Source organism: Drosophila willistoni, assembly GCF_018902025.1.
Source record: "Drosophila willistoni isolate 14030-0811.24 chromosome 2L unlocalized genomic scaffold, UCI_dwil_1.1 Seg168, whole genome shotgun sequence".
NCBI classification, from domain to species: domain Eukaryota; kingdom Metazoa; phylum Arthropoda; class Insecta; order Diptera; family Drosophilidae; genus Drosophila; species Drosophila willistoni.
Genome location: NW_025814047.1, coordinates 14,224,479 through 14,296,567, shown reverse-complemented (window position 1 = coordinate 14,296,567; position 72,089 = coordinate 14,224,479). Strand labels below are relative to the sequence as shown.

The window sequence follows — 72,089 nt, the reverse complement described above, 5'->3', positions numbered from 1 at the left end:
ATTCCAAGTATTTTTATTGTTGTTTAACACTGGATCTGTTCTTATAATTTAAATAAAATCAAAACATACAACAATACTTGCATTAGCGGTGTTGTTTTGTTTATCTCTTTTGCTTTTGTGTCTTTACCGTTTTAACTAACTCTCGCGCTCCGGCGGGAAGGCGGAAGATGTGACGTACAGTGTAAACAACTTAAGTATTGGCTTACATTGGGCCTCTGCGCAAAACCTTAATACGCAGCCTGGTATTCCATCAGGGCCAGGTGCATATATTGGTTTGGAACTGAGCACGCTAAGAACCGAACTTTCATCAAACACAGGGTCTAAAATGCAATTAGACAATTGCAAGTGATGAGGCTAAGGAGGATTTGCTTGATAAATCGAAGAGGAATAAGTTATTTTGAAAAAATCAGCAAACATATCGGCAATTGCCTGATTATTGTCAGCTTTATTGTTTTCGAAAGACAAGTAAGACGCGTGCACTGATGTCTTACGTTTAACATTGACAAATTTATAAAATTGCTTAGGATCGCGAGAAAACCTAAGTTTACATCGCTGAAGAAAATCCTTATAGCATAGTTAATTCAGTTCCATGCTTTACCGGATTTTTTAAAGCAACCAACACTTGCCCGGACGTTTCGGAAACTACAACCGATATCGTGTTAATAGGTGGGATACTGTCTCCAGGGGAAATGGGAAGAGACTCCACACCTGCCTGCACATTTGGTGACATAGGGTCATTGTCGGAAGCCGTAGAGAACAATGTGCCGACGGAATGAGGGATGCGTCCTGAAACCTGGCCCTCTTTCGCGTCGGAGATTCAATCAAAAATTGAGAACGGCTGAATTGAACCTCCATCGCCAAAAGCTTTTCTTGGAGCTTATGAACGCCAGCTGACAGGGTTTTAAACGCATCCCCAGTCCGTTTCATAAAACTGCGCATCTCGAGCTCTAAGCCACGACACGAATCACAGCCCCATTTAAGGCCGCCACCCTGTGCAATTCTATCCCGCACCTTGACTATGTAACCAGAACATTTAAAGTGCATCACATTGTCACACAGCCAACAGTAAAGAAAGTCTTCACTGGTCTTGCTGGGATTATTGCAATTATATTTGCAACAGACAGACATAATTAATGTAATTGATTTATCAAAAACTAATTATAAATCAATATGTAAATAAAAAGGGAAATATATATATGTTAAGAGAGGCGTATACAAACCAAAGCGAAAGCTTACAGCAATATGCAAATGCAAAAGAAGAGACAAAATAAGAGAATATCTTATGTATTAAAACACAAAAAAAACTTGTCACTAGCGCGAAGTTCCCCAACATGTTTCTTAGGTTGTCGATTCCAAAGTTTTTTTTGGGTGGGATATACTCCAAAATAAGAATTATGAATAAGGGGAGCTACTCCACCGTAGGAGTTGTATGAAGTGTTTAATTGAATTATCGAGTAATTCAGTGGTATGCGGATATTGTTTTGTGAGTGTATATGTGTTTCTTTATCCAATTCCATTGAATAAATTTTAGCATTCTTGAAAGTCGAAGTTTTAGGATGTCAAAGGGGTTGAGTTTTTTGCGCTTGTCAAATTTTATTTTTTACTCGCGATTAAATACTTTTCTATAACTTTTAAACTCATTATCGGTCTAATTAAAATTTCAGCATCCGAATTTTATTTTCATTTCGCGAATTCTTACAATCGTGTTTTTGTTTAAATATACATAAATCAAAACATACAACAATACTTGCAGTAGCGGTGTTGTTGACTTGCATATCTCTTTTGACGCGCTCTCCTGCTCTAAGTGTGCAGGTTACACAGGCAGAATCAAGGAGTCTATTGCTAAAGGTGCACAGTGGTTGGGCTTGTATGGAGCGAGCGGCCAAAAATACTTCTAGTGGAGATAAAATTCTGAAATTTTTTCCGAAATTCTATAAAAATACAGTAATTGTTAAAATATATATAAATCTTCCGTAAGTAAGCCCCTTCCGATATGCCACCCATGGCCATGGCCCCAAATCCCCATTTTTAAAAAAGTTGAATATATTTCAATTTTGTTGTAATATATTATGCTAAGTATGATTAAATATAAAATACTATTCTAACAAATCAAAAACACATTTATTTAAAATTGATTTTTTTTTTTGGGTAACTTTCGCTGTTCTGTAATAAAAGGATCTGACGTCAGCAATAGTCGATTAAATAAATCTTCATTTGTTGCCTGACGAGAAATCTTGCGGGTATGTTGCAGACTATATTTTTTAATGTCCTTATTCCTTGACTCAGCAGCTTCTTCTGACAACTCTCCAATAGAAAGTAAAGCATTTTCTATTATGTATGGGCCGTGAATTAAAATTTTCTGAACGGTAGGTGGCAGATAGTACCAAGAATATGTCCTTGTAAGATCATTCGCTATATTAAGTGCGAATGCCTTAAATTTTTCTACATTAATTTGGTAACCAGAAGAGAGGGCTTGTAATATTGTCCCACATCTTTCAATAAGGTCTACATCCAGGCCAGTTATTTCAGCCGAAAATGCGTGCCTTATTAAAAAAGTGTCTGCTGGCAGTGTTTCTATCATTCGATGATCCAGACCCTCCAACTTTGGGCTTGTCGACTAACAATCCCATTTTTAAGCGAAATTCTGTTTGAATTTTTTTTTTCGCTCATTGACTTGCTCCTTTCCTTCAATGCATCTAACTTGCCAGACTTTGACATCAAGTCTATAAGCCAAATGAATAAAATATTCAAAAAATCTTATGTATGCATGAAGTGGTGACAATCCGAACTCATATCGATCCTTCTGAACTTCCCTTTGCATGCTTTCCTCTATGTTGTTCATCTCTGTGGGCTTCGCGTTGCATATATAGCATTTAGAGGATGAAGTTTGAGTTAAGGCATTACATATTTTGCCATCAACCATTGTTAATTGCAGCACATGATGAACATATACTGTCTTATTTCCAATAACAATATCTGTTGGAAGGAGCTTTTCTATTTGATTCTTAAAGTACTTTTCCTCTTCAATGCTCACTTCACTTGATTCTTTTTTCAACTGGAATCGCACAGGTCGACAATATCGAGTGGATGATGGTCGTGGATTTTTCCAGATAATCTTTGAGCTGTCTTCACTAAGTATCAGTATCCGTCTTCTCTTTGAGCAGTCTGAATAATTTGTCTTCGGACGACCACGGTCAATATTGCTTCCAGGTGGAGTATGCAACTCACATTTAAATTTAAATGAGTCATTTTTTCCAAGCCAATCAGACTGCTTTTCCAAAACGAACGATTTAATTCGACGGCATTCACGCCAAAATGTTGATATTTGTTTGCAACAGTAACGATTTTGTAATTCCTCCAAGTACGTAGATCCAATATTGTATCCTTCTTTTTCAATCATTAATTTTAAAGATTGAGATATACGCCGAATCTTCTCTGGATTTGTACCGGTCTCGGAACACCACTTATCAAATATGAACTTACGACTCAATTCACATTAAAAAAATATCCTGTACAAAAATTTAAAATAATACAAATTTAAAATAAAAATACAACATAAAAACAAACAAAAAGAACAAATAGAAACTCAGACATCAATCACAAAAACATTCAGCATAACGCAGAAAAGAGACGAAGACGATAATCACAACACACAGCACAAGAATGCACAGTTAGACAGACGAAAAAGACACCGAAAACGTCGAAGTCGCATAATTCTAGGAAAGATTGCGCGGCAACTTGCAAAAACTAGCAGCTAAATTTTACATATTATAATCTTTAAATTTGGACAAATTTATTGAAGTCAATTTGATTGTTAGCTACGATTAGCTTCATAACTAAAAGCTTAAGTGAAATTTAAGTATACACACGAATTAGTAAAGAAATTGAACATATATTACATTAATATTTACAAATAAAAGTAACTTGCAGAGAACATAAAAATAATTTTAAATAATAGCTAATACCTTTATTAACAACATTCAAAACTTCCATTGTTATAAAACGATTTTTTAAATACTTTATTTAATTTTAAGTTTTCTGTTCTCTTTGTTGTACCTACTCACGCTGCAAAACGAGTAAAATTTCATGCTTTGTGTTTAACAGTTATTTTTGAAGAGAACAGCTGGCACAGTGTCAAAAAAACAGCTGATTAAAAAAGTTTGATCTATTTTGAAATAGAGTTGCCACATTTTAAGCAAAAAATTGAACTTTTGAAGTGAAAACTTCTTTAGAATCGTTGGGAGTGATTTCAGACTCGATGAAACGAAAAAGCGACACTAAACAGAGACACATATAGTTCTTATAGTATGTAGCCTGCGAGAGAATGAGATGCAAATATATAAAAAGCATTATAAATAAAAAGCATTATGAAAAACTTCGACCAAGCTGGAAGTCGAACCCCGGCCGCCCGATCGCCACGGCAATTTAGAAAGTGTCGACGTGGCTCTGTTATTAGTGTGCTCGCTTGGCGATCGGGCGGCCGGGGTTCGACGCCCAGCTTGGTCGAAGTTTTTTTTATAATGCTTTTTATTCATAATGCTTTTTATATATTTATATATTTTTTTGTGATACATTTTTATTTACTTTTTATTTACTTTTTATACCCTTGCAGAGGGTATTGTAAAATTGGTCAGATGTTCGTAACGCACAGAAGGAGGCGTTTACGACCCCATAAAGTATATAAATTCTTGATCAGCATGAGAAGCTGAGTTGATATAGCCATGTCCGCAAAATGTTTTCTTCTAGACCTATATGATATAGTGGTCCGATCCTAAAGATTTTCATACTTTATCTTACCCGGGTAATAAAAAACCCCAAAAAAAGATTTCATCCCGATAGCTCTTAAGACGGCTGAGTAAAACGCATACGCACAGACGGACGGACAGATAGACAGATGGACATGGCTATATCAACTCAGCTTCTCAGGTCGTAAACGCCTCCTTCTGTGCGTTACGAACATCTGACCAATTTTACAATAGCCTCTGCAAGGGTATAAAAAGTAAATAAAAATGTATCACAAAATATATAATGAATGAATGCACAGCAACTAGAATCACTGTCTGTTCAGCTCTCTAAAGTGGGAGAAATATGTGCATGCGAAACCAGATTGAGCAATGGAAAAACAGTTTTAATTGTGGCAATTTATATTTCACCGAATCAATCAATAAATAGCATCACGGAATTCATTCATGAAAATTTAATAAAGTATACACCAGAAGTATCGCGGATACTTAGAAAAGATTACGATAAAGTTCCAATGATTTTAAGTGGCGATTTTAACGTAAATTTTGCATTGGACACAGCGGTTCCTTTAATTGACTTTCTCAATACAACATTCAGTTAAAAAATGTGTAACAATCGCACTGAATCAACAACACGATCAAAAACAACAATTGACGCGGTATTTCAAAGATATGTTGACAACATCGAAACCAAAGCATTTGTATCATATTTTAGCTATCATAAGCCACTCGTATCATTTGTTGAAATTGAAAACATTGAGGATGAATAATAATAAAATGAAGAAAATAAAACATGACCTTTATAGCAACATTATAATGAACCCATAATTATCCCGCTCCTAATGCTGCTTTCGTCTCATTCTCTCTCAGTTTGTGTTACGGAAGGTTTCACTTCTATCGTGTCTAACCGTTAGAGGCACTTTTTTTTTTTTTTTTTTTTGGCCTATGGGGCAGACCACTGTGAGGTGGTGGCTTAAAATGTGGATGTGATGCTTGCCGGGAGGTCGAAAATGAGATGCGCTCGTTTATGAGGCGGAATAGATATAGTTTTGACAGTTTAAGGGCAGGTTTTAACAAACTCCGAGAGGAGTTTACTGCGGTGGGGGACTCCACCAAAGAAACATATATTTGTTTCTAGGCTAGACCCTGTTGTCACATCTGATGATGTAATAGCCTATATTCGGAAGAAAGTTAACGTCTCGAATATTGCGATGGAAAAGTCTATGTTTCTTATTCTCGGGACATTATGTCCTCTAAAATTAGTGTTTCTGCCAATATCTTCGACACTATATGTCGAGAAGATTTTTGGCCGAAAGTATAATAGTTAATGAATATACTGTAAAAAAGAAAAATCGGCAACCGATTCGCTTGCCAACAACAACAACTAATTCTATTCCTGCCACATCAGCATCTACTGGTGTGTCAAAAAACTTGCTTCGTCCCTTAACCTGGGTTACCAGAACGTTAGAGGACTGAAATCTAAACATCCTAATCTCTATGTAGATAGTCTTTCTTTTAAGCATAACATTCTAGCGTTTACAAAGACGTGGCTAAAACCTGATATTGCTGATGCATTGGTTTTTTCCACAAACTTTTCTATATTCAGACGTGACCGGATTTCTCGCATAGGCGGTGGCATTCTGATAGCTGTTGATGCTGCTTTATCATCAGAAATTATTCAATTTTCTAGTACCCAGGAGATTGAGTTTGTCGGTGTTAAAGTAAATTTTAAAACCTATAATGCTTTTATTACTTGTTTCTAAATTCCACCATTGACATACATTGTGGTCTATTTAAATCATTTAGAGGCAATTTAGCTTGTCTCCTCTTTAGTTTCCAGTCAAGACATGCTCATAGTTGTAGGTGATTTTAATTTACCCGCTTTAGCAACAACAGATAAATGTACCATGTTGCTGCCTTCTATGTCACATGACTTTATTGATGGCCTTCTAGGCTTATCTTTATCCCAAGTCAATCCTGTCTTAAATTCTAATGGAAAATCGTTAGATCTTATTATACCATACACCCATAGGGTGAAATGGTATATTAAAGTCGCCAAAATGTACGTAACAGGCAGAAGGAAGCATCTCCGACCCCACAAAGTATATATATTCTTGATCAGGATCAACAACCGAGTCGATCTAGCCATGTCCGTCTGTCCGTCCGTCTGTCAGTCCGTCTGTCCGTCCGTCTGTCCGTCCGTATGAACACCTAGATCTCGGAGACTGTAAGAGCTAGAGCCACCAAATTTGGTATGTAGACTCGTGTAGTATGTAGAGTGATCAAGTTTATTTCAAATTTTCGCCCCTTTCCGCCCCCGCAATTTAAAAAAAGCGTTTATCTCAAAAACTATTCCAGCTAGAGACACCATATTTGGTATGTATATTCGCTTAGTAAATGCACACATTTTGTATGTATACAAATTTTGCCACGCCCTTTTTCGCCCCCATAATTTGAAAAACTTGATTATCTCCCGTATTTTTTTACCTTATGCAATCAAATTTGGCACATTTAAATTTAATACTAATATCTAGCAAAAAACCAAAAATCGGACAAAAAACTGTCGAGTTATGCATATAAACATTTTTCCATAAGGCCGGAGTTGGCCGTTGGCTGGTGGGGGCACTAGGTTGCTCGTATGATTGAGTGAGCGAGATACTAAAATATGATTGTAAGAAGCATGTGAAAATGCATTTGTTTAATACAGTTGAAATATTTGCTTTACTGGTGTATGGTATACCCAAGTCGGCGAGACGACTTACTTCATTTTTGTATTGGATTCTTCTTATTGTGATGTTTCTAGGATTGATCCATTTGTTCTTCCCGAAGACAAATTTCATCCTACATTAAATTTAAAAATTGATCTGCCCTTGCTTTCACCATTACTTGTTTCAAATGAATTATCTCTAACTAGGTGCTTTCGTAAGACTGACTTTGCCAGCCTTAGTGAAAACATTACTACTACCGATTGGTCTTATCTGTACAATTGTAGAGATAACAAATTTATAATTTTGTTAATTCTAAACGAAAAACCTCTGTGCACCCATCTTTTTTGTCCTTTCAAAATAAGAATGCGAGCACTGATCAAGAAATTGCCGATATGTTTGCGAGTTTTTTCAAAACAACTTATTCCTCAACGGAATATCGAGCAAGTCCGTATCCTTATCATTTAAAAAAGGCTAATTGCATTTTCAATCCAGTGATTGATGAAAGTTCTATTCTTAGCGAACTTAAATTAGTTAAACCTGTTTATTCTCCGGGGCCAGATGGTCTACCTGGATGTGTACTCAGGTTCTGTGCAAACGCATTATTTAACCCATTTTAAAATTGTTTTTATTGTCTGTCGAATGTTCCTCTTTTCCAAGGAGTCGTATATCATTCCTTTGCATAAAAATGGCAAAAAGTCAAAAGCCTCTAACTATAGGGGTATCTCAGAATTGTCCGCTATTCCGAAAGCTTTTGAAAAATTATAACTTCTCAATTGCAACATTTTTGCAGCTCTATTATTTCCGTCCCAACATTGTGAAACGTAGATCTACAACCACTAACCTGTTAGAATTTACCTCTATAATTATCAATGCTAAACAAACTGATGTTATGTACACTGACATCAGCAAAGCCTTTGGTTTTGTTAATCATACTCTATTACTTTCTAAACTTAACGACATTGGGTTCCAACCTCTTTTCCTTTCTTGGGTTTGAGAGTATTTAACAAATAGAAAACAGAAGGTACTTTTTAGGTCTTCTTTTTCCAATTCCATTCCTGTGACATCTGGTATACCTCAAGGTAGTCATCTTGGCCCTCTGCTTTTCACATTATTCATAAACGATCTTCCATCAGTCATTGTTCATTCGCATTTGCTTATATATGCTGACGATGTCAAGCTTTGTCTTACTTTTAAAGATACAGATTCATTTAGTCGGCTACAAGCTGATTTTAAAAACTTACAATCCTGGTTCCAGTTTAATCTATTAAATCTTAACACTACCAAATGTAAGGTAATAACTTTTTTCGTAACTATTCTCAACTAGTCACTTATTTTCTAAACAGTAGTCCTTTAGAACGTCTAAATAATATGAATGATTTGGGCGTACTTATGGACCATAAGCATTAAAAGATGGTCAAACGAATTTGACGACCCCTATACAACTAAAGTTCTTTTTACTCCGCTTGTTCGTCTTATTTTAGATTATGGATCTTGCATTTGGTCACCTCAATATGAGTCGCACCAGATTAGGCTTGAGTCCGTTCAAAAGCAGTTCTTGCTTTTTGCTGTTGGTGGCTTAGGCTGGGATCGCAATGTCAATTTTCCTTCGTATTCTAGTAGACTTCTTTTGATTAACCTTTTTTCCTTAATTAGCCGTAGAATTATGCTTGGTGTTATTTTTATGCACAAGCTCCTAATTGGTGATATTGACTCGTCTGAGTTATTAACTCAGGTAAACCTGTCGGTACCATGTAGACGGAGTACCTTTAACCCTTGTTTTGATTACAACATTTTATTCCCTATAATATGCTCAGAGCTTTCTATTAATAAACTTAAAACATCTATCATTTCTTATTTAGTTCATAGATAGCTATAGTATTATTTGTTTGTCTGTTTTTTCTATTGTGTATTTGTCCGCGCGATTCGTGCCGTGCGTTATACAGCTGGACCCCTCGGTCGGTCGGGTGGGAAGGTGGGAAAATTAATTTTTGGCGATATTACAAGTTGTAGTTGCGTGGATAGACACGAATCACAGCCTCATTTAGGGCCGCCACCCTGTGCAATACTATCCCGCACCTTGATAATTTAAAGTGCATTACATTGTCACACAGCCAACAGTAAAGAAAGTCTTCACTGGTCTTGCTGGGATTATTGCAATTATATTTGCAACAGACAGACATAATTAATGTAATTGATTTATCAAAAACTAATTATAAATCAATATGTAAATAAAAAGGGAAATATATATATGTTAAGAGAGGCGTATACAAACCAAAGCGAAAGCTTACAGCAATATGCAAATGCAAAAGAAGAGACAAAATAAGAGAATATCTTATGTATTAAAACACAAAAAAAACTTGTCACTAGCGCGAAGTTCCCCAACATGTTTCTTAGGTTGTCGATTCCAAAGTTTTTTTTGGGTGGGATATACTCCAAAATAAGAATTATGAATAAGGGGAGCTACTCCACCGTAGGAGTTGTATGAAGTGTTTAATTGAATTATCGAGTAATTCAGTGGTATGCGGATATTGTTTTGTGAGTGTATATGTGTTTCTTTATCCAATTCCATTGAATAAATTTTAGCATTCTTGAAAGTCGAAGTTTTAGGATGTCAAAGGGGTTTGAGTTACTTAGATCGAATAGGAGGGTTTAACTCAAAAAATATTTTTACTGCAGAGGACAGACGTGTTTTTTGCGCTTGTCAAATTTTATTTTTTACTCGCGATTAAATACTTTTCGATAACTTTTAAACTCATTATCGGTTTAATTAAAATTTCAGCATCCGAATTTTATTTTCATTTCGCGAATTCTTACAATCGTGTTTTTGTTTAAATATACATAAATCAAAACATACAACAATACTTGCAGTAGCGGTGTTGTTGACTTGCTTATCTCTTTTGACGCGCTCTCCTGCTCTAAGTGTGCAGGTTACACAGGCAGAATCAAGGAGTCTATTGCTAAAGGTGCACAGTGGTTGGGCTTGTATGGAGCGAGCGGCCAAAAATACTTCTAGTGGAGATAAAATTCTGAAATTTTTCCCGAAATTCTATAAAAATACAGTAATTGTTAAAATATATATAAATCTTCCGTAAGTAAGCCCCTTCCGATATGCCACCCATGGCCATGGCCCCAAATCCCCATTTTTAAAAAAGTTGAATATATTTCAAATTTGTTGTAATATATTATGCTAAGTATGATTAAATATAAAATACTATTCTAACAAATCAAAAACACATTTATTTAAAATTGATTTTTTTTTTGGGTAACTTTCGCTGTTCTGTAATAAAAGGATCTGACGTCAGCAATAGTCGATTAAATAAATCTTCATTTGTTGCCTGACGAGAAATCTTGCGGGTATGTTGCAGACGATATTTTTTAATGTCCTTATTCCTTGACTCAGCAGCTTCTTCTGACAACTCTCCAATAGAAAGTAAAGCATTTTCTATTATGTATGGGCCGTGAATTAAAATTTTCTGAACGGTAGGTGGCAGACAGTACCAAGAATATGTCCTTGTAAGATCATTCGCTATATTAAGTGCGAATGCCTTAAATTTTTCTACATTAATTTGGTAACCAGAAGAGAGGGCTTGTAATATTGTCCCACATCTTTCAATAAGGTCTACATCCAGGCCAGTTATTTCAGCCGAAAGGCACGCATTATTAAAAAAGTGTCTGCTGGCAGTGTTTCTATCATTCGATGATCCAGACCCTCCAACTTTGGGCTTGTCGACTAACAATCCCATTTTTAAGCGAAATTCTGTTTGAATTTTTTTTTTCGCTCATTGACTTGCTCCTTTCCTTCAATGCATCTAACTTGCCAGACTTTGACATCAAGTCTATAAGCCAAATGAATAAAATATTCAAAAAATCTTATGTATGCATGAAGTGGTGACAATCCGAACTCATATCGATCCTTCTGAACTTCCCTTTGCATGCTTTCCTCTATGTTGTTCATCTCTGTGGGCTTCGCGTTGCATATATAGCATTTAGAGGATGAAGTTTGAGTTAAGGCATTACATATTTTGCCATCAACCATTGTTAATTGCAGCACATGATGAACATATACTGTCTTATTTCCAATAACAATATCTGTTGGAAGGAGCTTTTCTATTTGATTCTTAAAGTACTTTTCCTCTTCAATGCTCACTTCACTTGATTCTTTTTTCAACTGGAATCGCACAGGTCGACAATATCGAGTGGATGATGGTCGTGGATTTTTCCAGATAATCTTTGAGCTGTCTTCACTAAGTATCAGTATCCGTCTTCTCTTTGAGCAGTCTGAATAATTTGTCTTCGGACGACCACGGTCAATATTGCTTCCAGGTGGAGTATGCAACTCACATTTAAATTTAAATGAGTCATTTTTTCCAAGCCAATCAGACTGCTTTTCCAAAACGAACGATTTAATTCGACGGCATTCACGCCAAAATGTTGATATTTGTTTGCAACAGTAACGATTTTGTAATTCCTCCAAGTACGTAGATCCAATATTGTATCCTTCTTTTTCAATCATTAATTTTAAAGATTGAGATATACGCCGAATCTTCTCTGGATTTGTACCGGTCTCGGAACACCACTTATCAAATATGAACTTACGACTCAATTCACATTAAAAAAATATCCTGTACAAAAATTTAAAATAATACAAATTTAAAATAAAAATACAACATAAAAACAAACAAAAAGAACAAATAGAAACTCAGACATCAATCACAAAAACATTCAGCATAACGCAGAAAAGAGACGAAGACGATAATCACAACACACAGCACAAGAATGCACAGTTAGACAGACGAAAAAGACACCGAAAACGTCGAAGTCGCATAATTCTAGGAAAGATTGCGCGGCAACTTGCAAAAACTAGCAGCTAAATTTTACATATTATAATCTTTAAATTTGGACAAATTTATTGAAGTCAATTTGATTGTTAGCTACGATTAGCTTCATAACTAAAAGCTTAAGTGAAATTTAAGTATACACACGAATTAGTAAAGAAATTGAACATATATTACATTAATATTTACAAATAAAAGTAACTTGCAGAGAACATAAAAATAATTTTAAATAATAGCTAATACCTTTATTAACAACATTCAAAACTTCCATTGTTATAAAACGATTTTTTAAATACTTTATTTAATTTTAAGTTTTCTGTTCTCTTTGTTGTACCTACTCACGCTGCAAAACGAGTAAAATTTCATGCTTTGTGTTTAACAGTTATTTTTGAAGAGAACAGCTGGCACAGTGTCAAAAAAACAGCTGATTAAAAAAGTTTGATCTATTTTGAAATAGAGTTGCCACATTTTAAGCAAAAAATTGAACTTTTGAAGTGAAAACTTCTTTAGAATCGTTGGGAGTGATTTCAGACTCGATGAAACGAAAAAGCGACACTAAACAGAGACACATATAGTTCTTATAGTATGTAGCCTGCTAGAGAATGAGATGCAAATATATAAAAAGCATTATAAATAAAAAGCATTATGAAAAACTTCGACCAAGCTGGGAGTCGAACCCCGGCCGCCCGATCGCCACGGCAATTTAGAAAGTGTCGACGTGGCTCTGTTATTAGTGTGCTCGCTTGGCGATCGGGCGGCCGGGGTTCGACGCCCAGCTTGGTCGAAGTTTTTTTTATAATGCTTTTTATTCATAATGCTTTTTATATATTTATATATTTTTTTGTGATACATTTTTATTTACTTTTTATTTACTTTTTATACCCTTGCAGAGGGTATTGTAAAATTGGTCAGATGTTCGTAACGCACAGAAGGAGGCGTTTACGACCCCATAAAGTATATAAATTCTTGATCAGCATGAGAAGCTGAGTTGATATAGCCATGTCCGCAAAATGTTTTCTTCTAGACCTATATGATATAGTGGTCCGATCCTAAAGATTTTCATACTTTATCTTACCCGGGTAATAAAAAACCCCAAAAAAAGATTTCATCCCGATAGCTCTTAAGACGGCTGAGTAAAACGCATACGCACAGACGGACGGACAGATGGACAGATGGACATGGCTATATCAACTCAGCTTCTCAGGTCGTAAACGCCTCCTTCTGTGCGTTACGAACATCTGACCAATTTTACAATAGCCTCTGCAAGGGTATAAAAAGTAAATAAAAATGTATCACAAAATATATAATGAATGAATGCACAGCAACTAGAATCACTGTCTGTTCAGCTCTCTAAAGTGGGAGAAATATGTGCATGCGAAACCAGATTGAGCAATGGAAAAACAGTTTTAATTGTGGCAATTTATATTTCACCGAATCAATCAATAAATAGCATCACGGAATTCATTCATGAAAATTTAATAAAGTATACACCAGAAGTATCGCGGATACTTAGAAAAGATTACGATAAAGTTCCAATGATTTTAAGTGGCGATTTTAACGTAAATTTTGCATTGGACACAGCGGTTCCTTTAATTGACTTTCTCAATACAACATTCAGTTAAAAAATGTGTAACAATCGCACTGAATCAACAACACGATCAAAAACAACAATTGACGCGGTATTTCAAAGATATGTTGACAACATCGAAACCAAAGCATTTGTATCATATTTTAGCTATCATAAGCCACTCGTATCATTTGTTGAAATTGAAAACATTGAGGATGAATAATAATAAAATGAAGAAAATAAAACATGACCTTTATAGCAACATTATAATGAACCCATAATTATCCCGCTCCTAATGCTGCTTTCGTCTCATTCTCTCTCAGTTTGTGTTACGGAAGGTTTCACTTCTATCGTGTCTAACCGTTAGAGGCACTTTTTTTTTTTTTTTTTTTTTGGCCTATGGGGCAGACCACTGTGAGGTGGTGGCTTAAAATGTGGATGTGATGCTTGCCGGGAGGTCGAAAATGAGATGCGCTCGTTTATGAGGCGGAATAGATATAGTTTTGACAGTTTAAGGGCAGGTTTTAACAAACTCCGAGAGGAGTTTACTGCGGTGGGGGACTCCACCAAAGAAACATATATTTGTTTCTAGGCTAGACCCTGTTGTCACATCTGATGATGTAATAGCCTATATTCGGAAGAAAGTTAACGTCTCGAATATTGCGATGGAAAAGTCTATGTTTCTTATTCTCGGGACATTATGTCCTCTAAAATTAGTGTTTCTGCCAATATCTTCGACACTATATGTCGAGAAGATTTTTGGCCGAAAGTATAATAGTTAATGAATATACTGTAAAAAAGAAAAATCGGCAACCGATTCGCTTGCCAACAACAACAACTAATTCTATTCCTGCCACATCAGCATCTACTGGTGTGTCAAAAAACTTGCTTCGTCCCTTAACCTGGGTTACCAGAACGTTAGAGGACTGAAATCTAAACATCCTAATCTCTATGTAGATAGTCTTTCTTTTAAGCATAACATTCTAGCGTTTACAAAGACGTGGCTAAAACCTGATATTGCTGATGCATTGGTTTTTTCCACAAACTTTTCTATATTCAGACGTGACCGGATTTCTCGCATAGGCGGTGGCATTCTGATAGCTGTTGATGCTGCTTTATCATCAGAAATTATTCAATTTTCTAGTACCCAGGAGATTGAGTTTGTCGGTGTTAAAGTAAATTTTAAATCTTTTAATGCTTATATTACTTGTTCCTATATTCCACCATTGTCTGACATGGTGGTATATTTAAATCATTTAAAGGCAATTCAGTTTGTCTCCTCTTTAGTTTCCAGTCAAGACGAGCTCCTACTTTAATGCGATTTTAATTTTTACCTGCTTTAGCATGGTCACCAAAGGATAAATCTACCATATTGCTGCCCTCCATATCACATGACTTTATTGATGGCCTTCTAGGCTTATCTTTATCTCAAGTCAATCCTGTCTTAAGGAGGGTTTCTACCTTATAAATATAAAATATAAAAAAATTCATTTTTTTATATTTGCATTTTCGGATAGATATATGTTTTAAGAATACTGTGTAAAAAAATTCAAGTTGAAATCTGTAAAATTACGAAAGTTGTCGGACGTTAAGGGGAGCGGTGTGAAACTCGCTGTGCCGTAGCGCATATTTTCAAACGCGTTTTGCTCAAAACTACATTTTTAGAGTTCATGGAAGCACTACAGGGCGCAAAAATTAACCAATCGCTATGAAATTTTTTATGCATGTTCTTTAGAATATTGTTCAGCGTTGGTAGTAGAATTGGCCAAAAATATTGGAAATTGTTAATTTAAAAAATTAATTATTAACAACAAATAGGCAACAAATAAATTTTTTTCTAAAAAAGCTCATAATTTTTTAATTTTTCATCCTTTTTTGCCAATTCTACTACCAGTTGCGAAAAAGTGTCTAGATTAAGAAAAAATTTTAATTTTCAGATTCAGACTTTGTTTGCGAGCGGTAGGACTTCCATAAAGACGAAATGGGGATGCCATTGGAAAATTACCCCCACTACCCCTTTTCGCGGATCGACGAAAAAAAATTTTATACATGGATTGAAGTTTTTCGAACAACTGTGTAAAATTTTATTCCTTGATCTGATCTATTATACTTTTCTCAAAAAAAAATTACTAATTAAAAAGCGCCATTTTGGCCCAACAAGGTAGAAACCCTCCTTAAATTCCATTGGAAATTGTAGATCTTATATTTGTATTGGATTCTTCTTATTGTGATGTTTTTAGAATCGAACCATTTATTCTTCCCGATAACAAATTTCATCCTACATTAAATTTAAAAATCAATTTGCCTTCGCTATCACCATTACTTGGTTCTAATGAGTTACCTCTAACTAGGTGATTTCGTAAGAGTTACTTTGTCAGTCTTAATGAAAACATTGTTACTACCAATTGGTTTTATCTGTACAATTGGAGAGATATGAACTCAGCTGTTCGGTTCTTTTGTGATACTCCGAATTCACTCTTTTATAATTGCGTTCTTCTTGGTAGGCAGGAGAGACTTAACAAACTTCCCTGGTTCTCTTGCGAGTTATTCAATTTGATAGTATAAACAGTTTCAAAAAACACGTCGTTCATCAGATTACGCTCTGTATACAATCGCAGAACAGAAAGTACTTTTTAAAGTCTTCCTATTCCAATTCCACTCCTGGAGTCAAGGAATCTTGGCCCTCTGCTTTTCACACTATTCATTAACGATCTTCCATCAGTCATTATTCATTCGCGTGTGCTTATGTATGCTGACGATGTCAAACTTAGTCTTTAACTGACATGGATTCATTTAGTCGGCTACAAACTGGTCTTAAAAATTTTCAATCCTGGTGCCAGTTCAATCTATTAAATCTTAACACTACCAAATGTGAGGTAATGACTTGTCATCGTAACGCTCATTAACTAGTCACTTATTTTTAAACAATAGTTCTTTAGAACTTCTTAATAATATGAATGATTTGGATGTACTCATGGACCATTAATTAACTTTTAACACACATATTTCCATCAGGCTATAGGTGTTCTCTGTTGCATTAAAATATAGTTAAAGTTCTTTTTACTTCGCTTGTCCTTTTATATTTTAGAGTATGTCAATGTCAATTTGCTCTCGTATTTTAGTAGATTTCTTTTAATTAATTATTATTTTTATTTTTAAATGGTATTATTCCTAAATGGTGATATTGACTTGCCTGAGTTATTGGGTCCAGTTAATGTGTCGGTACCATGTATGCTGTATTAAAAAAAAACAGCAGCGCTCTTAAACTTTGTCTTCAAAGTTGATCATATTAAAATGTCCATAAATGCACCAATATTATTTAAATTCATAATCTATATTTATATGTAATTAATTTAATTCCATTTTGGTCTGAAAAAAGTCCCTTATTTTCAGAAACGAGCAAGATAGTGAAAAAACTGCATTTTGAGCTGTTCACTAAAATAGCAGTCACAACTAAGAATACAAATCTGTCGATTCCAAACTATCGAATTCAGGTCACCTTTGGTTCTTGGGACTTAATACTTAGTCCTGACCCAAGTATTGGCAATAGCTGGTTGGCACCTGTGCCGCACCGACTCCAGCAATGTTGAACTGAGATCTGTTGCCTTTATCTTGCATAACTTCCCAATGCACAGTGGTTCCGCAAGAGGCCAAAAATCATGAAAAGTGATAACAAAGAAAAAAAAAATTGCAAGCAAATTGTCTCAAAAATGTTCAAACTTAACAATGGCAAACCGGATTTTTCTGCTATCATAACGGTACTTTCTAAAAATAGAACCAAACGCATGAACACGTGTTCACTTTTAGCGTAAAGCAGAGCAAACGCAACCACTTTCAGTGCGAAAGTCATTTTCAAGTGGTTCGCATATTCTTGTTGTGATTAAAAATTTATAAATTATCAATGGATTTTCAAGTTAGAGGTGTTTATTTTATTTTAGTAAATTATTAAAAACTATATTGTGTATTTGTCCATTTAAAATTAATGTTTTATGTAACCTTTATTTTTGTTATTTCTTAGTGCATGATTTGTATTTTTACTTAAAGTTTTAAGTAAAATTTGTTCTATATCCAACAACAACAACAATATGAGTAGTTTATTCAAACGGTAGACTTAAGAGATAGAAAAAAAATTACCACTATTAATTCGAACGCTGCGTAATATGATTGCCTATCGTACTTAATACATAAATTTAATTAATATTAGAATTTTGTAATGTCGCCTTTGTCTTGTATTACGCATTGGACCCGTTTTGGCATTGAATTTAACAAATTTTTGCAGTGTTCTTGAGAAATTGAGTCCCACATCTCCTGCAACTTCAATCTGAAAAGAAGAGAATAAAGAGGGACAAGACGATGGTGTAGGCGAAAGTAAAATGGGAGAAGATGCAATAAAGAGGTCTGGCGATTGCTTATGAAGCAACTCAAGGGTAAACTTCTAGGGCAACTTCTCAGAAGGTGGAACAATTTGAATTGGGATAATAAATGTACGCTAGAGTAACACTCTTTGGACAGCTGTTTGGCCAGTTTGTTTAAAGAAAGAAACTTTAAACAAAGATCCCTGTACATACGGCTAAAATCTAACTGTTGGCTGGCACAAAAAGGGCAAGTCGGGCGCACTAAGTCAAGCTGAGGCTTAGACACAGTCGCTTTCCATAGTCGCTGACGTTAAGGCCAGCACATTTTAAATGAATTAGATTATCGCAGAACCAACAAGATATTTCTCTTACTGATTATCAAAACGATCAGAGTGCTTGCAGGTAGTTAGACTACAAGCTATTGAAAAACAAATAGAAACCAAAGTATATAAAAATATATAGAAATTTAAAAACACAGCACTAAGATAATTATCGATGAAAAAACAATAATTACAAATAAAGCAAAGAGAAAGCTAGAGCGCACAGCACACACAAGAGTGCAAGAACAGTTATAAGCCAAGCTTCGACAGGCGGCGTTTCAAACCTGATTACGCAGAGCACAAGCACAAAGAAGAGAGAACAAAAGAAAAAGTAAGAAACACTAGCACTAATAGTATGATTGGGCAAAGAGGGGAGCAACTGCAGAAGCAAAAAAAAAAAACAAACAGAACAAAATAAAATACACCAAATAAAACACAAGGGTGTCAAGCAAAAAAAACACACAGGTGAAAGCAAAAACGAACTAATAAATATTGATAAAAATCAGGAGCTATTAAAAACTCGACCGTCACATCAGAGAGCTGAAGCTATATGATAAGCAGTATCCTGGGTTTGACGTATTTTATTTTAAGGAATGCTTTAAATATAATCGAAATGAAGTTATAGAAAAGCACATATGATTAATGGAAATACATATTCGAAAATCGGATTCCAGCTGAAGAACAACGCGACCAGGACCACTTTACAAACAATTAGAAAGCTGACTGATGGTGAACTGTTAGAAGATTTGGCTGCAACTTATGAAATGAGACCTAATGTGCTGCACCGAAATAGGGCCAGGGTTATAAAAACCAGGTTCAAAAGAAATCACCCTATTTTTTGCATAACAATTCGTCCGTGGTGTTGGCGCAGTGCGTATTCCGTCGCCGATTTCCCGGCCGTCCGACACCAACTGCGCAAACACTGCGCCGTTGAGCGACTAACCTTGAAAAGTATGGGACCACACGAGACGTTGCCAGGAGTGGCCGGCCCCGGAGCGCCCGTTCTGCCGAGAATATCACCGCTGTAGCCGAGGACGTCGAAATGAGCCACGAAACATCGATCAGCCGGGGCGGTCCCTGCAACGAATTTTGGTGAAAGATTTGAACATGTTCGCCTACAAAGTTCAGTCCGTACATCAGCTGCTGCCTGCTCACCACCAAACGCGCGTAACTTATGCCCAAGCTATCCTCAATTTCGACACCGAAGTGGACGATTTTTCGACCAAAATCCAAATGAGCGATGAGGCTCATTTTCACCTCAGCGGGTACGTGAACAAGCAAAATTATCGCTTCTTATAAAATTGTTCAGATGTTTGTAACGCACAGAAGGAGAAGTTTTCGACTCCATAAAGTATATATATTCTTGATCAGCATGAGAAGCTGAGTTGATATAGCCATGTCCGTCTGTCCGTCCGTCCGTCTGTGCAAATCAACTTCACGCCTTAAGAGCTTTCGGGATGAAACCACTGAAGCTACTTATAGCCCGGAGCAGATAAAGTGTGAAAATTGTCAGGATCGGACCACTATATGACCACTATATGATAATATAGTTATACAAGAAAAATAGGTGAAGAATTTGTACGAGGTGGCGCAAAAGAAGTCATCATGTCATGACCACTATATGATAATATAGTTATACAAGAAAAATAGGTGAAGAATTTGTACAAGGTGGCGCAAAAGAAGTCATCCGGGCCAAAAGAAGTCACACGATGTTGTTTGGCTCTAATTTTTATTTTGTATAAAAAACTTTGATTCTGATTTTAAATTATGTTTATTTAAACATTGAGAAATTTATTGGCCAAATAAACATACGTTTTTTTTATTTAGAAAAAAACCCTTGCAAAAAGGGTATATTAATTTTGGTCAGAAGTGTGCAACGCATAGAAGGAAGCATTTCCGACCATATAAAGTATATATATTCTTGATCAGCATGACGAGACGAGTTCATATAGCCATGTCCGTCTGTCCGTCCGTCTGTCCGTCTGTCCGTCCGTCTGGATCAACGCAAACTCCTCCTAGACCGTTAGAGTTGAAATTTTGCATGTACGCTTGTATATACTGCAGGGGTTGTATATCTCGGATTCAGCCGAATCGGACAACTATATCATATAGCTCCCATACAAATGCCAAAGTCACGAACAGTAACTTTCCTCAATAACTTCGTTATTTTTTTAGCTATTGTCGTGAAATTTAATATTAGAGTTTATATTAGAGTTTATTACGCTTGTTAACGACTGTGCCAAGTTTGATTAAGATCGGGTGACTATATCATATAGCTCCCATAGGAACGATCGGTTGAAAACAGTGACTTTTGTCAATAACTTCGTTACTTTTGAAGCAATTGTCATAAAAATTTATATTTCTCAGTTTAGCATAACTATTAATGCCTGTGCCAAATTTGATAAAGATCGGGCGACTATATCATATAGCTTCCATAGGAACAATCGGTGGTGAACAGTGACTTTGATCAATATCTTCGTTATATCCTAAGCCGTTCTTTCGCAAATATTAGACCTTTTACACAAAAAACTTGCAAGGGTATACAAACTTTGACGTGGTCAAAGTTAGCCCCGGCCCTCTGGTTTTCATTTGAAGTGTGTCATTGTATTAAGACACGAAAGAAGTATTTGAATCATAAAAAACGTAAAACCCTGTTATGTAATTTGTATCATTTTTTTATTTTTTGTTTCAGAGATGGAATTGGAGATGGTCAGCTTAATTTATGTAGTCAATACGAGATACCACAATTCGAAGCTATTTTCGGAAATCGTGTAAAGATCACCTTCATAATAGTTCAGAAGCGTATCAACACCCGTTTTTTTTTGGTAAGTATTAATAAACTTAACGTACAAACGTACAACAAAGTAACATACATACAAACACACAGTAAAAATCGCTTATATTTTGCTCGGAAAGCAATAATTTTTGTACATAGAATGGTTTCCACAAAGAACAGAGTTAAGTCATAATGGGAATTTTTCGGCTAAATTGTATTTTCAAAGGACAAATAGATGATTTTTAGTGTCAGATGAAACTTACAACACTGAAAATAATTCTTAAAGCATTGTGTATCAAAGAGTTTAATCTAGTTAGAATTTTCCAAAATTTGATATGTTGATATTTTTAGGACTATGCTGTTCAATTTTTTTTAACGATATTGACACTATTTTAGGTTTCATAGCTTTTTAACGAGCGCGGTCGGACGGCCTGTTCACTTTACTTTAAACGCGTTTTTCTCAAAACAGTGTTTTTGAAATTGGTGTAAAAATTCAAATTAAAAATTCAAATAAATCAAAGAAGCTAACTTCGGCATAGCGGAAGATTATATACCCTTGCAGTCTTTGGCTATAATATATTTACATATTCAAAATTCTCATCTCTGCAACTCAATTCATCAATACACAAACAAAACATTATTACTCTTTTTAATACAATGTTTTCTTCTTCTCCCCTCATTCTCTGAGCAACCACGTCACGCAAACAAATACATAGCGTTTAAGTAGCGGAAGATTATATACCCTTGCAGTCTTTGGCTATAATATATTTACATATTCAAAATTCTCATCTCTGCAACTCAATTCATCAATACACAAACAAAACATTATTACTCTTTTTAATACAATGTTTTCTTCTTCTCCCCTCATTCTCTAAGCAACCACGTCACGCAAACAAATACATAGCGTTTAAGTAGCGGTTGCGTCTGTGTGTGTGTGTGGTCTGCTGCTCTGTTCTTTTGTAACTTGTGTTCTTTTTATCCGATCAGATTAAAATTCTGATGTTTTATATCCAATACTATCACATGGGCAAATTTCATAGCGATACTAGAACTGCTTCACCTAATTTTCGTATTACAGTGGTCCGATCCCAAAGATTTTCATAATTGATCAACGCCAGGTAATAAAAAGCACTGAAAATAAAATTTCAGCCCGATAGCTTTTAAGATGGCTGAGTAAAACGCATACGCACGCACCGGCGGACAGAAGGATAGACGAACATCGCTATATCGACGCAGCTTCCCATGTTGATCAAGAATATATATACTTTATGGGGTCGGAAACGTCTTCTGTGCGTTACAAACATCTAACCAATTTTATAAAACCCTCTGCACGGATATAATAAATAAAAAAAGTTTTTCAAAAAAATTCTTTAAAAATGGGCGTTTTTGAGCTTTCTGACTAGATATATTCATTTAAAATAATATCAAAGCTATGTATCAATAGTTTGGTACCGTTAAATAATCGACTTTTTTTTACAATTGTGGTAACATTCCAACATTTTAGTGTTGGAAGTCCGCTATATCGCAGTTAAGTGGTGTATATTAATATCCACTTTACTCAACATACACCGGCGGTCATGAAAACGGCACCACTTGCAACACTGCCAAAATAATTTGAAATTTATGGAAATTCCATGATGGGTTTTCAATTAAAGAAATGGGGTTTCCCTCGTTGAAGTATTGTCGTATGCTGGCATCGAAATTTCGTCAATTGCGAATGATTAACCGGAAAGACAGTTGTTTATGAGAGTTAATATCGAAATGGTGTCAAACCAGAGGGCCGGGGCTAACTTCGACCGCGTCAAAGTTTGTATACCCTTGCAACATTTTTGGTAACTCTCTCCTTACCTATAGCCATCAAAGTGGAAAAACGTTCAAGCTAAAAAGGCTAATGTTTGCGAAAGAACGGCCTACAATGTTAGCATAGGAAATAACTAAGATATTGATCAAAGTCACTGTTTTCCACCGATCGTTCCTATGGGAGCTATATGATATAGTAACCCGATCTTTATCAAATTCGGCACAGTCATTAACAGATATATTAAACTAACAAATGTTTAATTTGAAAGCAATCGCGTCAAAAGTGACGAAGTTATTGACAAAAGTCACTGTTTTCGAATGATCGTTCCTATGGGACCTATATGATATAGACACCCGATCTTGATCAAATTTGGCATAGTCGTTATTATATCGTAATTAACTCACTAATACTAAATTTCATGACAATAGCTCAGAAAACAACGAAGTTATTAAGAAAAGTCACAGTTCGTGACTTTGCCTTTTGTATGGGAGCTATATGATATAGTGATCCGATCCGGCTGAATCCGAGATATACAACGCCTGCAGTATATACAAGCCTACATGCAAAATTTCAGCTCTGTAGCTCCAACGGTCTAGAAGGAGTTTGCGTTGATCCAGACGGACGGACAGACGGACAGACGGACAGACGGACGGACGGACGGACGGACGGACGGACATGGCTATATGAACTCGTCTCGTCATGCTGATCAAGAATATATATACTTTATATGGTCGGAAATGCTTCCTTCTATTCGTTGCACACTTCTGACCAAAATTAATATACCCTTTTTGCAAGGGTATAAATATAAGCAATTGAGCAGTGAAAAGAAAGTCATTACCGACACTTTGGTGAAGGAAGTGCTGCCTTATAGGCAAATTGCTGATAGAATAGGATGCTCTCATTCGACCGTAGTGCGTTTTGTGAAAAAATAAAAATAATTCCGATGTCCTAGATCGTAAAAAAGGATCTGGTTCTAAGCGAAAGTCTACCAATCGAGTGGATGGCCTAATAAAGACGTTAAGCCTTAAAGATCGGTTTAAAACTGCAGTTACTATTAGGGCAGAGCTGGAGACACATTATGGAGAAAAGTAAAGTGTCGAAACAGTGCGTCGCAGATTGCGAGAAGTGGATTTGCAGGGAAGACGTCCTGCAAAAAAGCCGATACTCACTGCAAAAATGAGGAAAATGCGTCTTGATGGGCGAAACACCATAAAGATTGGACAGTAGAGCAATGGTGAAATGTTTTGTGGTCGAACGAAAGCCGATTTAACCTGCAGTGAGCCGATAACTTACGTACGCCGATTTTCTGGAGAGCGGTACAAGGAAAATTGTATCTGAAAACGGTCAAGTTTCCACAGAGCCAGACGAACTGCGGATGTTTTTTTTTTTTTTAATACTATACACGAGGGCTATTATACTTTTGAAACGGAGCCATGAATGGAGAAAAATATGGGCAAGTGCTAAAGGAGTTTTTGGTCCCGGCAATAGAAGAGCATTTGTCGTACAGTTCGGATGCAATTTTCCAAGACGACTCTGCACCTGTCAAATGTGTAATTAATGTTTTATTTGATGCTGTCACCTTTTCCAAACACGAAATGACTAAAATAAATATTTACAACATTTTTCTCTATTTTTAGTTAACATTCGCCCAACTTAAACCCTGAGCACCTATGGCACGAAATGAAATGGCAGACTAGAAACCACATAATAAGTTGCAGCTGATTTCGTCCTTGGGAAATGTTTGGCACAACGTTATCACCGAGGATAGGCTAAAGGGGGTCGTGACAACCTGTGTTCGATGAAAGTTCGGTTCTTAGCGTGCTCATTTCCGTCAAACCAATATATGCCCCTGGCCCTGATGAAATACCAGGCTGCGTATTAAGGTTTTGCGCAGAGGCCCTACGTCCGTCACATCTTCCGCCTTCGCGCCTATCTGGAAAGAATCATATATTATTCCTCTTCATAAAAAGAAGGAAAAGTCCGAAGCCTCCAATTACAGAGGGGTATTTCTAAACTGTCTGCCATACCCAAAGCATTTGAGAAAATAATAACATCTCAATTGCAGCATTTTTGTAGCTCAATCATTTCGTCATCCCAACATGGGTTTAAAAAACGTAGATCGACAACGACTAACCTATTAGAATTTACATCTCACTCAATCAAAGGGTTCAAGACTGCCGTGCAAACTGACGTCATTTATAATAACTTCCTTTGACTCTGTTAATCATTCTCTGCTTTTATATAAATTAAACGCACTTGGCATCCCCAGCCTTTTGCTAGATTGGATTCTTCAATATCTTTCTAAGCGTACACAAAAGGTCCTCTTTAAGTCTTCATTTTCTAAGACCATCCAAGTGACCTCTGGAGTACCTCAGGGTAGTCATTTGGGTCCATTGATATTCACTCTTTTTAAAAATGATCTTCCATTGGTAGTGTCATATTCTCGGGTGCTTATGTACGCGGATGATGTCAAGCTTTACCTCAGTTTTAAAGACGTCTTAATCGTCATATCGTCTTCTTGCCTACTTCAATCGGTTCTTAATGATCTTCAGAGTTGGTGTGAAACCAACCTATTAAACCTTAACGGCTCTAAATGTAAAGTTATGTCTTTTTATAGATGCACTCCATACTTAGCAACTTATTATCTTAACGACACTGCCTTAGAGCGGTTAGATATTATCAATGACTTAGGTGTTCTTAAGGACCATAAATTAACTTTTAATCCTCATATTTCTGCTACAGTAAGTAAAGCTATGAATGTTCTTGTGTTTGTGAAACGATGGTCAAAAGAGTTTGACGATCCGTACACAACCAAAATTCTCTATACTTCTTTAATCCGTCCTATCTTAGAGTACGGATCTTGCATATGGTCACCTCAATATGAGACGCACCAAAGTAAAATTGAATCTGTTCAAAAGCAATTTCTGCTTTTTGCTCTTCGCGGTCTAAATTGGGATCGCAATGTCAATTTGCCATCATACTCCAGTAGGCTTCTTTTAATCAATCTTCCTTCTTTAATTAATCGTAGAGTAATGCTTGGTGCTATCTTTATTCATAAACTTTTAATAGGTGAAATAGACTCTCCTGAGCTTTTGAACCAGTTAAATAAATCTATCTGTAGACTCCCCCCCCCTAGACCTACTAGAAATTTTATTCCTCTATCCTTAAAACACATTGTATTCATTTATATTAAGACACAATTTTGGAGTGCTTGCATGACCAAAAGTGCTGACCTAGTAGCATATGCAATGTTTAATATTACTGTCCCATGCTCTTTGTCGACATTATGCATTGCATAGCGTGGGAAATGCTGGACAAGCAGATTTATCCTCACCGGATGTGTTAAATCCTTCCTCGCTTAAGTGAAGCCATTCACTACGATCTTTAGCTGTTGCTGCTTAGGGCGTTTTTTCTTAATCTGGCATAATTTTACCATTAGGCACACAGCTACTATGGCCGCTAGGCCGAGATATCAGTATAAATTCTAGGTCTCCAATATATCGTATGTTATCGGCATCATGTCTGTTAAGATAGGAATGGCTAAGCACCTCCTGGTGGCCTGTAATATTTACGAGTGATAGCGTGGTTACGCCAGTGATGTGTTTTGGAATATCCTATTTTTTTTTTGTAATGGTTCTATATGGCCCTACCTCCTTAGCAAAGGTAAAGGGGTATGTTTAAGAGGTTATATACCTTTTTTATTTCCAAAAAATTGAAAAATTTTTTTATTGCCTTATCTAAAGAACAACTTCTTGAGAACATTTTCCCAAATTTGGTTAGAGATTCGACCAGTAAAAAAAAAGTTACAGCCATCCTAACCGCGCGCCTCGTCGTGGCCCAGAACCCGAACGGAAACTCTAACCTTTTTTGAAAAATGACTATGCGGTGATTTCAAAATTTTCAAATTTATTTGAAATGTTCGTTATGACATTTTTCTGTGCTTGAACGATCGACTTTTTACGCACAACCTTTTTTTTTGCCGCAATGAATTTTTTAGTGAAATTTCTAGCGACCAAAAAGTTTATTTATAGCATAAAACGTTCCCCTATGCACTAAAAAGAAAAAAATCGTAAAAACGATCGTTCAAACACACAAAACTAATGAAATTTGTTTACTTTAATGGTTTCACTTGACCTGTTCGACCTGGGGAATAATCACCGCAAGGCTCTATCAAAAAAAGGCCTCTAAGGGAAACAGCCACCCCTTAAAAACTATTTAATATTTTTCCACGAAATTTTGCACAAACATTGTTAATAAAGTGTACTATCAAAAAATTAAAAAAATCGTCTATTGAAATAATTGCTACACACCTAAAAAATAGTCCAAACATTCCTATTTCTCTTCGCCAAAGAAGGTATATAACCCCCTCAAAATAAACATCGTGTTCATCTGAAATGGCTTTACCAAATCACATGCACTAAAGAAATATTCAAAAATAAACAAAAACATAAAGCAAAAATGAGTCAAAAGAAATCGTTCACAAACAAACATGCTTCCACACTCTATTGAAAACACTTAAGAACATAAGTTAACAAATAATCCATCGAACTGCCTTCGCACTAAGCCTTAGAGCAATCTGTGCATCTGCAACGTCGATGTGACGAATTCCATTAAAACATAAATACGCTGTCACGTCTGACCAAGAGCCCATAGCATGACCATGACCATACGCCTTGCATATTTACTTCTTATGTATTTAGCTTTAAATTCATATTGTCACTTATCTACTTGGGTTTAGTTCTCTTTTATTTCCTTCAATATAATCAGTTTTGTATAATCGCTTAAACAATAAAGACACATTACTCCGGCACTTGGCCGTAATCACATTGAACAATCTTTAATATATTGCTGAGCTACAAGGACATTAATCCAGATACTTAATTGTACCTCACCCCAATCTACCTAAATCATCTCCTGCGTTGGATCCTATCAGCGACTATCCCCAACAGGAACCATCGGATGGACCCAAGATCATAATTGGCGCTCAACCGGAAATGGATTTCCCACCCTACAAACATGTAAGTGACTGTTTGAAAAGAATAGAGACCAAAACAAATAATAAAACCAGAGGGCCGGGGCTAGCTTCGACCGCGTTAAAGTTTGTATATCCGTGCAACTTTTTTGTTAACTCTTTCCTTACCTATAGCCATCAAAGTGGAAAAACGTTTTATCTAAAAAGGCTAAAGTTTGCGAAAGAACGGCCTACAATCTTAGCATAAGAAATAACTAAGATATTGATCACCGATCGTTCCTATGATATAGTCACCCGATCTTTATCAAATTCGGCACAGTCATTACTTACAAATGTTTAATTTGAAAGCAGTCGCGTTAAAAGTAACGAAGTTATTGACAAAAGTCACTGTTTTCGACCGATCGTTCCTATGGGAGCTATATGATATAGTCACCCGATCTTGATCAAATTTGGGACAGTCGTTTATAGGCGTAATAAAGAAAATAACGAAGTTATTGGAAAAGTCACTGTCGTGACTTTTATATTGTGGTCCGATCCGGCTGAATCCGAAATATACAACCCCTGCAGTATATACAAGCCTACATGCAAAATTTCAAAATATGGATCCACCAATGTTAAAAGCTATAGTAGAGACTGCAGTCAGCACCGCGCGATATGTCTTTAAAACTGAGGTAAAGCTTAACATCATCCGCGTACATAAGCAAACGAGAATGTGTCACTACCAATTGAAGATCATTTATAAAAAGAGTGAATAGCACTGGACCCAAATGACTACCCTGAGGTACTCCAGAAGTCACTTGGATGGTCTTAAAAAATGAAGACTTAAAGAGGACCTTTTCTGTACACTTAGAAAGATATTAAAGAATCCAATCAAGCAAAAGGCTGCCAAGTGAGTATGATTAACAGAGTCAAAGGCTTTGCTGAAGTCAGTATAAACGACGTCAGTTTGCACGGCAGTCTTGAATCCTTCGATTGAGTGAGATGTAAATTCTAATAGGTTAGTCGTTGTCGATCTACGTTTTTTAAACCCATGTTCGGATGACGAAATAATTGAGCTACAAAAATGCTGCAATTGAGATGTTATCATTTTCTCAAATGCTTTGGGTATGGCAGACAATTTAGAAATACCCCTATAATTGAGGCTTCATCAGCCTGATCAGTGTCAGCTTTATTGTTTTAGAAAGACAAGACGCGTGCACTGATATCTTCCGTTTTACATTGACAAAATTATAAAATTGCTTAGGATCGCAAGAAAACCAAAGTTTACATTGCTGAAGATAATCCTTAATCCTAAGCATTATGAATTCAGCATTTTATCGAGCAACTACATAAAGGGAAAAATCCGATGCTTCATCGGATTTTTTAAATCTTTTATAGCATCTTGATTTAGCGTTCTTCAAGTTACACAACTCACGTGAGAACCAAGGAGGTCCATCCAGAGTTGGCTGAGAGTTGTCTACAGGGATAACTAAGGGATAAGTCCTGGAAACATCGCAGTTGGAAGAATCCAACACAAATACCAGATCTAGTGATCTGCCGCGACTATTCCGGACAGGATTTATTTGAGTTAGGGACAACTCAAGCAGACCATCTATGAAAAAATGTGACGAGGAGGGCAACAGTAATAAAGAATGGTGAATGTATACTGCCAAGTCGGACTGTGGTGGAATATACGGACAAGTAATATAGGCAAAAAAAGAATTTAAAGAAATTTTAACACAAACAAATTCAATCTCCTGATTGGAAGACTGAACAGTTTCAGACGAGAACGCTGAATTAACAGCGATCAAACACCACCACCATTACGATAGTCCCATCATGTCTATTTATTAAATATTTTGAGGGAAAATCGAAGCATCGACAATATTAGGCGTCAGTCAAGTTTCAGTAAATGCAAGAATATGAAAGTCAAAAGTTAAACTATCTACATAGCGTCAAGACAGTTTAGACTTTAGTCCTCGTACGTTATTCACAGAGGCAGTTAGCAGGCTAATCGGAGGCCGATTATTCTTTTTTATTGTATACTCTTTTACAATAAGGTAAAAGATCTGGGGAGACACAGGACGAAACGTCCCGAGTATATGGAAATCGGAACTTTTCCACCGCAATGTTAGGAACTTGAACATTACCCTGGATATCATCATATCATATCAACGCTCTCGAGGAAGACGGACGTGTTTTTTTTAAGCTCCCGCGTTTTAACTGATTTTATAATTTTTTTTATCTTGTGTTATCGGCATCGCGATCGAAAATTATAATTATAATATTAAATCTAACTTGCACCATATCACTCGTTTGCGTTTTTGTGTGTTTGTGTTAATAATTTTTAACAACCTTAATTCTGTTAAAACCTTTGTTGGTTTTTTCTTTTCTTTCTCTCTTTCCCACCTTTTTTTCTTTCTTGTAAATCACAAGCAACGCTCATTTGTTGTTGTCTTGAAATTTCTGTGAGTTCTTGTTGCAGTGTTTTTGTTTTTGTGATTTCTAGCTCCTGCGCTCGCGCTCTTTAACTTTTTTTTTTTTCTCTCGTTTTCGTTTCACTTGTCGCCGTTATTTGCGCTCATACTGCAGTCTGTTGTGTGTCTGTAATTTAGACTCTATAGTGCTCTCTTTATTTTTTAACCCTTGTGCACCCTCAATATCTCGCTTTCTTATTATTTCTGGACCTCAGAGTGAGTTATATATTTTAATACCAATACATATCTCATTTTTATTTGTTTGGTTACTAATTCATCTAATTAACTCATAATGCCTGTCTGTTCGGTTAAAAATTGTTTGCAGCCCGCCCCACCCCTGAATAGTTTTATTTACTGTTGGTTGTGTAAAACTACAGTACATGTTAAGTGCGCCAGCTTTACATGCAGGATAAAGGATCATTTAGATCAAAAAAAGGGTCTCAAATGGGGATGTGAGTCATGCCAGATCGTGGAAGATGAAATGGAACTTTTCGTGCGGCGAACAAAGGATAACCTGATGAGTCTGTCCGCCAGTTTTCTTGAACTCTCGCAAGAGTTTAAAGCTGTCGAGTCTCAGTTTAGTAGTTTAACGCTACTGACCGAGTCTCGAAAGCGTAAGAAGGCAGGAGAACAGACTTCTGATTTGTCCTTGTGTTTGCCGGTCTCCACATCTATATCGGTTCCGACCCCTTCTCAACCAATGCAAACTCCAATTCCGCTGACGATGTAGTGTCCGTTTTGTCTGGGCAAGAATCTACACCCATGGATTTTGCCGATAGGGATTCTAGTGATAGTAGTGCCGGAATGCCACTTGTTGCAACTGATGCTACAATTAATGCGGTAGCTGATGCAATACCTGCAATGCCGAAACCATTGGTGGGAGTGCCACCTAAAAAACGCATTTTTGTTTCGAGACTTCTCCCTGATGCTACATCGGATGATGTCATGGCCCACATTCGGGCTAAACTGAATGTCTCCAATATATCAATAGAAAAGTTCAAATTTTCATATTCTAGAGAAATTTCATCTTTTAAAATCAGTGTTCCAATTGAGTTCTTTGACTGTATCTGCAGTTCTAGTTTCTGGCCGAAAAGCTTAATTGTGAAGGAGTTTACATCCAGAAAAAAGAAGACGCGGGGCCAAACAAGGATTCCTTCACCATCTATTCCTCTTTCTTCCTCATCTATTCCCACTCCTTCCTTATCTATTCCTTCTTCTACTCTATCAAAAAACTAACAACTTCCTTCTCTGTCGGCTATCAGAATGTCAGAGGCCTTAATACTAAACTTACTAAACTCTTTGTAGATAGTCTGTCTTTTGATTTTGACCTAATTGTCTTTACTGAGACTTGGTTAAAACCTGACGTTTTTGACGCCACAGTTCTACCCTCTAATTTCAATATTTTTAGACGTGATCGTAGGGGTGGTGGAGTTCTTATTGCTGTAGATTCCGCCCTATCATCGGGTCTGATAACAATACCTGTCTCAAGTACTATCGAATTTATATGCGTTAAGGTATTTTTTACTACGTTGCTGCCCTCTGGGTGTCATGATTTTATTGATGGTCTGCTTGAGCTTTCGTTGGCCCAGCTGAATTCGATTTCTAATACGTGTGGCAGATTTCTGGATCTGATTTTTACTTCTGATCCTAGCTTTTGTGAAGTATCTAGAAGTAGTCCAATGGTGTTACCTGAGGATAGTTATCATCCAACTTTAGAGTTATCTATTGGGTTTCCCAGCCGCGAGCCGAGTGTGATCCTACGGTACGCACCCGATGTTTTCGGAAGACTGACTTTGTCGCACTAAACAATGCCTTTCTTAATACCGATTGGACTAATTTATACACTTGTACGGATATGAATTCCGCCATTTCTTTATTTTATACCACTGTTGACTCGATCTTTAACGACTGGGTACCCCTAGTGTCTCCTGTGGTGACGCAAAAATCACCATGGTTTACGCGGGGGCTGTCAAAACTGAAGAATCTTAAGTCTAGGTATTACAAAAAATATAAAGTCACGGGTCTATCATCGGATCTGTCTCGTTACTTGGTTGCTAAATCGAATTTTATTGTTTCTAATTCTAAATGCTATAATAATTACTTACAACGTTGCAAGTTGCAATTCTCCGAAAATCCTAAAGAGTTCTATAGTTTCGTTAACTCAAAGCGAAATTTTATCTCCCTTCCATCGTTTGCAGTTTTTAATAATGATTCGGCCTCTTCTGAGCAATCTATTTCTAATTTATTTCCCAACTTTTTCTCGACTACGTACATATCTACTAAGTACAACTCTAGTCAGATATATCCATATCCTATAACGAAATCCAACTGTATTCTTAATCCTATTATAACGCAAAGTTCGGTAGCTAAGGAACTAATGACGATTAAGCCGGGATACTCACCGGGCCCAGACGGTATTCCCGCTTGTGTCCTGAGGTTCTGTGCGGAGTCATTGTGCTCGCCTTTACTTAAGCTTTTTGAGTTGTACGTTACACTGTCCGAGTTTCCAACTTTATGGAAGGATTCGTTTATTTTACCTCCTCACAAATGTGGCAATGAATCCGACGTCACTAATTACAGAGGAATTTCTAAATTGTCAGCGTCTCAAATAAGGCATTTATGTAAATCTATTTTTTCGCCATACCAGCATGGGTTTGTCAATAATAGGTCTACCACAACTAACCTTTTACAGTTTACATCTTTTGTAATCCAAGGTTTTAAGAAACAAAAGCAAACTGATGTTATATATACGGATTTCAGTAAGGCTTTCGATTCGGTAAACCATGCCTTACTATTACATAAGCTGAATTTAGTTGGCTTTCCGGATGCTCTGCTTGCTTGGATTTCAGTTCAAATAGCCATGTCCGTCCGTCCGTCCGTCCGTCTGGATCAACGCAAACTTTTCTAGACCGTAAGAGCTACAGAGCTGAAAATTGGCATGTAGGCTTGTATATACTGCAGGCGTTGTATATCTCGAATTCAGCCGGATCGGATCACTATATCATATAGCTCCCATACAAACCGCAAAGTCACGAACAGTGACTTTCTCAATTACTTCGTTATTTTTTGAGCTATGATCGTGAAATTTAATATTGTTGAGTTTATTACACATATAAACGACTACGCCAAATTTGATCAAGATCGGGTGACTATATCATATAGCTTCCATAGGAACGATCTTTCAAAAACAGTGACTTTTGTCAATAACTTCGTTACTTTTGACACGATTGCTTTCAAATTAAACATTTGTTAGTTTAATATATCCGTTAATGACTGTGCCTAATTTGATAAAGGTCGGGTAACTATATCATATAGCTCCCATAGAAACGATTGGTGAAAAACAGTGACTTTGATCAATATCTTCGTTATTTCCTATGCTAAGATTGTAGGCCGTTATTTCGGAAACATTAGCCTTTTTAGCTTAAACGTTTTTCCACTTTGATGGCTATAGGTAAGGAAAGAGTTACCAAAAATGTTGCAATACAAACTTTGACGCGGTCGAAGTTAGCCCCGGCCCTCTGGTTATTAATGATCTCCCCACTGTTCTTTTAAATTCCAGAGTTCTTATGTATGCCGATGATGTAAAAATCGCTAATCGCATTGTAGACTCTCTCTCATGTCATACCTTGCAAGCTGACCTGAATGCTTTTCAGGGGTGATGTAGGACTAACTTGTTATCTCTTAACTGTTCTAAGTGCAAAGTTATGTCTTTTTATAGAGGTTCTCCCCAATTAACGAGTTACTTTTTAAATAATTTCCCGTTAGAAAAAATTATTAATACTTCCTTGGTTGTAAAAGATTTGGGGATCTTAATCGACCACAAACTTAGTTTTAATCAGCATATATCGACTACTGTTAGTAGGGCTAAGAGTGTTCTTAGCTTTATTAAGCTCTGGTCGAAGGAGTTCAAGGATCCATATACTACCAAAATACTTTTTACTTCTTTAGTCCGCCACATATTAGAATATGGATCTTGTGTTTGGTCTCCTCAATATGAGTTTTATCAAAACAAATTAGAATCTGTACAAAAACAGTTTTTACTCTTTGCCTTTCGTGATTTGCGCTGGGATCCAACTGTACAACTTCCATCTTATTCTAGTCGACTTCAGTTAATTAACCTTCCTTCTTTAACTAATCGTAGAACAATGCTTGGTGTAACTTTTCTTTACAAACTTTTGAATGGTGAGATGGACTCTTCCGAGCTGTTGAGCCAAATTAACATTTCTGTTCCATCTAGAAGGACCCGCAATTTCACACCGCTTATACTGCCCACTTGAACCTTTTCGTATACTTTGTAGTGACTACAACAGACTTTGTCACGTTATCGGTTCCGAAACATCGCTTCCGGGTATAAAAACTGCGATCTTGTCCTTCCTCGCTCGTAATTAGTTGTAATCATCTTTATTTTAACCTATCCTGTTTTCTTTTTATATGTAACCTATTATCTCATTACATTTAATATTTTCTATTTATTTAGTTTAATTTATGTTTATATATGTAATAGTCCTATGCCCTTAGGTCGGAGTGGGTAGTGGTTGTAACATTAACTTTACTTAGGGTCATTCGTAACAGGCCCGGGCCTGGTGTCATATTGGCCACGTGTTCGTACTGAGCGTTGCACGGCTACGTCTATATATATAAAAAAAAAAAAAAAAATATAGGCTATGACTTCCTCATTGCCAATATTCCTGGGAACGGATGTTTGCCCGGACGGTTCGGAAACTACAACAGAAATCGTGTTAGTAGGTGGGATACTGTCTCCAGGGGAAATGGGAAGAGACTCCACACCTGTCAAAGCCAGAATCCTAAACGATTTTAGCTGCTGAACATTTGGTGACGGACTGAGAAACGCGCCCTGAAACCTGGCCCTCCTTCGCGTCGGAGATTCAATCAAACGTTTAGAACTTCTGAATTGAACCTCCATCGTCCTCTTGAAGCTTATGAACGCCAGCTGACAGGGTTTTGAAATGCATCCACCAGTCCGTTTCATAAAACTTCGCATCTCGAGCTCCAAGCCACGACACGAATCACGGCCCCATTTAAGGCCGCCACTCTGCGCAATACTATCCCTCACCTTGACTTTAAAATAATTGATATATCAAAAACAAATTTATCAGTCAATATGTAAATAAAAAGCGAAAAATGTATATATATGTTAAGAGAGGCGTATACAAACCAAAGCAAAAGCTAACTGCAATATGCAAATGAAAAAGAGGCAGCAAAAAGAGGAGAATATTTTTTGTATTAAAACACACAACAAGAAAAACTTGTCACAAGCACGAAGGGGAAATTAAAGTATGAAAATTGTCAGGATCGGACCAATAAATCATATAGCTCTAGAAGAAACATTTTCATAAAAATTGGAGTATCCCCATACCAATTAGATAGTATTGGATATAAAACCTCAGATCCCAAAATTTGATCGGATAAATAGAACACAAGTTACAGTCAATATAAATCGGCTCAAGCGCTGCCGGCAGCGCCGCTTGCTGCCTACTACGTCATCATCAAAGCAACAGAGCACACGCATACACACAGACGCAACGCTACATGAACTGTATGTGTATGCGTGCCGTGCTTTGCTATGCAATAAGGGACGAAGAAGACAAACTTAAGTAAAAAGAGTAATAATTTGAATGTTTTGTTTGTGTATTGATGAATTAAATTCCAGGAAATAAATTTTCAACATCTAAAAATATTATTGCAAAGGACTGCAAGAGTATAAAAACTTCGGCTTGGACGAAGTTAGCCTTTTTTGATATTTTTATACCCTTGGGTATATTAATTTTGGTCAGAAGTGTGCAACGCATAGAAGGAAGCATTTCCGACCATATATATGTAGTATGTACATTCTTGATCAGCCCGACGAGACGAGTTCATATAGCCATGTCCGTCCGTCTGTTCGTCCATCTGAATCAGCGCAAACTCCTCGTAGAGCGTAAGAGCTACAGAGCGGAAATTTTGAATGAAGGCTTATATATATACACTGCACAGGTTGTATATCTCGGATTCAGTCGGATCGGACCACTATCATATAGCTCCCATACAAACGCCAAAGTCACGAATAGTGACTTTTCTCAATAACTTCGTTATTTTCTGAGCTATTATCGTGAAATTTATATTATAGAGTTTATTACGCCTATAAACGACTGTGCCGAATTTGATCAAGATCGGGTGACCATATCATATACATAGCTCCCATAGGAACGATCGGTCAAAAAGAGTGACTTTTGTAAATAACTTCGCCACTTTTAACGCGATTGATTTCAAATTAAAAATTTGTTAGTTTAATATATCTGTTAATGACTGTGTCGAATTTGATAAAGATCGGGTGACTATATTATATAGATCCCATAGGAACGATCGGTGGAAAACAGTGACTTTATCGGTATCTTAGTTATTTCCTATGCTAAGATTGTAGGCCGTTCTTTCGCAAACTTTAGCCCTTTTAGATAAAACGTTTTTCCACTTTGATGGCTATTGGTAAGGAAAGAGTTACCAAAAAAGTTGCAAGGGTATACAAACTTCGACGCGGTCGACGTTAGCCCCTACGCTTTTGGAGCCATTTGCATAAGGAAGGATTTTAGAAAAACTAGAGATAATTTTAACGTATGAAAAATTTTAATGATCATTCTTGGATGGTATTTTGAAAATATTTTTGTTTCATATACAAATCTTTTATATTTTGCTTTAAAAAATAGAGTAATTTTTTTCGCACAAACATGTCTGTGACATTTTTTCGATGCGGGGTAATACAGATTAAGTATTGTCATAAAATCAAATATATTCATGTTTTTTGATTACACTTAAATCTAAAAGCAGTTACATATTGCACAAGTATTGTAACAATATTAAAATTTAGTTGTGGATTTTTGCAACCTTTTAATTGTTATTGGTGTGATTTGCCGGCTCGAGGTCAAATTGTTGGGTGAATAAAAACAAAAATAAACCAGAGGGCCGGGGCTAACTTCGACCGCGTCAAAGTTTGTATACCCTTGCAACTTTTTTGGTAACTCTTTCCTTACCTATAGCTATCAAAGTGGAAAAACGTTTTATCTAAAAAGGATAATGTTTGCGAAAGAACGGCCAACAGTCGTAGCATAGGAAATAACGAAGTTATTGGACAAAGTCACAGTTTTCCACCGATCGTTCCTATGGGAGCTATATGATATAGTTACCCGATCCTTATCAAATTTGGCACAGCCATTAACAGATATATTAAACTAACAAATGTTTAATTTGAAATCAATCGCGTTAAAAGTGGCGAAGTTATTTACAAAAGTCACTCTTTTTGACCGATCGTTCCTAAGGGAGCTATATGATATATTCACCAGATCTTGATCAAATTTGGCATAGTCGTTTATATGTGTAATTAACTCGCCAATATTAAATTTCACGACAATAGCTCAGAAAATAACGAAGTTATTAAGAAAAGTCACTGTTCGTGACTTTGCTGTTTGTATGGGAGCTATATGATATAGTGGTCCGATCCGGCTGAATCCGAAATATACAACGCCTGCAGTATATACAAGCCTACATGCAAAATTTCAGCTTTGTAGCTCTTACGGTCTAGGAGGAGTTTGCGTTGATCCAGACGGACGGACGGACATGGCTATTTGAACTCGTCTCGTCGTGCTGATCAAGAATATATATACTTTATATGGTCAGAGATGCATCCTTCGATGCGTTGCACACTTTTGACCAAAATTAATATACCCTTTTTGCAAGGGTAAAAAACAGTTTGTTCTTATTTTCTTCTCCGATATATTTCGACAACTCATCGGTGGTCGTCTTCAGGGCAACTATAAATACATTTAATTGTGATTATCTTTAACATTAATTGACAACAAGGTGTTTCTTTTTGTTCTTGTTACTTATTTTTACACGTCCGCACACTGTGACGTGGAGCTATACACTGACTTGTCCCTAATAAATGCCTGTATAAGTGCGTGCAGTTGTATAATTAAGTCTTATATTTGTCGGGATATTTATTATGTGCAGCACCTTCAAAGTATAACGTTTGTTGTAATGTTGATCCTGGTCTATTATGTTTGCTGTGTCAAAGTTTGGTGAATGTCCATTGGCGGCACAGTGGGCCGTTAGTACATTGTGGTGTTGACGAGGCTTGTAGTCAGATCTATGTATTATTATCATTTATTTTTTTTATTTTGTTATTTTTTCCATTCTTCCTTGATAGTGTCAAGTGCCAATTCTATTAGAATACTTGGAAAAAGTGAGACTACGTCAAATGATATCAATCTTTCATCGTCGCAAATGTATGTGTCATTAATCCTTGTCTTAAATTCTGAGGCGTTCTTTATGTTGTGTGTTGAGTCTTCCGTTATTATACCCTTGCAAAAAGGGTATATTAATTTTGGTCAGAAGTGTGCAACGCATAGAAGGAAGCATCTCCGACCATATAAAGTATATATATTCTTGATCAGCACGACGAGACGAGTTCGAATAGCCATGTCCGTCCGTCCGTCCGTCCGTCCGTCCGTCCGTCCGTCCGTCCGTCCGTCCGTCTGGATCAACGCAAACTCCTCCTAGACCGTTAGCACTACAGAGCTGAAATTTTGCATGTAGGCTTGTATATACTGCAGGCGTTGTATATCTCGGATTCAGCCGGATCGGATCACTATATCACATAGCTCCCATACAAATGCCAAAGTCACGAACAGTGACTTTTCTTAATAACTTCGTTATTTTCTGAGCTATTGTCATGAAATTTAATATTGGTGAGTTAATTACACATATAAACGACTATGCCAAATTTGATCAAAATCGGGTGACTATATCATATAGCTCCTATAGGAACGATCTTTCAAAAACAGTGACTTTTGTCAATAACTTCGTTACTTTTGACGCGATTGCTTTCAAATTAAACATTTGTTGGTTTAATATATCTATTAATGACTGTGCCGAATTTGATAAATATCGGGTGACTATATCATATAGCTCCCATAGGAACGATCAGTAGAAAACAGTGACTTTGATCAATATCTTCGTTATTTCCTATGCTAAGTTTGTAGGCCGTTCTTTCGGACACATTAGCCCTTTCAGCTTAAACATTTTTGGCTATAGGTAAGCAAAAAGTTACCAAAAAAGTTGCAAGGGTATACAAACTTTGACGCGGTCGAAGTTAGCCCCGGCCCTCTGGTTTTTTAATATGTTGACTATGTATTTGGATGGAGAACCAATTGATGAGCAGATTAGTCTCAATGCCGTATACAAAAGCACAGATATTTTAGATACCATGACAACATATACACGCAACTAAAGGAATGCCTATGGGATCACCAGCGTCACCAATAATAGCCTACATAATTATGGAAGAACACTTAGACAAAATGATGAAAACACTACAGCGACCACCTAGAGTTGTGACGAAATATGTAGATGACCTTCTTGCCATAATTAAAGAAGACGAGATTCACATAACGTTTACAATAGAGATAGAAAATGACAACAAAATGACTTATCTAGACGCATCAATACACAGACGAGAAAACGAGCTAAAATTAAAATAGTACAAAAAACCAACAGCATCAGGACGAATCATCAACTTCAACTCCAAACATCCGAAGTCGATGATAATGAATACAGGAAGAGGTTGTATACAACGGTATGCTTAACATATCGTACCCAATTTTTCATGAAGAAACGAAGAAAGAAATTAGACGAATTTTAAAAGATATTAACTTTTCAAACCACACCATAAGGATGTCCATTACTAAAATATCACAAGAAGAAAACCAATAGAGCAACCACGACAAAACGCTTCATGTCCGTCACATATGACCCACAACTCTCGGAAAGATTATTAAACTCGGATTGCTATGACACAGAACAAATACAGATAGCACACAAACCCAACAACACGTTATGGAGTAAATTCAACAGGACAAAAAGCAAGATTGATACAATGAACAAGAGCAACTTACTTTATAAAATACCTTGTACGGGACCAATAAAGAAAACTGTGATATGTATATAGGGACAACCAAATCGAGGCTAAAAACTAGACGAACAAAGTGTAAAAAACGACACGGCCCACTGTGCCGCTAGTGGACATTCACCAAATTTTGACGCAGCAAACATAGTAGACCAAGAACAACATTACAACATGCTCCATACAATCAATACACCGACAAATATAGGACTTCATTATAAGGTAGATACACACATCTGTGCATATTATTTGCATATTAGAGACAAATCATTGTGTAGCTTCACGCACGTCGCAGTGTGCGGACCTGTAAAAATAAGTAGGTGTTTTTTGTAGTAGTAATTCGCACATACCGTGTCAAACGAACATACTTAGAAAATTTCATTATTCATAGTTGAATACTATATTTGCTCCCTACTTTTTAACTTCTCTTGATCTCTGAGTCTCCTAATTTTTTGCACAATGTAAACTAATCCTCTTTGTCGGTGTCGAACGGAACCTATAAAAGTGGGCAAAGAAAACCCGATAATCTGCAAACAATGCGGGTTACATTATAATTCCGATTTTTTTTTTAATTGATTGTAATGTGATAAACATATTTTGGTAAACTTTTTATCGTGTAAAAGCTTATCACAAAAGATAGATAATAAAGAAAATGTCGAAGATGGTTTAGTTTTTTGCTCTTGGTTGACACTTCGGCGGAAATGCCCATATGCAAAAGTCGAACTGCAAAGTCTTCTCGACAACACAGCTTCGAGCAGTTTAGAGCTTTAAAAGAGCTCAATTGAAAATGGTATTGATGAAACGGAGAATAATTTAACATTAATTGGCAAAGGAGGAGGCAGCATAGGCCACAGTGAATACAAACAAACTAACCGTATTGACGACGATATAAGCCTATTTTTAACATCGTACGTCCCACTTTAGCTTGTAACTAAAACAGACTCTAAAATAATAAAAATCCTAGGCCATCGTCTACTCGCTATTGTAGACCGATCAGACTGCAATTTTAAAAGCAGACCACCACACTATCCCTTGAAGAAGAGCAGTACTTTAGGGCTAAATAAATGACCTAAAGCCAACCGAATTTGGAATTCCAGAAACAAAATTTTCCATTAATCATTCACTTCAACTAACTATTGTGGATGGAAAAGGTTGCAACGCCATAAGCAACACATCATCAATGAAATGCCTTATACAGTGGCGGCAAAAAATTTGAGTACATTTTTTTTTGACCTTAAATTCTGATTTCATTCCATTGTTACTTAAGGGGTGAGCCTGCTTTAGGAGGCCTAAAAATGGCAGTTTTTCGTGTTTTTTTTTAGGATAGAAAAAAACAAGCAAATGTAATTAAATTTTTACTCAGCTTTGCGTGCTGATCAAGAATATATATACTTTGTGTGGTCGGAAACGTCTCCCTCCGTGCGTTTCAAACATCTGACCAATTTTATAATACCCTCTGCAAGGGTATAAAAATGCTTCATGGGAATTATCGGAGAGAATGCTCCGTTTTTTATTTTAGGTACCTTTGATACATTTGATACTATAATAGGCTTCGATCTGCTAACGCAGGCAGGAGTAACCCTAAACTTACACATCGGTAGTATTACATATGGCAATACGACACGCATTGGTGACATAGTAGTTCCTGATAGCGTAATAGAGGAAATTAAAAAGTTAATACTGAACAGGATCGGCGCATTTTCAACCTTTAACAAGGCATTGCCATATAACACTTCAGTCATTGCCACAAATTACACTATAGACAACCAAGAAGTGTACTCCAAGCTTTACCCATATCCTATGCGTGTAGACGATTTCGTTAACAATGAAATCGCTCAGCTGTTGAATAACGGCATTATAAGACCATTTTGGTCTTTGTACAACAATCCTGCAGGGGTTGTTGACGAAAAAGGCTAACTTAAACGGTAACAAAAACGACTCGTCATTGACTTTCGAAAGTTAAACGAGCGGACCATTGCCGACCGGTACCCAATGCCAAACATTCCAATAATTCTAGCGAATCTTGGAAAGGTAATTTTTTTGCGACATTGGATTTAAAATTTAGGTACCACCAATTTTATCTAGCTGAAAAGGATCGCGCGAAAAACGGCTAACTCAGTAAACGTCGACAAATACGAATTCTGTCGCTTACCCTTTGGTTTGAAAAGTGCAGGAAGCATACGTCTATACGTAGACGTCATCTACAGATGACGTGCTAATATTTTCTGGAAATGAAGCCGAGCATGTCAAACACATTGACACCGTGCTCCAACTGCTTTGCAACGCCAAACATGAGAGTGTCGAAAGAAAGGACAACATTTTTTAAAGAAACCGTCTAATATTTTGGTTTTAACTCGCGACTTTTATTTTTATTTATTTATTTATTTACGTCAACTAACACAGCAGTCGACGAAAAAGCTTAAGCTAAAGACAGATAGTAATTAAATAAAGAAGGTAGCTTAGCTTTATACACAACTAAACATCCCCGGCCCGGTGGAGGTGTTTTATTTGCACAAGGTGCCAGCTATGCCCCGATTCACAGCCAATGTGGCCAGGGATGAGTTGCAGCCAATCCAAGTCCAGAATATTTTCATTGGTTTCGCTGTAGATGATTAAAAAGTATAGCGCGAAGAGAAATGACAGAAAGATGAGGAGAGATAAGGTGAGAAAGGTTGTTAAAAGATTGGCAAAGAACACGAAGAGGTTCGTGAAGAGAGTAGTTAGTCAGACATCTACTAAGGTGAATAGGAAAAAAGTTTCTGGTCCGACGTGAGGGAACACAAAAATACAGCGTATCTAGTAAATTGGTAGAAATGACTTCGCCGTTGACTAGTTTATGGAGAAAGAGAATGCCAAAAACAAGCCTACGGTTATAAAGTGAAGGAAGATTAATAAGAAGAAGTCTATCAGAATAAGAAGGTAGGCGAAGACCCGGGTCCCAATTTAGACCGCGTAGCGCAAACTTTAGGAATTGCTTCTGTACCGATTCAATACTACGCTGGTGAACATCATATTGCGGGTTCCACACTGGCGAGCAATATTCTAGAGTAGGGCGAACTAACGAAGTGTATAAAACCTTTGTTACATAGGGATCATCAAATTCTTTGGCCCAACGTTTAATGAAGGCGAGAAGGCATCTTGCTCTGTTGACAATTGAAGAAATATGAACATTAAATGAAAGTTTAGGGTCAAACATAACGCCTAAGTCTTTGAATGATGGAACACAATCTAACAGAACAGACTTAATAGAGTAATGAGCTAGGAGCGGAGACAAACGACTGAAAGTCATAAAAGAACACTTAGAGGCATTAAGGTGTAATTTATTAACGTGGCACCAATCACAGAACGCATCGAGATCTGATTGCAAGTACTGTTGGAAAGAAGGATCATTATAGGAATAACAAATCTTGACGTCATCCGCAAACATGAGCACGCGTGAATGCGCCAAGGCCAAAGGCAAATCATTTATAAACAATGTAAATAATAGTGGGCCCAGATGACTGCCTTGGGGTACACCTGACGTAACTCGAACAGTTTTAGATATCGAGGAACGAAAAGACACCTTTTGGGTTCTGCCAATAAGATACGACTTTAACCAACCCAATAATTTTGGTGAAAAACCCATGATGTTAAGTTTCGCGAGAAGCAAAGAATGATCAACCGTATCAAAAGCCTTACTGAAGTCAGTATAAATAACATCAGTTTGACACTTTTTACGGAAGCCATGGTGTACAAGGGTAGTCAATTCTAAAAGGTTGGTAAGCGACGAACGACCTTTCATGAAACCATGCTGACAAGGAGAAATAGTGGATCTGGATAGATGTTGAAGAGAAGACGTAATAATTTTCTCAAACAGTTTAGGTATTGCCGAAAGTTTGGCAATGCCACGGTAGTTGGAAACATCCGATTTGCTACCCTTTTTAAAAAGCGGAATAATAAATGACTCCTTCCAAATATCAGGAAATCTACAAGTCTCACTCGATATAAAGAATAACCGAGCTAAAGGCTTAGATAGGGAAATAGAACACATTTTAAGGATGCAACTAGGTATATCATCAGGCCCGGGAACGAAGGAAGACTTCATAGATGACAAGCTAGAGAGAATACAGTCTTCAGTAATACTGGGAAAAAACATACAATTTAAATGTGGGATTGAAAAGGGATAGGGTGTGGGATCCGAAACAGTAGTAGAATATGTCGACTGAAAAAATTTAGCAAACAGATCTGCAATATCTAAATCATTATTAGCAGACTGGTCGTTAAGTCTGAAGGTGGAAGGTAGGACATTAGAGCGTCTTTTGGAATTGACAAAGTTGTAAAATCTTTTGGGGTTATTATAAAATTCAGCCTTACAGCGAACGAGATAATTGTTGTAGCATTGAGTATTTAAGAGACAAAATTGAGATTTGGCTATACAATAATTTGCATAGTCAAGTCGCGAACCAGTTTTTTTAAATCTTTTAAAATATCTCGATTTAATGTTACGAAGATTAGAGAGCCTACGTGTGAACCAGACTGGCGAGCTGGAGACGGTAGAGACATTCACATAAGGAACGCATTTATCAATTAGAGAATTAAGAGCAGAATAGAAAAACTTCACTGCACAATCTATATCGCAGCACTCAAATAGAAACGACCAATCAAAAGAGAAAATAAGGCTGTTAAGAAGATTGAAATTTGTTTTACGAAAACATCTACGACGAGAATTTGAGATGTTTTTAAATAAATTAGTAACGGAATTGTAAGAAATAGTAACTTCAATGGTAGGATGATAAGGATCTTCAGGTTTCACTAGTGGCTGTGTTTGCGATACAGCACTAACAGTGGGATCAGAGACAAAAACAAGATCAAGGATTCTTTTAGAACAGTTAAGGAAAGAATTTAACTGATATAGTGGACATTCAAGTAGGCTATCAAGAAAAACATGTTGAGATGAAGGAATTAAGAAAGATAGATTATCATCAACAAGCCAAGAAATATTAGGCAAGTTAAAATCACCTAAAACTATAAGAACATCCCGATCTTTAAGACGACCAAAAATAGTTCGTAAAGCATCAGCATGGTGCACGTAGATCATGGTATCAGAAGCTGGAGGAATATAAGAACAAGAGATATATAGGCTAAAGTTAGAACATGTAACTTCGACGCAAATAAACTCAACACCTAAGGGGAGATCAATCGGCACCACACTTGAAGACAGATTCGAGTTTACAGCAATGAGTACTCCACCGCCACGAGGACCAACACGATCAAGCCTATAAGAAATAAAATTATTAGAAAGAATTTCATTATCTAGAACAGAGGAGTTAAGCCAAGTTTCAGAGAAAGCTAATATGTCAGCTGAAAAGGTTTGCCTATCACAGAAAAGGTTCGACAGCTTGGTAAGAAGTCCTCTTACATTTTGATAATGAATGCAAAGACTAGACGTTATTATTTTTTTGAAGCAGAAGATAAAGTAGGAAGGTGGACAGGCAACGGACGAGAGCGCTTATTGGGCGCAAACTCGTGTACAACTAGGCCCTCTGGCCAAAAATTAGGGTCAACCATAGCTGAGAAGTACTCATTTGGTACTGTAATTTTAAAAGAGGAGATTTCGCGAGGCCTAGAAAACTTAAACTTTTGAATTAAAACCTTAGCAGGGCAAATATTACCAATGTAAGCTGCCACAGACGACTCAGAAGTATCTGGAGCAAGCCTAGAAATAAATAATTGTTTGCGATGAGGCACTACAGTTAGTGGAGGCGGAGGAGCATTGGGATCCGCAAGTGATTGAGAGCCGGCATGATCCTGTGATTGATCAGAGTTCCCGTGAGGGATAGATTGAGGTACACCAGGGCTTGTAATGGCTACTTCAATCTGAAAAGAAGAGCATAAAGAGGGACAAGAAGATGGTGTAGGCGAAAGTAAAATCGGAGAGGAAGTAATAGAGAGAGCTGGCGACTGCTTACGAGGCAACTCAAGGGTACATATCTTGTGCAATTTCTCAGAAGGTGGAACAAATTTGAATTGCGACAATAATTGAACGCTAGAGTCACACTCGTTTGACAGCTGTTTGGCCAGTTTGTTTAAAGAAAGAAACCTTAAACGAAGATCCCTATACATACGGCTAAAATCAAGCTGCTGGCTGGCACAAGATGGGCAAGTCCATCGCATTAAGCCAAGCTCAGGCTTAGACACAGACAAACCAGAAAATTTGTCGTAGTCGCGGCCATTGAGGCCAGCACATTTTAAGTGAATAAGATTATCGCAGAGCCAACAAGATATTGCTCTATACTGATCATCAAAACGATCAGAATGTTTGCAATTAGGTAGACAACAAGCCATTGAAAAGCCGAAAGAAAGGCAAAAAAATTATATATATATAAGAATATATAGAAAAATTAAATTCACAGCACAAAGATAATTATTGATAAATAATCAATAATTACAAATAAAACAAAGAGACAGCTAGAGTGCACAGCACAACAGAGAGTGCAAGAACAGTTATAAGCCGAGCTATGAGAGGCGGCCTTACAAAAGTGATTACGCGGGAGAGAAGCTAAGCACAAGCACAAAGCAGAGAGAACAACAAAGCCACTAGCACTGATGGTATGATGGGGGCGATGAGGGGAGCAACTGCAGAAGCAATGACGAAAGAGAAAAAAAAAAGAAAAAAAAATATGTAATTGCACCAAACACTAATCACGAAACAGAAAAAACTGTTTAAACTATTTAATTTGGCGAATTATGGAAATAAAACACAAGGGAGTCAAGCGAACAACACCAGCGGAAGTGTAAACAAATTAAGCACAATTAAAAATTGAGAAAAAACAATAACTATTAATAAAAACTCAGGAGCTATGCAAAAACACGACCGTCACGTCAGAGAGCAGAAAGCAACAAAGTTTTAACAGTGCACGAATATGGTAACCGATAACACCAACAAAGATGATCAAATTCAAACAGTTAATACCGAACACATAGAGATAATATCAAACAAATACTTCGGGAGTATTACTTTCCAAAAATGGCCAATTTAACCAATGAAATTGTCTTAAGCTGTAAAGTCTGCACTACTGCTAAGTACGACCGTCACCCAAAAAAACAAAAGCTTGGGGAAACGCGCATACCGCTTTATTCCGGCCAAAAGCTGCATATTGATATATGCTTCACTGACAAGCTATTTCTGACGTGAGTGGACAAGTTTTCCAAATTTGCTGTTGTACAAACCTTATTATCCCAACCAATAACGGATAATACCATCCCCATATTCCATATCTCCATATTTTTCCTAAAATAAAGACAATTAATTGTGACAATTCAGTTCAATTCAACAATGTTCATTCGGTTACAGAAGAAAAGCCAATTTACGTTTTTTATGCAGAAGACACTGACTTGCGGAAAAATATTAAAGAAAGAATAAACAAGGCCCAGCAAGATAAACTCAACAGATGCAACCCAGATAGGCAATAGGATAGGAGATAGGATATTTGACGTAGGTGACAAGGTATTCATTAAAGATAATAAAAGATTGGGAAACAAACTATCCCCATTGCGTTCTGAGGGACGCGTACAAGCAGACCTGGGAAAGTCTGTACAATTTTTATTAAGTTCCTTATTTGCTACATCAAACCACACAGTTACTAAAGTCCTTGTTTACCTTTCCCGCAGCAGGGGCACGCATTACCGACTGCTCCAATGCAAATTTCATTCCCGTTCTAGACGGCAATGTTTTAATATGGGAGCAACACAGCTATGTAAGACACTCGACTAACCTGACCGAATTCGCGAAAATCATAGACGATACTATAAAACTGGCTGAGTTATTCCCCTTGACGCACATGCGAAAATTTATAGAAGTAAACATAAAACATGTTCAAAATCTTTTATCCGTTTTAATGATACACCACAGGATAGCAAAAAGTTTAGATTTTTTGGGCACAGCACTAAAGGTTGTGGCAGGAACGCCTGATGCGGCAGATTTGGAAAAAATTAAAATAACAGAAGCACAGCTAATTCAATCTAACAATAGACAAATAATAATTAAAACAGAAACTCAACAGTAAATCGATTTACTTACAGATATAGTTAATAAAATAATACAATCCAGAAGTGGTGAAATTACCGATATCCCACACCTTTACGAAACGTTACTAGCAACAAATAGAATGCTAATTACAGAAATTCAAGACCTTACGCTTACTATTACGCTTGCCAAATCAAACATAATAATCCCATATATTGTCGATGAAGCAGATTTGAAATCTATTTTTACCGAACAGTTCACAACAGTCTCCATAGTCAGTTTAATGTCATAATTTTCCCCGTGGCACAGATACAGATACATGATAACGTAGCAGCGGAGTGCAGGCGGTCAACGAATGCGTTAAAAACAATCACGTAACATTTTGCAATCTGGTTAAGCATTACATATGAGCTCGCAGACTACACTCAGGGCAATCACAGCTATGTGCCGTACGCAGCCTAGTCATCTGGGACCAAATACAAGGATTGACGAGGGGATAATTATTGTGGGAATTTGTTTTATTTAATATATTTGTTTGTAGTATTTTAGTTTATTTAATGTAAAACTAGTTATTTGAATATTTAGCAATTAGTTGTCTTTTCATCTTTACTGCAACCGTACTCGCTCGTCTCTTCGGTTCGACTGCCTTGCCTTTCGCTAAATTCGCCCTACGGCTTCTTATAGGCATCGCAAATCGTAGTTCGCTTAGGACCCTCGTTGAACAATGTATCTTTGACCATGTTCTATATATCTGGCCTTTACCAAGGTAATGCGGTACGAACCTAAGTATTTGGGCTTCAGCTTCAAACCTCTTCCAAGTTGGATTTCTTTAACAGCTACCAGATCACCGACTTTATATGTAGAAACAGGTCTGCGACGTAAGTTGCAGGTCTTCTTCTTGCATACGATGGATCTGTTGCTTCGCTAGATTGCAGAGCTCATCTCTGTTGTCGTTAAAAATCTAAATCATCTCATCGTGAATTATTTCTTTCAGCTTAAGATCGTCTTCTGCGTGGATCTTTATACCAATCAGAAGTTCCAACGTCCTTGAATGTGTGCTTATACTGTACGTGGAGTTAAGCGTTTGTTGCACTTTGCCGACAAACTTATACCATTTGCTATTGATATCTTAGACAACACGGATATAATAACTGCGTTAAGGCGTTGCACTTGTCTGTTGGCTTGTGGAAGACCAGTCGTAACTGCGTGAAATTCGATATTTTCTGCCTTGCAATACTTCTTAAACTAATCAAAGGTAAACGTAGAGCCTGTGTCAGAAACAATTTGAGCTGGATTTCCAAAAACTGAGCTTTGTTGTAGTATTGTGATTAATTCCATTGTAGATGTAATCAACTGTTTGAGCAAATTAAAAATTTTATCTGACTCTCGTTGAATATAAATTTTGCATCGTTCTTTAACAAATCTGTAAAAGTCTTGACTATAATCGAACCAGAGGGCCGGGGCTAACTTCGACCGCGTCAACGTTTGTATACCCTTGCAACTGTTTTGCTAACTGTTTTCTTACCCATAGCCATTAAAGTGGAAAAACGTTTTATCTAAAAAGGCTAATATTTGCGAAAGAACGGCCTACAATCCTGGCATAGCCAAGATATTGATCAAAGTCACTGTTATCCACCGATCGTTCCTATGGGAACAATATGATGTAGTCACCCGATTTTTTTTGGTCTTTGCGCCTGAAATACTTATCGTCTGATTCTTTATAGTATGCCCCAAAAATTCAATTTCACAATTTAAAAAGCAACATGTCTTTAAATTGATGACTAAACCATAATCTTCACAACGCTTCAAAACATTTCTTAGATTGGGGATGGCTTCTTCTTCAGTTTTACCAGGGTTTATAATGTCGTCGACATATGGGATAGCCGTATCATAACGGGTTAAGAACGGCATTATGGGGGGTTCAAGGAATAAAACAGTTGTTGGGAAAACTAAATTCTATGTATAAAAATTTTTTTTCGGAGATCCGTGAAATGGGGAAGTGGGGGGAATTTTCCAATGGCATTCCGATTTCGTCCTTATGGAAGTCCCGTTCGCAAGTGAAGTCTGAATACAAAAATTAAAATTTTTTCTTAATCTAGACACTGGTAGTAAAATTGGGAAAAAGGATGAAAAATGAAAAAGTTATGAGCTTTTTTTTAGAAAAAAATGTATTTTTTGCCTATTCGTTGTTAATAATTAATTTTTTAAAATAACGATTTTTAATATTTTTCGTCAATTCTACTACCAACGCTGAACAATATCCTAAAGAACATGTGTAAAAAATTTCATAGCGATTGGTTACTTTTTGCGCCCTGTAGGACTTCCATGAGCTCCAAAAATGTAGTTTTGAGAAAAACAGGTTTGAAAATATGCGCTACGGCACAGCGCGCTTGACACCGCTCCACATAACGGCCGAAAGAAATTTTTACACAGTATTCTTAAAACATATATCTATCCGAAAATGTAAAAAAAAAAATGGAATATTTTTATAACATAGGGTAGAAACCCCCTTTAACGTGTCTCTGAAATACCCCAGGAGAGTTCGTCAATCAAAGGAACTTTTAAAAACTGGTACTGTCCGCTGTGTGTAACGAGATAGGTGAATCTTCGACTCTCTTTTTCAACATCTACATGGAAAAATCCAGTCTTTAAATCGATGGTACTGAAAACTGTTGCTTCTTGCAGCTGATCCAACAGATCTTCAATCAGTGGTAATGGAAAATGGTCTTTTACTATTACCTTGTTTATTCTTCTGTAGTCAATGCACAGCCGGGGAGTGCCATCGCGTTTTTTTTTACTAATACGACCGGACTGCTGAATTCAGACTCGGATTGTTTTATTATTTCACCGTTCAGAGAAAGCGAATCGTGGTCTCCAATAAATTAGACTATCTTCTTTTAATACAATTCCCATTTCAACATTTGTCGATTTTAGTTTTTCCTTTCCGGCTTATAGTTTTTGATAAGTTCATTCACTTCGCCCTTTGCCGTTTGTGATGCATTTAAGTCAATGTCAATTCCACCGTTTTCGACCTAAATTCTCACTACCGATCTTATTTTCGAATCATCAGAATATTTTCCGATTTCTACGCCATTACGATTAATTTTTTTCAGCCTGCTTTCAAAGGTCTTCTCCTAAAATTACTTCATCATCTAAGAATTCAGTTGATACTACTAGAAAAACCGAAAGCCTGTTTTGTTATGATATTTAAGCAAATCATTTTGTGTTTTTTAACGAATTTTGGTGGCATATTTGTACATACATACATTCCGTATGAATTGTAGACTTAAGCATTAACTTGATTTATCCTCTAGTTTTCTACCCAACTTTAACTTAGCGATTGCAATAAGGGTGCTATGAAATCGTTTCACTTGACGGTTAGAGCTTACTGCTGTGCAGACTGGTCGCATTTACAATAGAGATTCCAAAATTATTTTCGAAAAGGTTTCTTACCGTTTCTGACCTTTTATTGTCGCAGTAGAAAACATGTGCTGAGTATTGACGTGAAAATATTAATTAAGCTTTAAAAATTTGTCGATACAAGGCAGAAAATGTTTTCCAAGAGTAAAGAAAATATCGACATGTAAAATTTCTTCAGGACATACAAAGAAATTGAAATTTTGGCGATGGGAATTCTTCAAAAAATTGATGCTGTTTTTTTCCACGATATTCAAATTTTATTTAATCCCATTTACAAGTTTGGGATTCATTTTTACCCTTTAAGTTTGTAAAAGAACTGTCCAGTCATGAAACACTATAAAATATCGAGTTTTTTCACAATATAAAATGAAACAACGACAGGACAAAACATGTGTGTGTTCAATAATTATTAGGTTTCTGTAAACGTTGACCGGTTTATCCAAAGTCTTAATGGTATTTGTCAATGATAGTTCACTGTCATTGTCAATGCATTCAGCTGCATAATTGGCAATGGGAATAAAAAATTGTTGTACCTTGCCTCAATATACATAGTACTTCCATCGTTTTATTCTCGCGTTTGAGTTCTTTTCAGAACGTGAGTGGTTGGTGGTCACTATTAATATTAAGACACCAACAACAATTCCCTTTCGTTTGTGACATAATAAACCTCTGCCCCTCTGAGAAGCCCAGAAATTATTTCTTCAGGTTAAAGTAAATATGTCATTAATTTGGAGGAATCTCAATGTCATTTTTTTGTAAACTAGTGTAATAAAAAGAAGGCGCTTGCTGTATGGGTACCAAAGTACATAAAAGTGGCGCATGGTATCAAGGATACTAAGAAAATCGTTGTGAACCACCTGCTCAACAAGTACTGCCTTTGCAGATAACACTTAGTCTTCGAACGAACTACTCCTCCTGGGTTATGCGAAAGTAGTAGATAAAATATCTTGGAATGATTATAGACAGCAAACTTTCCTGAAAGGTTAATGTGCAGGAAAGAGCAAAAAAGGTAATCAAGACAAGCTGAAGTAAATCTGTAAATTTTTAATGTGGCACAGTCATTTGTAATATTGACACATATAAAATTTTATTACAATAGCTTAGAAAAGTTATATGATATAGTGGTCCGAACCGGCTGAATCCGAAATATACAACCTGTGCGGTAAATATAAGCCTACATGCAAAATTTCAGCTCTGTAGCTCTTACGGTCCCTAGACTCCTCCTAGGGAGTTTGCGAGTCCAGACGGACGGACGGGCATAGCTTAATAAACTCGCTTCGTCGTGCTGATTAAGAATATATTTACTTTAAATCTATGCGTTGCACACTTCTGACCAAAATTAATTTACCCTATTTGTAAGGATATAAAAAGATCGGAAAATAACTTTATGCCTGCTATGGTTTAGAAATTGTAAAAAGCAATCAAGCAGAACCTCCGGAATACTTTAATGTAATCATGTAACCCTTGATTTACGGAATCGTTCGCCTTATTAAAATCCGTCTATATGACAACAGTTTGTCTATTTTGCTTAAACTTTGCATCACAAAAGGTGTAAACTAAAAGTTTGTCTATTTTGCTTAAACTTTCCATCACAAAAGGTGTAAACTAAAAAAAATTATTTGCCGTTTTTCAAAAGTGAGTTTTAGTTTGAGCGAAAAAAATAAAAATCATTTTTAATCATTATTTTTGATTTTTATTTTTTTTTTATCAAAAAAGATTTTTATGGATAATTTTGTATAAATTACTCAAAATTAATAATCTTTTTTGAAGAAAATTGAAAAAATTGAATTTTTTAAAATCTTTCCAAAAATGCATAGATGGTATCGCATTAAATATATTGGTGTAATCTATTCTTTTCTAAGTCCTCTATAAGTAAATGATTTTTTCATTTAAAAAAAAAAAATCATTATTTACGGTCCCTGATTTGAACTCTTCTCGTCATGGTGATCAAGAATATGTGTACTTTACATGGTAGGAGAAGCTTTCTTCTATGTGTTCCAAACTTCTGACACAAATTAATGTACCTTTATGGTACATTAATTGGTATAAAAACTTAACTTTATTTTTTACGTATGCTGAAAATACACCCTGAAAATGAATCCAGAAATTTGGTAATTTTTCATGCATGAAGTGACTTTTTTAGGAATCCGAGGGTATAACCAGAGGGCAGGAGCAAACTTCGTACGCTGGTAAGTTGGTAAGCGACGAACGACTTTTCATGAAGTCATGCTGTCAAGGAGAAATAGTGGATCTAGATAAGTGTTGAAGGGAAGAAGTAATAATTTTCGTAAATAAAATAGCTTAGGTATTGTGGAAAGTTCCGAAATATCCGATTCGTTGCGCTTTTTATGCAGCGGAATAATAAAACTTCCTTCTAAACATCAAGAAAACGACAAATATTACTTGATATGAAGAATAAACAGGATAAAGGCTTAGATAGGCAATCGAACACATTTTAAGGATGCAACTAGGTAAGAAAGGAAAGACGTCTTAGAAGATAAGCTAGTGATAATACAGTCTTGAGTAGTACTGGGAAAAAACATACAATTTAAATGTGGGATTGAGAGTTAACCTTAACGCAAATAACATCTTTAATGGCACAACATCTGAATACAGATTCGAGTTGACAGAAAGGCTATAAGAAATAAGAAGTTATTAGAAAGAATAATAATTATCCAAAATAGAGCAGTTGAGCCAAGTTTCAGAAGAAGCTAATATGTCAGCCGAAAAGATTTGGCTTTCTCAGAACAGTTTCGAGAGCTTGGTAAGAAATCCTCTTACATTTTAATAAAGCATGCAATAATTAGACGTTAATAGTTTTTTGAAGCAGATAAGGAAAAAGATAAATCAGGAAGTTGCCGACCGCTTATTGGGCGCAACCTCGTGTACAATTAAGCCTTCTGGCCAAACGGTCTACCATAGCTGAGAAATACTTTATTAAGAGCGTAGCAGGGCATATATTACCAATGTAAGCTGCCACAGACATCTGAGAAGTATCTGGAGCAAGCCTAGAGATAAATATTTGTTTGCGTTGAGGGACTACAGTTAGTCGAGGCGGAGGAGCATTGGAATCCACGAGTGATTGAGAGCCAGCATGATCCTGTAATTGATCAGAGTTAACGTGAGGGACAGATTGAGGTACACCAGGGCTTGTAATGGCTACTTCAATCTGAAAAGAAGAGCATAAAGAGGGACAAGAAGATGGTGTAGGCGAAAGTAAAATCGGAGAGGAAGTAATAGAGAGAGCTGGCGACTGCTTACGAGGCAACTCAAGGGTACATATCTTGTGCAATTTCTCAGAAGGTGGAACAAATTTGAATTGCGACAATAATTGAACGCTAGAGTCACACTCGTTTGACAGCTGTTTGGCCAGTTTGTTTAAAGAAAGAAACCTTAAACGAAGATCCCTATACATACGGCTAAAATCAAGCTGCTGGCTGGCACAAGATGGGCAAGTCCATCGCATTAAGCCAAGCTCAGGCTTAGACACAGACAAACCAGAAAATTTGTCGTAGTCGCGGCCATTGAGGCCAGCACATTTTAAGTGAATAAGATTATCGCAGAGCCAACAAGATATTGCTCTATACTGATCATCAAAACGATCAGAATGTTTGCAATTAGGTAGACAACAAGCCATTGAAAAGCCGAAAGAAAGGCAAAAAAATTATATATATATAAGAATATATAGAAAAATTAAATTCACAGCACAAAGATAATTATTGATAAATAATCAATAATTACAAATAAAACAAAGAGACAGCTAGAGTGCACAGCACAACAGAGAGTGCAAGAACAGTTATAAGCCGAGCTATGAGAGGCGGCCTTACAAAAGTGATTACGCGGGAGAGAAGCTAAGCACAAGCACAAAGCAGAGAGAACAACAAAGCCACTAGCACTGATGGTATGATGGGGGCGATGAGGGGAGCAACTGCAGAAGCAATGACGAAAGAGAAAAAAAAAAGAAAAAAAAATATGTAATTGCACCAAACACTAATCACGAAACAGAAAAAACTGTTTAAACTATTTAATTTGGCGAATTATGGAAATAAAACACAAGGGTGCCAAGCAAACAACACCAGCGAGAGCGTAAACAAACTAAGCACAATTAAAAATTGAGAGAAAACAATAAATATTACTAAAAACTCAGGAGCTATGCAAAAACACGACCGTCACGTCAGAGAGCAGAAGCTTAAGCATAAAAGATCACTTTGAGGCATAAACGTGTAGTACGAAATTATAACTTCAATGGTAGGGTGATAAGGATCTATATGCTTCAAAAGGGGCTGTGTGTTAGATACCGAAATAACAGCGGGATCCGAAACAAAAGCAAGATCAAGGATTCTTATAGAAGAGTTAAGTAAAGAATTTAACTGATATACAGGGCGTTAACATACAAATTGAAGAAATAAGCGGGGCCCTAAATAAAGTAAAAAGAAAGAAAATCTAGCCACATGCAGTGGCAAGGTTCAATGATTCCTATGTGTGGATATGTCTTTCAAACCCCCTCTTCCGGTGTCTTGCTAGTAAATGAATGGTTGAAAAGCCAAGCCCTCCTTCAATTTCGACGCAAATAAACTCAACACCTAAGGGAAGATCAATCGGCACAACACTTTAACACAGATTCGAGTTAACAGCAATGAGTACTCCACCGCCACGAGGACCAACACGATCAAGCCTATAAGAAATAAAGTTATTAGAAAGAATTTCATTATCCAAAACAGAGGAGTTAAGCCAAGTTTCAGAGAAAGCTAATATGTCAGCCCAAAAGGCTTGGCTATCACAGAACAGGTTCGAGAGCTTGGTAAGAAGTCCTCTTACATTTTGATAATGGATGCAAAGACTAGACGTTATTAGTTTTTTGAAGCAGAAGATAAATTAGGAAGGTTATTGGGCGCTTATTGGGCGCAAACTCGTGTACAACTAGGCCCTCTGGCCAGAAATTAGTGTCAACCATAGCTGAGAAATACTCATTAGGTACTGTAATTTTAAAAGAGGAGATTTCGCGAGGCCTAGAAAACTTAAACTTTTGAATTAAAACTTTAGCAGGGCATATATTACCAATGTAAGCTGCCACAGACGACTCAGAAGTATCAGGAGCAAGCCTAGAGATAAATAATTGTTTGCGATGAGGCACTACAGTTAGTGGAGGCGGAGGAGCATTGGGATCCGCAAGTGATTGAGAGCCAGCATGATCCTGTGATTGATCAGAGTTCCCGTGAGGGATAGATTGAGGTACACCAGGGCTTGTAATGGGTACTTCAATCTGAAAAGAAGAGAATAAAGAGGGACAAGACGATGGTGTAGGCGAAAGTAAAATGGGAGAAGATGCAATAAAGAGGTCTGGCGATTGCTTATGAAGCAACTCAAGGGTAAACTTCTGGGGCAACTTCTCAGAAGGTGGAACAATTTGAATTGGGATAATAAATGTACGCTAGAGTAACACTCTTTGGACAGCTGTTTGGCCAGTTTGTTTAAAGAAAGAAACTTTAAACAAAGATCCCTGTACATACGGCTAAAATCTAACTGTTGGCTGGCACAAAAAGGGCAAGTCGGGCGCACTAAGTCAAGCTGAGGCTTAGACACAGTCGCTTTCCATAGTCGCTGCCGTTAAGGCCAGCACATTTTAAATGAATTAGATTATCGCAGAACCAACAAGATATTTCTCTTACTGATTATCAAAACGATCAGAGTGCTTGCAGGTAGTTAGACTACAAGCTATTGAAAAACAAATAGAAACCAAAGTATATAAAAATATATAGAAATTTAAAAACACAGCACTAAGATAATTATCGATGAAAAAACAATAATTACAAATAAAGCAAAGAGAAAGCTAGAGCGCACAGCACACACAAGAGTGCAAGAACAGTTATAAGCCAAGCTTCGACAGGCGGCGTTTCAAACCTGATTACGCAGAGCACAAGCACAAAGAAGAGAGAACAAAAGAAAAAGTAAGAAACACTAGCACTAATAGTATGATTGGGCAAAGAGGGGAGCAACTGCAGAAGCAAAAAAAAAAACAAACAGAACAAAATAAAATACACCAAATAAAACACAAGGGTGTCAAGCAAAAAAAACACACAGGTGAAAGCAAAAACGAACTAATAAATATTGATAAAAATCAGGAGCTATTAAAAACTCGACCGTCACATCAGAGAGCTGAAGCTATATGATAAGCAGTATCCTGGGTTTGACGTATTTTATTTTAAGGAATGCTTTAAATATAATCGAAATGAAGTTATAGAAAAGCACATATGATTAATGGAAATACATATTCGAAAATCGGATTCCAGCTGAAGAACAACGCGACCAGGACCACTTTACAAACAATTAGAAAGCTGACTGATGGTGAACTGTTAGAAGATTTGGCTGCAACTTATGAAATGAGACCTAATGTGCTGCACCGAAATAGGGCCAGGGTTATAAAAACCAGGTTCAAAAGAAATCACCCTATTTTTTGCATAACAATTCGTCCGTGGTGTTGGCGCAGTGCGTATTCCGTCGCCGATTTCCCGGCCGTTCGACACCAACTGCGCAAACACTGCGCCGTTGAGCGACTAACCTTGAAAAGTATGGGACCACACGAGACGTTGCCAGGAGTGGCCGGCCCCGGAGCGCCCGTTCTGCCGAGAATATCACCGCTGTAGCCGAGGACGTCGAAATGAGCCACGAAACATCGATCAGCCGGGGCGGTCCCTGCAACGAATTTTGGTGAAAGATTTGAACATGTTCGCCTACAAAGTTCAGTCCGTACATCAGCTGCTGCCTGCTCACCACCAAACGCGCGTAACTTATGCCCAAGCTATCCTCAATTTCGACACCGAAGTGGACGATTTTTCGACCAAAATCCAAATGAGCGATGAGGCTCATTTTCACCTCAGCGGGTACGTGAACAAGCAAAATTATCGCTTCTTATAAAATTGTTCAGATGTTTGTAACGCACAGAAGGAGAAGTTTTCGACTCCATAAAGTATATATATTCTTGATCAGCATGAGAAGCTGAGTTGATATAGCCATGTCCGTCTGTCCGTCCGTCCGTCTGTGCAAATCAACTTCACGCCTTAAGACCACTGAAGCTACTTATAGCCCGGAGCAGATAAAGTGTGAAAATTGTCAGGATCGGACCACTATATGACCACTATATGATAATATAGTTATACAAGAAAAATAGGTGAAGAATTTGTACGAGGTGGCGCAAAAGAAGTCATCATGTCATGACCACTATATGATAATATAGTTATACAAGAAAAATAGGTGAAGAATTTGTACAAGGTGGCGCAAAAGAAGTCATCCGGGCCAAAAGAAGTCACACGATGTTGTTTGGCTCTAATTTTTATTTTGTATAAAAAACTTTGATTCTGATTTTAAATTATGTTTATTTAAACATTGAGAAATTTATTGGCCAAATAAACATACGTTTTTTTTATTTAGAAAAAAACCCTTGCAAAAAGGGTATATTAATTTTGGTCAGAAGTGTGCAACGCATAGAAGGAAGCATTTCCGACCATATAAAGTATATATATTCTTGATCAGCATGAGAAGCTGAGTTGATATAGCCATGTCCGTCTGTCCGTCCGTCTGTGCGTATGCGTTTTACTCAGCCATCTGAAGAGCTTTTGGGATAAAACTTGGGATTTGAGCTACTTATAACCCGGGAAAGTTTGAAAATTGTCAGGATCAGACCTCTATATCATATAGCTCTAGAAGAAACATTTTCATAAAAAATACCAATTAGATAGTATTGGATATAAAACCTCAGATCCCAAAATTTGATCGGATAAATAGAACACAAGTTACAGTCAATATAAATCGGCTCAAGCGCTGCCGGCAGCGCCGCTTGCTGCCTACTACGTCATCATCAAAGCAACAGAGCACACGCATACACACAGACGCAACGCTACATGAACTGTATGTGTATGCGTGCCGTGCTTTGCTTAGGCAATAAGGGTAGAACAAGAAAAATTTTAGTAAAAAGAGTAATAATTTGAATGTTTTGTTTGAGTATTGATGAATTAAGTTGCAGGAAATAAATTTTCAACACGTAAAATATTATTGCCAAGGACTGCAAGGGTACATAAACTTCGGCATCCGTCTGTCTGATGCGTATGCGTTTTACTCAGCCATCTTAAAAGCTGTCGAGAAATGTTTTTCCTGCGCTTTTTATTACCCGGGGCAGATCAAGTATGCAAATCTGTAGGATCGGACAACTATATCATATATCACATCTGGCCACACTAATCGTGAGCGTGCAAATTATTGTGCCAATTATTAAAAGGCAGATTAAAATGCACTAATTTATATAGCCAGATGAAAATATTTTTCACTCAAGCATACTTGGGACTGGTCGAACCACAAACCAAAGTATACAATCTACTATCGAATACAAGTATGGCCAGTCGAACTCAACCGCCGGCGATTTCGTCCATGCGGGAAGATGCGTGGGAGGCGTAACATAGGTAATCGGCTGCACCCAAACGAAAGCGTGAGTGAGACGAATCTTGAGTGCATAATTACGAACGAAAAAGGGCATTGGCCTAATAATGAAACCCAAGAGCGCAGAGTGGGAGACGCGATAAGAGAAATGCATGCACTAGTCTAGCATGCGAGTGGCCTATGGAGCAATATGTGGAGAGCATACACCTACACCACATCTACACCAGGGCCCGGCACAAAGAGAGCGCTAAAAAAGTTTAGTTGTATGTGCGCACTTGCTTGTGTGCGTATGTTGCTTTACACTGTGCAAAATGAAACTTCATCAAATTCTGCCTCAAATCAAGAAAACGAGTGTAGCAAATAATCTTGTGCAAGAAAAAGATAGAGAAAACAAAGCAGCGATCAATTTTTTTATGTGTGTTCTCTCAACAAAGCGAGATAAATCTGATTGCGTCGAAATGCTTAGGGAAACTAAATCCACCTTCATATTCTTGATTTTTTGTGTGAGGACTTCGGCAGCCGTTCGGCTTACACTTATAAAAGGTGCCGAACGAGTTCGTCCCCTGGGGCATGATGAAATAACATAAGGTGGACCCGTCGGCAAGAGACATACACTTAACCTATGCTTGCAATAAGTGCGAGTAAAAGGAATAGTATTCTGAGTGTCTATTGAGGGTGAGCGAGACGGTGATGTGAGTGAGCAAACGTGCACTGAAGTTATGTGTATACCTCGGTAAGCTTCGGCTTCCGACAAGACCACCTTATGTTATTTCATCATGCCCTGGGGGATATGAGTGCCGGGCTCTGATCTACGTATATTGCTTTACACTGCGCAAAATGGAACTTCATCAAATTCTGCCTCAAATCAAGAAAACGAGTGCAGCAAATAATCTTATGCAAGAAAAAGATAGAGAAAACAAAGCAGCGATCAATTTTTTCATGTGTGTTCTCTCAACAAAGCGACATAGATCTGCTTGCGTCGAAATGCTGAGGGAAACTTAAACCCACCCTCTTGCTCATGATTTTTTTGTGTGAGGTCTTCGGCAGCCGTTCAGCTTACACACATAAGAGGTGCCGAACGAGTTCGTCCCCCGGGGGATATGAGTGCCGGGCTCTGATCTACACCAGGGGTAGGCACAAAGAGAGCCAGCTCAAACTGTCAATGTATGCGTGCGCTTGCTTGTGTGCATAAGCTGCTTTACACTGCGCGAATTGTATGTGAAGAAACGAATAAAAAAATTAAACTGCAAGTGAAACTGCGGAATTTTCCCACAACCCTTTTTTACCGAATCGCCTTAAAAAACAAAGTACAGTCATGAGTCTTGGGTTCCTTTTACCTAAATGTCATAAAAATGAATGCATATTTTGTATCGGCTATTATATATATTTTTCATACTATACATATATGTGCATAGATGTATATCTTACATTTATATTACATTATGCATGTTCGCTTATATTATAATATACTTTTTACCCTGTAGGGACAAAATATAAATAATGGTAAAATATTTTTAAAGTTGCCATGTAAGAAAGTAAAGCATTAATTTTTCTGCGTGTAGCTGCGTAACAAAGCGACATAGTACTGCTTTCGTCAAAAGTCTGTGCGACACTAGCTGTTTTTTTGCGCTCTCAACTTGTACTTCGTGCTCACATCGGCATGCACACAGACGGCCACACGAGCAATTGCCGAGCAAAAGTCACAAGAGACCATTCAAAGGACCATCTCTGAGAAACAGCAGAAGGATGTTGAGGTGGAAATAGCATCCCGACAGAATCGGGATATGCCAAGGATGGATATGCGAAAGAAAGGTCGTAGGATCTATCCGAAGGCCAATCGACGTTCAGGAGACATTCTCAAGAGGGAGGTACAAATCGAGTATCCACACTACGAACCAGAATTGGTAACCAGCAGAGACACAAGGAACAAGGGAGAGACCAAAGGAAACAACGAGGGATCCACAATAAATGGTCAACACTACCCAAGTTTCGAGACTTCTCCAGAGAAACCTGTCATATTCAGCCGAGCCCAAAAATAATACAAATAAATACCCATTTTTGAAACCATTAACAACACAAACGAGTTCTAATTTCACCGGGGCACAAAATAAATTTGTTGTGCCGAACCTAGCCCAAGAGATATTAGAAATATCCCAAGGGACGAGAAGGGATTGTTACAATGCATATGAAGAAGTAGTTGACACTTGTAAAAAACTCGCGCCGGCACCTTATTAATCAAAAGAAAAAATACTTTACAAACAATGAAATTATTAAAAATCAAAAATATGGCCGATATCGAAGTAGAAGCCACCGAACACAATAGGCACAATGTACTAGAAACCTCAAACATACCCGTGATAATCACTGGCGACTTTAACGGTTGGTATAAATAAAAAAAAAAAAAAAAAAAACAATACACTAACAAACATCGACATAACCTTTAGCAGTCCAATTGTACAACTCGAAAGCAAATGGTACAAATCATAATCAATCTCTTGAACTCCAATCCAACAAATGCACAACACTTATACTTCAAATATTTTTTTATCACCGACTAAATGACGGTCCACCAACACACCTCAGCACACACAATACACTAACAAACATCGACATAACCTTTAGCAGTCCAATTGTACATTTCGAAAGCACATGGTACACAGAAAATGATCTCTTTGGTAGCGACCACTTCCCTATCATAATCAATCTCTTCAACTCCAATCCAACAAATGCACAACACTTATACTTTAAATATTTTTTTATCACCGACTAAATGACGGTCCACCAACACACCTCAGCACACACAATACACTAACAAACATCGACATAACCTTTAGCAGTCCAATTGTACATTTCGAAAGCACATGGTACACAGAAAATGATCTCTTTGGTAGCGACCACTTCCCTATCATAATCAATCTCTTGAACTCCAATCCAACAAATGCACTACACTTATACTTCAAATATTTTTTTATCACCGACAAAGCCAACTGGGAATGATTTTCAAAACTCACAGAAAAATACTCATCACAACTAAATATAAGCTCAAACATAAACAAAGAAACAGCCACAATACAAAGAATAATTATATCTAGTGCAAATAAAAAAAATCCCTCAGACACACCCTATGACCAAGCCATCAACGTCCCTTTGTGGAACAATAATCTTCAAAAACTTAGAGACGATAAAGTTAAGAAATAGCACACGCTAAAAAGAAACATCTGTACCCAAAACATCATACAATTTAAACGAGCAAACGCCAAATTTAGAAAGACCCTAAAAGAAGAAAAAAAGCATAGTCTACAAAAATTCACAACACAAATAGCTCCGGACACACGTCCAAAAACAATTTGGAGTAACATCAGACGCTTCTGCGGCCTAAATCCCCAAAAACACATTCATTGCATCCTAAACCCAGTAACAAACCAAAATACCACCAACAAAGCAGAAACAGCAGAAATCTCCTTCAAAAACTTCTCAGACGCGTCATCTGACCACAATTTCTCTACGACCTTTATAAACACAAAAAAAGCATCACTGAACAACCCACTCAATCACACATATGTCCCCAGAAAAAGAATTAAGAAAACGAAAAAGAAATAACACTACTCGAATTTATGTCAGCTCTAAGCACGTTAAAAGGAGAAACACACGGACTCGTCAGAGTAAACTACGCCATGATCAAAAATTTGGAAAACAAAATGTCAAATAACCAACCTCCAAAACTCTATACCAATAATAGTATAATAGTCCCAATCTCAAAACCCAATACAGACAAAACCGCACTAAACTCATACCGACCAATATCACTGAACTCGTGTCTATCTAAGATCCTAGACAAAATAATAGCAAAGCGACTTTGGTGGTTTGTTTCTAAAGACAAATTAATCCATAACAGGGAAACTGGTTTCAAGAAGGGAAAATCTGCTATAGACAGTTTACTGCTGATAGACCATCTACTAACAAGATCCATCTCCAGAAGAAAACATACCTCCATAATATCCCTAGACTTTGAAAAAGATTGTGACAGAATCGGACTACCCTCAATACTTGACGAACTCACGGAATGGAAAAATGGAAAATGGGACCTAAAATCATAAACTACGTAAAAAACTTCATGACGAACATAAAAATTACACTACGAATAAACACCAACATCTCCCCCTTCCACCCCATCCACAACGGCATTCCCCAGCGCTCGCCACTCTCAGTGATTCTATTTATGATAGCTTAAAACAAACTCGCTGTACAGCTCATCAGAAAAAATATTAATATAAACCTAAATCCAATCCTCAGAACCATTCTTAACTAGGCCCGATATTCAGGTGCCAAGCTATCCACCACCAAATGCAAACACATGCACGTTTGCCGGAAGCAGAACTGCATACGCACATTAGCAATAGGAGGTATACAAATCCAGAAAGTTGCATCACTAAAAATACTAGGACTTTACTTTAACAGCAAACACAGATGGAATAAACATTTGGTAAACAAAGTACCGTTAGTTTGGAGCAAGCCAATTGTTATCTTTTTTTTTTTGTTTCTTCTTCATCTTCATAATCGTAGTATATTGAATGGCGCTACAGTCAATAGATTCGGGAACATTGACATTTTTAAAGTGACTATAAATATGCAAAGGAGCTTATTAAGAGAGCTTATACATAAACACATACAAATCTAGAGCTGAAGGCCTTTGCTGCCAGAGCCACGTAATAAGGTAGCTTATAATTTTACTATTACTAAGTTAGCTCTTAAAAAATAAAACATTTAGTCTTATACGAAAATTAGGTGAAGCAGTTGGTGTATCGCTGTGAAATTTACTAATGTGTTAGTATAGGATATAAAACATCAGATCCAGTTTCAATCTGATCGGATGAAATAGTATAGAATAGTTACAGTCATAAAATCGGCTCTGCTCAAGCGCTGCCTGCTGCCTACTACTTTCATTGGTCAAAATAACCAGAGCAGCAGACCACACACACACATACATAGACGCAACGCTACATAAACTGTATGTGTAAGAGTGCCGTGGTTGCTTAGGAAATGAGGAAAGAAGAAGAATAATTTGTTGTAAAAAGATTAATAATCTGAATGTTTTGTTTGAATTGAATTGAAGAATTTTTTAACATGTAAAAATATTATTACCAATGGGATATGCCGAAGTTAGTTTCTTTGATATTTAGATAAAACGTTTTTTCCGCTTTGGCGGCAATAGATCTAGCCATGTTCGTCCGTCCGTTCGGATGAACACCTATATCTCGGAAACTATAAGAGCTAGAGCTACAAAATTCGGTATGTTATCAAGTTTGTTTCAAATTTTTACCACGCCCTCTACGGCCCCTGCAAATTAAATAAAACCGATTTTCTCAAACACTACTAACTAGAGACAGTATGTATATACTTATGTTTAGTAAACTCGCACATTTTTTATGTTTAAAGATTTTGTAACGCCCCTTTCCGCCCCCGCAATTGGAAAAAACCCGATTATCTCCCTTAATTTGCTACCTTGTTCAATCAAATTTGGCACACTTAAATTTGATACTAATATCCAGCAAAATCGGACTACAAATACTTAGTTTTAATCAGCATATATCGACTACTGTTAGTAGGGCGATGAGTGTTCTTGGCTTTATAAAGCGCTGGTCGAAGCAGTTCAAGGATCCATATACTACCAAAATGCTTCTTACTTCTTTAGTCCGCCCCATATTGGAGTATGGATCATGTGTTTGGTCTCCTCAATATGAGTTTTATCAAAACAAATTAGAATCTGTACAAAAACAGTTTTTACTCTTTGCCTTTCGTGATTTGCGCTGGGATACAACTGTACAACTTCCATCTTATTCTAGTCGACTTCAGTTAATTAACCTTCCTTCTTCAACTAATCGTAGAAGTATGCTTGGTGTAACTTTTCTTTACAAACTTTTGAATGGTGAGATTGACTCTTCCGAGCTGTTGAGCCAAATTAACATTTCTGTTCCATCTAGAAGGACCCGCAATTTCACACCTCTTATACTTCCCACGTGCACAACTAACTTTTCTCTGGATTAAACTTTTCGTATACTATGTAGTGACTACAACAGACTTTGGCACGTTATCGGTTCCGAAACATCGCTTCCGGGTATAAAAACTGCGATCTTGTCCTTCCTCGCTCGTAATTAGTTGTAATCATCTTTATTTTAACCTATGCTGTTTTCTATTTCTTTAGTTTAATTTGTGTTTATATATGTATAAACATACGCCTATGCCCTTAGGTCGGAGTGGGTAGAGGTTGTAACATTAACTTTACTTAGGGTCATTCGTAACAGGGCCGGGCCTGGTGTCATATGGGCCACTTGTGCGTACTGAGCGTTGTACGACTACGTCTATAGCAAAAAAAAAAAAATTGTGCTAATTTTCCAATGGCATCGCCATTTCGTCCGTATGGAAGTCCTACCGTTCGCATTTTTCCTTAATTTCCGCAACGGTGGTAGTAAAATTTTGAAAAAAGGATAAACCATGAAAAAGTTATGTGCTGTTTTAGAAAAAAATTTATTTTTTGCCTATTTTTTGTTACTATTCTACTACCAGCGCTGAAAAATATCCTAAAGAACATGTGTAAAAAATTTCATAGCGATTGAATAATTTTGGCGCTCTGTAGGACTTCCATGTGCTCAAAAAATTTAGTTTTAAAAAAAAACGTTTGAAAATATGCGCTATGGCACAGCGCACTTGACACCGATCCACTTAACGGCCGACAACTTTCGTAATTTTACAGATTTCAACTTGAAATTTGTACACAGTATTTCTGAAACATATGTATGTATATCTATCCGAAAATGCAAAAAAATCGAATTTTTATAATACAAGGTAGAAATCCCCCTTAAATGCTCCACTGCAACCGCATTTTCTAAACTGTTTGATTGAGTCCAGTAAAACAAGATTCAACTCGAAAACAAAAAATTAGACTTTATGCATAACAATGGCGAATGGGCGCAATGTGCCGCGCACTGGCATAAGGTAAATTTACAAATGCGATAAGTGGTGTGACAGTAGTAATAGCATTTTTGGTATGATTGTGCGTGGTACTAGTGTTCAAGTTTTAAAAACTCCTTGGGCAGTCTAGCAAAAATACTTCAGAAAATCTAATAATAGTTCATCTAATTTATTTTTATTTTTCTAGAAAACTGGAAACAATTTTGATAATCCGTTGCCTGGTACAGTTGTTGATAAATTTATAACCAGAAATATGATGTATGATTTTTTTTTGGTTTCGCAACTCGTTTATCAAGGCACTGTGAGTCCCACTCATTATGTTGTGTTAAAAGACGATGCAAACTATGGTCCTGATATTATTCAAAAATTGAGTTACAAATTGTGTTTTCTTTATTTTAATTGGCCTGGAACTGTTCGGATACCGGCTTGTTGTATGGTAAGTTACTATACGTATCGATTTATTTCCATCATGTCATGTCGATAAGTATGTTCTAACACATTCAAAGTAAAACCTGAGAGCCGGTGCTTAAGAGGTGTTGTGAACTATGACGTAGTAGATCCGATTTATATTGACTGTAACTTGTGTTATATTTATCCGATCTGATTGAAATTTCGGGATGTGATGTTTTATATCTGAAACTACATATCATATTAGTTTATATCATATTAGTTCATATTTCATGGAGATACTCCAATTTCTTCATCTATGTTTCTTCTATAACTATATGATATAATAGTCCGAACGTGACAATTTTCATACTTTATCTGCTCCGGGCTATATGTAGCTGAAATATCAAGTTTCATCTGGATAGCTGTGAAGATGGCGGCGTGAAGTTGATTTGCACAGACGGACGGCTATATCGACACAGCTTCTCATGCTGATCAAAAATATATATGCTTTATGGAGTCGGAAACGTGTCCTAATGTGCGTTACAAACATCTGACCAATTTTAAAAAACCTGAGGGCCGGGGCTAACTTTGGCCGCGCCAAAGATTGTTCCTCTTTTCTTACCTATTGCCGACAAGGTGGAAAAACTTTTTAACTAAAAAGTCTAATGCTTGGGAAAAAAGGCCTACAATATAAGTACAGGAAACAACGAAGTTATTGACAATAGTCAGAGTTTCCCACCGATCGTGTTCCTATGGAAGCTATGAGATATAGTCACTTAATATTGATTTATTGAGTTGGCACATTCGTTCGGGTGTAATGAACTTACCAATATTAAATTTCACAACAATAGTCTATAACAAGGATGGGCACGTAGTGGCTCTTTTGGCTCCCGTGGCTCTTTACCGGCAGAGGCTGGGCAGAGAAAAAGGTCATTTTTTGGTCTCGACGCACACAAAAATTTGTGTGTCTCGAGTTTTATGACGGGTCATAAACGACCTTTTTTGGGTCGAGCGAGCGATCGTCGTCGAACTTGTAGGCAGAGGGACGGACAAGTACCGAATTTTGCGGGGAGGGGGAAAAGGGTCGAGATCTCGAGCTCGCAACTTTTAGGCAGAGGGACGGACAAGTACCGAATTTTGCGGGGAGGGGGAAAAAGGGTCGCGATCTCGAGCTCGCAACTTGTTGGCAGAGGGAGTGAGGGACAAGTAAAAAATAAGGGTTGTTTTGATGAGTGCTCGAGATCGCGTTCGTTTTTCCCCCTCCCCGCAAAATTCGGTACTTGTCCGTCCCTCTGCCTAAAAGTTGCGAGCTCGAGATCTCGACCCTTTTCCCCCTCCCCGCAAAATTCGGTACTTGTCCGTCCCTCTGCCTAAAAGTTGCGAGCTCGAGATCTCGACCCTTTTCCCCCTCCCCGCAAAATTCGGTACTTGTCCGTCCCTCTGCCTACAAGTTCGACGACGATCGCTCGCTCGACCCAAAAAAGGTCGTTTATGACCCGTCATACAACTCGAGACACACAAATTTTTGTGTGCGTCGAGACCAAAAAATTACCTTTTTCTCTGCCCAGCCTCTGCTGCTCATGCTCTGGCTCCCAAGTTAAATTTTCGTGCCCACCCTTGGTGTAGAGAATTGGAACAGAACTTGAACAGTACGTGCAGTGAGGAAAAGTCGACGGTATTTTTGGGGTGGAATATTCCTACTTTAAGGCATAGTCATTCATAGTGTTGCTAACGATATTTACGTTGTCTATGGCGCAGATTTTAACCTTTATCCTAAATAACGGGCCGACACTTGAAGAAGAAAAGCATCCCCAAAGCATAATGTTGCCACCTGTCCCTAAACTGTGTTTTGGATCATAAGCAGTGTCTTTTGGCCGTCTTACAAACACCTTGGCATCAGATTCAAACAAATTGACCTCTGTTTCATCCGACCCCAGAACATTTTTCCGATTCGCCGGTAGCACATTTTGGTATATTTTATGTTTTATATTTTTCTTTTGTAATTTTAAATCAATCGCGTTAAAAGTAACGAAGTTATTCATATAATTATCTGTTTTTAGCCGATCGTTCGTATGGGAGCTATATGATATAGTCACCCGATCTTGATCATATTCGGCACAGTCATTAACGTATATATTAATCTAACAAATGTTTAATTTGAAAGCAATCACGTCAAAAGTTACGAAGTTATTGACGAAAGTCACTGTTTTCGACCGATCGTTCCTATGGGAGCCATATGATATAGTCACCCGATCTTTATTTAAATTTGGCACAGTAGTTGATCACCAATGTTTAATTTCACGACCCGTTGCCAGAGATCTTACGGACTAGATGGCAACAACTTGAAGCTGATTTATCTAATCTTGACATGGTTCGTAAATCGGCGTAAATCGATTTGTTAATACATCAGCAAAAAATAAGTGTGAAATCCATGGATTTTTGTATGCCTCAAATCGAGCGTATGGATGTTGCATATACGCAAGGGTCTTGGACAACGGAAAATATGTAACTTCATTGATCATTTCGAGATCGAGAGTTGCGCCCACTCAATCACAAAGCATACCTCGTTTAGAGCTTTGTGCTTCCGTTTTACTTTGCCAAACATGGACTAAAATCAAACACAAATTAAATTGTCTTGTCAGCCAAACATATTTTTGGCCAGATTCAACTGTCGTTCTTCATTGGATTAAAATGCACATATCAACTCTAAAATGCTTTATTGCCAATCGCGTATCAACCATACAAACTCAATCGCAGGATATCATTTGGAGTCACGTGCCTGGAAAGGATAATCCAGCCGACATTGTTTCAAGTGGCTGTGCAGCGCGCGATTCGATGCAGACAATTTGGTTTCATGGACCAAACTTCTTAACACTTGATGCATTACATTGGCCGAAATCTGAAAGAAAGACAGATTTCGAGCCCAAAGAATTAGAATTGCGAAACACCCTTGTATTGAAATGTAGCACTAGTTATAAAGAAAAGAGCATAGTTGAGCAGATCATTAGTAGACTATCATCGTTTCGTATGATTGTGAGAGTCTTAGCATACGTTTTACGAGTTTTCAACCGAGTTCCTATTAACCGCAATAATACGATAAATGCTACAAGAAGCATTTCAGTAGAAGAATTTAAATTGGCTTTTAATCATATAATCTCTTCCATTCAGAATGATGTGTTTGCGAAAGAACTAAAGGACTTACAAGCAGGACGAAGTCTGAAGCCGGAGCTTCAAAAATTAAATCCATTCATCTCAAATGAACAGATAGGTTCTCAAAATATTCGACTTATCCGTGTTGGAGGCCGCCTTGCAATGGCTGACATACCATTGGGCGCTAAAATGCCTTTATTGCTTCCAAAGACTCATAATTTCACTTATAAATATATTGAAGATCTTCACTTACGAAACCTTCACGCGGGAGCTAAGGTTCTGATAGCGATTCTGCGCCTAACAGTATGGATTGTTAATGCTCGCGAATTGGTCCGAAAGGTTGTTAGAAGTTGCACACATTGCTATCATTACAAACCTGTATTAATGCGACAAATCATGGGTAACCTCCCAGCTGATCGTCTCCTGGCCGAACGCCCGTTTCTGATATGCGGAGTGGATCTATGTGGACCATTTCTTACTTCGTACCGCATTCGAAACAAAGTTCTTTACAAAACATATTTGGCCATATTTGTTCGCTTTTCTTCAAAAGCCATTCATATAGCACTAATCTCAGACCTATCTGCTACTAATTTTATTCTCTGTTTGAAGCCAATGCCACCAACTTTGTCGGAGCATGTTCGCAACTTGAAGGCTTCAAACGGCAATTCTGTTCTGAACTCAATGCAAAAATTCTGGAGGAGTTTAGCCGAAATGCCGGCTTTGAATTCAGCTTCATTCCACCACGTGCTCCCCATTTTGGAGGCTTATGGGAAGCCGCAGTAAAGTCAATGACGACTCTGCTTATCAAAAATTTGACCTCTTCTCATTTGACGTATGAAGAGCTTCAATCGATTGCAATTGAAGTGGAGGCGATATTGAATTCCCGTCCAATATCCATTCACAGCGATGATCCCAATGACGGGGAGGCTCTGACGCCAGCACACTTATTGATCGGATGTTCACTACAAGCGATCCCTGAACCGGTAGTAAATGACTTAAAACTTTCTTATCTATCTCGATGGCAAAGGGTGACCTATCTCAAGCAACGCTTCTGGGAACTCTGGAAGCGCGACTATGTACATCAATTACAAGAACGCTCTAAAACAACATAGCAAGGGATCAATTAGTTCTCATCCATGAAGACAATCTTACACCGCAATGCTGGATTACTGGTCGTGTGGTCGAAGCCATACTTGGTGCAGATGGAAGGGTCAGAGTAGCCGATGTTCGCACCAAGAAAG

At 37.2% G+C, this 72,089-nt stretch overlaps 1 protein-coding gene across 1 annotated transcript; it reads left to right on the top strand.

Moving 5' to 3' along the window:
- Positions 1–19,447: 19,447 nt before the first annotated feature.
- Positions 19,448–67,557, top strand: LOC111518915. The gene is made up of 4 exons (XM_047009923.1): positions 19,448–19,792; positions 21,220–21,352; positions 58,200–58,790; positions 67,496–67,557. The coding sequence occupies exons 1-3, from the start codon at positions 19,635–19,637 to the stop codon at positions 58,551–58,553; spliced, it is 645 nt and encodes a 214-aa protein (XP_046865879.1). The 5' UTR covers positions 19,448–19,634; the 3' UTR covers positions 58,554–58,790; positions 67,496–67,557.
- Positions 67,558–72,089: the final 4,532 nt, after the last annotated feature.

Coding starts and splice junctions, on each gene's coding strand:
- LOC111518915 (XM_047009923.1), top strand. CDS start 19,635: ATGTTCGCCTACAAAGTTCAGTCCGTACATCAGCTGCTGCCTGCTCAC. Junction 19,793..21,219: donor GCTCATTTTCACCTCAGCGG/GTACGTGAACAA, acceptor TTTTTGTTTCAG/AGATGGAATTGGAGATGGTC. Junction 21,353..58,199: donor TCAACACCCGTTTTTTTTTG/GTAAGTATTAAT, acceptor ATCGGATTCCAG/CTGAAGAACAACGCGACCAG.